Here is a 51797-nt window from a genome sequence, read left to right as displayed (position 1 = left end):
GTTCTTGTGGTGACGTTGCTTCCAGCAGCAGATTGGAACTGTGTAGTGAGTGTTGCAACCGAGGACAGATTACTTTTACACGTTACGCACTTCAGCACTCGGCGGTCCAGTGCTGTGAGCTTGTGTGGCCTACCACTTCCCGGCTGAACCGTTGTTGCTCCTAGACGTTTCCACTATAACAGCACTTAAATTACGAACTGACTTGTTGGAACGGTGTCATCCTATAACAGTGCCACATTGAAAGTGACTGAGCTCTTCAGTAAGGCCATTCAACTGCCAATGTTTCTCAATGGAATTTGCATGGCTATGATTTTATGTTTTTTTCCTTTCATCTTATCTGTTTAACTACAGAATGAAGAAACGTTCTATTTAATATATACAGTGGTATAGTGCTGGATGATGGCGCCGGAGGGGAGGCAGTCTTATCGGCTCTTAAACCATGCTAATTTGTTCGTTTTTTTGCATTGTTCGTAACTTGTTTTGTACATAATGTTGCCGCTACCATCTCTTACGACAGAAAATAACTGTGATTACTCAACTCAAATTGGACGAGGAGTTCTTCTTCAATGAGTCGGACGCGAGGAATATACTACAGACACCTAACCATGCCCAGATCCCCGTGATACGCTTGAGAAGGAAAAATACATTTTGTGGAAAGAGATCTGGGTGCCTTGTGAGGATCAGGCGACGAGTGGCTAATCTGTCCTTGCCTTCCATCCTGCTAGCTGACGTTCAATCGCTGGAAAAGAAATGGGACAAACTGAAAGCACGTATATCCTACTAACGAGACATTAAAAACTGTAATATCTTATGTTCCACCAACTTGTGGCTGACCGACAACATTAAGAATATACAGCTGGCGGGTTATACACTCCATCAGCAGGACAGAACAGCGGCCTCTGGTAAGACACAGGGCGGGGGCCTATGCATACATGTAAACAGTAGCAAGATGTCTAAGGAAGTCTCAAGGTTTTGCTCCCCTGAGGTAGAGTATCTCATGATAAACTGTAGACCACACTACCTAGAGAGTTTCCATCTGTATTCTTCATAGCTATCTACATACCACCACAGACCGACGCTGGCACTAAAACCTCAATGAGCTGTATTCCGCAATAAACTAACAGGAATTACACTCATCCAGAGGCGGCGCTCCCAGTGGCCGTGAACTTAAATGCAGGGAAACTTAAATCAGTTTTACCTCATTTCTATCAGCATGTTAAACATGCAACCAGGGGGAAGCATTTTTTACACCACCTATACTCCACACACAGAGACAAGTACAAAGCTCTCCCTTGCCCTCCATTTGGCAAATCTGACCAGAACTCTATCCTCCTGATTCCTGCTTACAAGAAAAATATTAAGCAGGAAGCATTATTGACTCTGTCAATAAAAAAGTGATCAGATGAAGCAGATGCTAAGCTACAGGACTGTTTTGCTAGCACAGACTGGAATATATTCCGTGATTCCTCCGATGGCATTGAGGAGTACACTACATCAGTCATTGGCTTCATCAATAAGTGCATCGATTACGTCGTCCCCACAGTGACGAGACGTACATACCCCAACCAGAAGCCATGGATTACAGGCAACAGCCGCACTGAGCTAAAGGCTAGAAAGCTTATATGAAATCCCCCGGAAGCTTATATGAAATCCCACTATGCCCTCCGACAAACCATCAAACAGGCAAAGCATCAATAAAGGACTAAGATCGAATCGAACTACACTGGCTCCGACGCTTGTCGGATGTGGCAGGGCTTGAAAATCATTACAGACAACAAAGGGAAGCACAGCCAAGTGCTGCCCAGTGACACAAGCCTACCAGACAAGCTAAACTACTTCTATGCTCGCTAAGGCCTCGGTTGCCTGTAATCTGGGGCGGCAGGTAGCGGTTAGAGCAGGTAGTGGTTAGAGCATTGGGCCAGTAACCGAAACGTTGCTAGATCGAATCCCCAAGCAGACAATGTAAAAATCTGTAATTCTGCCCCTGAACAAGGCAGTTAACTCACTGTTCCTAGGCTGTCATTGTAAGTAAGAATATGTTCTTTACTGACTTGCCTAGTTAAATAAAGGTTCAATAAAACATTAGAAGGCAAATAACACTGAAATATGCATGAGAGCACCAGGTTTTTTGGAAGACTGTGTGATCACGCTCTCCACAGCCGATGTGGGAAAGATATTTAAACAGATCAACATTCACAAGGCTGCAGAGATTACCAGATGGATTACCAGGATGTGTACTGCGAGCATGCGCTGACCAACTGGCAAGTGTCTTCACTGACATTTTCAACATCTTCATGTCCAAGTCTGTAATACCAACATGTTTTAAGCAGACCAGCATAGTCCCTGTGCCCAAGAACACTAAAATAACCTGCCTAAATGATTACTGACCAATAGCACTCACGTCTGTAGCCATGAAGTGCTTTGAAAAGCTGGTCATAGCTCACATCAACACCATTATCCCAGAAACCCTAAACCCACTCCAATTTGCATACTGCACTAACAGATCCACAGATGATGCAATCTCTATTGCACTCCACACTCCCCTTTCGCACCTGGACAAAAGGAACACCTATGTGAGAATGGTATTCATTGACTACAGCTCCGGGTTCAACACCATAGTGCCCTCAAAGCTCATCAATAAGCTAAGGACACTGGGACTAAACACCTTCCGCTGCAACTGGATCCTGGACTTCCTGACGGGCCGCACCCAGATTGTAATTGTAGGTAACAACACATCTGTCTCGCTGATCCTCAACACGGGGGCCCTTCAAGGGTGCGTACTCAGTCCCCTCCTGTACTCCCCGTCCACTCATGACTGCACTATCAGGCACGACTTCAACACCATCATTAAGTTTGCCGATGACACAACAGTGGTAGGCCTGATCCCTGACAACGATGAGACAGCCTATAGGAAGGAGGTCATTATTACACCACTACATATCCACAATTCAAAATGTCTAATACCACTTTACAACAATATCACAATGTGTGCGTATGCATGTGTCTGTACGTTTGTTTGACTCTTCACAGTCCCTGCTGTTCCATGAGGTGAATTATTTACCTGTTTAGAAAAGTGACTAGGCAATCAGGATATAAAATAAAAAGAGTAGCAGCAATGTATGTGAAGAGTGTGTGTGTGTGTGTGTGTGTTTGTGTGTGTGTGTATGTGTGTGTGTGGAGTCAGTATGCATGTGTGTGTATTGTCATGATGCTGGCCTGGGGGTAGGTTTATGACAGCCATAAATACGCCCTCCCCCCTTTTCCTCTCTCTACCCTACTGACACAAACTAATACAAACTAATATAAACTGACACATGTCAAATTCGTGATGGTAAATGCCCATTGAAGCATTTTGCAAATGGACAGCCGTGCGCCTGGTGATTGAAACGGGTTACCAAGAGCACATTTTCAAAATGTTTTTTTTTTTAATGCCTATGGGGTTGCAAGGGGTCCACAGTTGGGTAGGGAGCACCCCATCCAAAAGGGGGCGCCCCTGGTCATTTTGGATGTTTTTCAAAAAATCGTCAAAAAACGACAGCGTCCCACTTATGTCTCATCATACATGACAAATAGACCTTCTAGGTTGATTCAGGGCTAAACATATGAATAACCCCTATGATGTAACTGGAATGATGAGATAGATGTTCTTCTTCTATGTTTTTGTTTTATTATTTCACTGCCATACGGTGTTCCATCTTGTATAGCCATCTTGTCTCAAGAGGACCACAATGGAAATAAGTCCCAGACTTTATTGTGTGTTATCCTTGATGATTTTATTCATGTGCATGTACGGCTTTTTCAAGTTTAATGTGTGCTTGTTTTTTTTAAATGGTCAAATTAATAAACTAAACTAAAAATAATAATGCAAAAGGTAATGCAAAATACTGCAAAAAGTTGTTTCATTATCCCCCAGCCTTTGCTTCAGGGAAGGACACACTTGATTTTGCAGAATCGAGAGTGAAAGTAAAAAGTGGTCAACCCACATGTCTGTGCCTGTGTGTGAGAGTGAGTGAGAAAGTGACAGAGCGAGTGAGAGAGAGAAAAAGAGAAAGAGATAGTCTTAGTCAGTTTAGCAGGCAAAACAGCAGAACGCCATGAAGGATTGACGAAGATAGGCATCATTTCTTGAGCACCTTTTTTCAATGTAAGAATATAAGCTATTTTTATTTCCATGTTCAATGTGTTATACTTTCATCTGTACTTTGACATACAAACCAACAAACCATCGGACGGTCAGACAGTACACCGCCACGCCTGAAACCACAGCTAAGATCTCTCTTGTTCTCTTTTTCTCTTTCTCTTCCCTCTATCGTTCCAGTGCTTTACCCTGCAACATACTTTCTATTTTTCAAATGCACTTCTCCTTGAAGTTCATTAGAGCTGGACTATTATTGCCCTGCCAGAAGTATTTGGGTGGACATTTGAGTTAAAAGGTTGCTTGCAAGTTGTGTATTTTTATTTGAACTGTATTGAGGTGGGGTGAACTAATGACATGTGGCCAAGAAGATTGTGGACATTGTTAAGGCCCTTGTTGTGCTTATGAACACCCACCCACCTTGGGGCTGCGGGGTAGCCTAGTGGTTAGATCGTTGGACTAGTAACTGAAAAGGTGATATGGTGTGTATTCTCTTTTCTCTCCACTGGCTATATGGTAAACAGGCTACACTCTAGGCAGTCTCTTCTGCTGATGTGTGTGGGTCTGGTAGTGGTACCAGTGGTCTGGTAGTGGTACTCTCTATTCTACTCTTTTCCTTTCGGCATGGTTAATACCTGCCTGGCGCCCGAACAAAATCTGTATCTTTACCCCTCTCTAATAAATACCGCTACAAGCTGACATAACCTGCCATGATATGGTCATAGCACTGTCATGGCCCATATATTTACACCTGTAGGGAAATATATTGCATTATTTTATGGCTGGTTATGACACCTGCCTAAGAGTGTCAAAACCCACATTCACTCAAATTAAAAATGTTCCCTGCCAAGAAGTTTCCTTTTGTTTGAAAGTTTGTTCCTTAAATGCTTTGTTGATTGTTGTAATGAATTCTTTACAGTCATGTTTTTTTTCATCATATTTTAAAAAACTGGTAGAAAATACATTTTATGAAAAAACTGGTAGAAAATACACTATACTTTACTTGTTTGACATCAATGTGTGAGCAATTACAATTATGTTTTAATATGGTAGATAAAATAAAAAGTATAGAACATAAACATACTGTTGACACGTAGGCTATGGTGTAATGGAATGATTTGCCATGTGTGGTAGGTTTTGTGGGTTTTGACACTCTTATGTAGGAGTCATATCAAACCATAAAATAACAATATATGTCACAACAGGTCTAAATATATGTGGAATGACAGTGGTATGTCCATATTTTAACAGGTTTTGACAAGTTATGTCAGTTGTTATGACAAACTATGGCATGGTTATGACTGTGTCGTGACGTGTTCTGACACTTGGTCTCAAGTACCGTAATTTCTGGACAATTAAGCGCACCTGAATATAAACCACACCCACTGAATTAAAAAAATATATGTATTTTGTACATAAATAAGCCGCACATGTCTTTAACCCGCCGGTGCCTACTGGTACATTGAAACAAATGAACTTTACACAGCCTTTAAACGAAACACGGCTTGTAACAAAAATAAATAGGCTTTTAAACAAAACACGGCTTGTTACAATGGATGCTCCGCTATCTTTACATCGGTGAATTTGCCGAAGTTTGATACTTTTTCCTCGTAGTCGGGAGGGAGCTGCTGACACAGACTCGTCCGTACCCTGATGGACAGGCCTTTACGTCTCATAAATCTTAGACACCACGATGGTCCACCTCTAAAATCCTCAAACTTCATTGCGGTGGCGATTGTTTTGGCTTTCAGTCGGATCTGCACAGTTGAAACACCTCGGCCGTCTGCTCTCTGTGTGTTGACCCAGTCTTCAAGCTCATTTTCTAGTTCGGGCCATCTGCTTTTCTTCCCTCTGAAAGCTTTTGTTGTCTTTTTGCACTGAGTCAGTTCCTCACGCTGCTGTTTCCAACGTCTTATCATCGACTCATTAAGGCCAAGCTCCAGTGCAGCAGCTCTATTTCCTTTTCCAACAGCCAGATCGATCGCCTTCAACTTGAAAGTTGCATCATATGCATTTCTCCGTGTCTTTGCCATGATGAGGGTGACAAAATGACTACCGTAATCAGAATGATGGGAAGTTTGAGCGCGCTCGATTTACGTAACATTAGGTGACGGTGCTCAGTTTTTTGGCGGCATGAATCTTGTGAAAGCGGGAAAAATCCATAAATTAGCCGGGTCATTGTATAAACCGAGAGGTTCAAAGCGTGGGAAAAAAGTAGCGGCTTATAGTCCGGAAATTACGGTAAAGTGCTACCAAGCGTATTTTTTTATTACACCCCTGTTAGTGAGCGTTTCTCCTTTGCCAAGATAATCCACCCACCTGACATGTGTGGCATATCAAGAAGCTAATTAAACCCCTCAGAGTCTATTGATCCACTGGTGCATCAATCTAAGTAACATCTGTTGTGGAAAAACATTGAGTCAAATAATTGCACAGATACCGGAACTTGTAGATTCAATTAGACTTTATCACAATCATAGCAAGCCCTGCCTTTAAAGTATTCTGTCTTTACTCTATACTAAAATAACTCCTCTTGACCTTTCTCCACCATTATCTTTACATCTCAGTTCTTGCTTGTTAACGCCCACATCTGACAGCTGTATAGGTTATAATGGTAGCAGGGCCTTGGTCCTATATGTTCCATTCCTTATATAGCCATTCTGTCTAGGCCGTCAAAATGGAATACATTTTAATTAACAGGTGTTCCTTGTTAAGTTAATTAGTGGAATTTCTTTCCTTAATGTATTTGAGCCAGTCGGTTGTGTTGTGACAAGGAAGGGGTGGTATACAAAATATAGCCCTATTTGGTAAAATACAAAGTCCGTATTATGGCAAGAACATCTCAAATAAGCAAAGAGAAACGACAGTTCATCACTATTTCAAGACATGAAGATCAGTCAATATGGAACATTTCAAGAATTTTTCAAGTTTCCTCAAGTGCAGTCGCAAAAACCATCAAATGCTATGATGAAACTGGCTTTCATGAGTACCGCCACAGGAAAGGAAGACCTAGTGTTACCTCTGCTGCAGAGGATAAGTTCAGATTGCAGCCCAAACAAATCCTTCACAGAGTTCAAGTAACAGACACATCTCAACATCAGCTGTTCAGAGGAGACTACGTGAATCAGGCCTGCATGGTCGAATTGCTTCAAAGAAACCACTACTAAAGGACACCAATAATAAGAAGAGACTTGCTTGGGCCAAGAAACACGAGCAGTGGAAATCTGTCCTTTGGTCTGATGAATGCAAATTTGAGATTTTTGGTTCCAACTGCCGTGTCTTTGTGAGACGCAGAGTAGATGAACGGATAATCTCTGCATGTTTGGTTCCCACTGTGAAGCATGGAAGCATGGAGGAGGAGGTGTGATAGTGTCACCGTCTCTGATTTATTTTGAATTCAATGCACACTTAACCAGCATGTCTACCACAGCATTCTGCAGTGATACGCCATCCCATCTGGTTTGAGCTTTGTGGGACTATCATTTGTTTTTCAACAGGACAATGACCCAAAACACACTTCCAGGCTGTGTAAGGTCTATTTGACCAAGAAGGAGAGTGATGGAGTGCTGAATCAGATGACCTGGCCTCCACAATTACCCAACCTCAACCTAATTGAGATGGTTTGGGATGAGTTGGACCACAGAGTGAAGGAAAAGCAGCCAACAACTGCTCAGCATATGTGGAAATTCCTTCAAGACTGTTGGAAAAGCATTCCTCACGAAGCTGGTTGAGAGAATGCCAAGAGTGTGTAAAGTTGTCATCAAAGCAAAGGGTGGCTACTTGAAGAATTTAAAATATAAAATATATTTTGATTTGTTTAACACTCCATATGTGTTATTTCATAGTTTTGATTTTCTTCACTAGTATTCTACAATGTAGAAAATAGTACAAAATAAAGAAAAGCCCTTGAATGAGTCGGCATGTCCAAACTATTGACTGGTACTGTATATTCCCCGAGTTTTCTCATATCTCCTATATATAGGACAGACACTTAAAAAACACAGATGATTGATGATTTATTTTTCGCTTGTTTTTTTCCCCGTTTATGAATGAGTTATTCAATACGTTTCTACGGGCTATAGTAGAGAAGGCCAAATTCAATATTTTATCAAAATATGTGGCAATACCCCAATACACCACACTAGGTTTGTTTTCTGATCCTAATCCTATGATTGGATGGACAACATGTCAGTTCATATTGCTAAAGCTTTGAATGGTTGGAGGACGTCCTCTGGAAGTGGTCATAATTACCATGTGGTCTATGGAAGCGGGTAAGGCCTACGAGCATCCTAGGTTTTGTATTGAAGTTAATGTAGCCAGAGGAGGGTGGGGAATAGCTTTCCTCTGGCTACACTATTGTGCTATTCTAGAGTGTGTCATTGATACTACTGTAGACCTTCACTGCAAAACAGCGTGTTATAATCTGGTACTTGATGACGTGAATATATTTAGTATAGTTCTATCTAAAAAGGATAACTTTTTTAACATTACATTTTTTCTGAAAATCACTGAGTAGGATGGTCCTCCTCTAAGGACCCTCCACTGAAATCAGATAATGACTGTTTCCTGTGATAATACGTTTTCTGTGGGATTAGAATTTATTATCTCTGTTTTCATCACCATAATCAGTGAATTTCTTTTTTATTTTTCAGTCTAAGCCCCGGACGGTGTCAAATCATGCCTACCCAAGGTACATGAAAGTCTAAGACGCACATTACTTCAGTTGAGGATTAATATGTCTATAATAACTTCTTGTTGTCCAATGTATATTATATTTACATAAATGGTATACAGCCTACCATGAAGGAAATACTGACTTCTTGGACAGATAATGGATCTGCTTGAACATTGAGTGATTGTGATTCTCTCTCAGGCCACAAAAGAGGGTCTGATGACCCCTCTACTTCAAATGATCAGGGCAGGGAAGGTAATAAACGCCTTTGTGCCATAGCAAAGGGAACTGCAGCAACACCTACCCTCGGTAAGATATATACGTTATAATAGCTACTTTAAGAAATAAACAGTAAACCTGATGTTAAAAATTATACCACAGCGTAATACAATTATTACATTGTAAACTCATTGTTTGTCCACCTCGTGTGTGTGTGTGTGTGTGTGTGTGTGTGTGTGTGTGTGTGTGTGTGTGTGTGTGTGTGTGTGTGTGTGTGTGTGTGTGTGTGTGTGTGTGTGTGTGTGTGTGTGTGTGTGTGTGTGTGTGTGTGTGTGTAGAGATGGATGTCATCAAAGTGGCCAAAGAGGGCATTGGAAAAGTCCTTAGCGGGCTAGACAAGGTGTCACCTCCATATGCAAACATGGATTTCATTGGTTATTTAAGGTAAGTGTACTTGTATTCTTCAAAAGGTTGGTACATCAATTTTTGACATTTAAATGAATTATATTGCCATTCATTCTTCAAGAAAATACATACAGTGCCTAGTGAAAGTCTACACACCTCAAAGTTTTCGCATTTTGCTACCTTAAAATGAAATCTAAAAGGTGATTACATGTGATTTGTTTTCCTACCGATCTACACAACCTACTCTTATGTTCAAAGTGAAAGGAAAAAATATAGAAAATTCCTCAAGCTCAGTAAATTCAGTTGGGAATCATTGATGGACAACAGTATTCAAATCATGTCTCTGATTTTCAAGCAAATTTAAGTCAGGACTGTTCCGGTGAAAAATTTAACTCTATCCTCAGAACCTTTATTTAGCATACATTGGAGTTAGCCTGCCCCAGAGCAGGTACTGTAAGAACTTTAGGATTCATTGTCATAGAAACATACCTGGCTAAAAGGTGAGCCACAGTGTCAACGGTTATCCCAATTTGAATTCAGAGTTGACCAAAGTTAGCTTGCTAACTCCTCTATTCCACTATGCAGTATACCTCTGTGCTTTCTACTGTTTATGTATAGATAGACCTCAAGTCAATGAATTGCATTTTTAGTGTGACATTGCTTTTCTGTGGTTCACTGTTAACAGGGAAAGAATCTCAGCTTTGGAGGCTGTCATTGACGACAAAGTTGTTGTTGGTGTATTTGGGAGGTCAGGAGCTGGTAAGAGCTCACTGATGAATGCCATTTTGGGGGTGAATACCTTGCTGCCCTCCGGGACTGTTGGTGCATGCACATCAGTCATCATCCAGGTGGAGGCCAATATGACTGACTCCAACTACGTGGCAGAGATTGACTTCATTTCTAAAGAGGTGATTTTAGCAATGTTGATAAACCTCAAGATATAATTTGTGAAATTTTGAAGACCAGTTGAAGTCACTTAGACACCATGTTTTGTCCTGACACCATGCTGATATGATCACATTAACATGTTTGTTATTTAGCTCAGAGCCCCCCCCCCCCCCCCCCCCCCCGGCCTGGATGCACGTTTTGTTTGTTTCCATAGCACTACATAGCTGATTCAATTAATGATTGCTTGAGGATGTGCTGGTTATTTGATTCAGCTGTGTAGTGCTACGGCAAAAAACGAAACGTGCATGCAGGGTTGGACCCAGGACCGAGTTTGGGAAACCTGATTTAGCTGATTTTATTATACAGAGCGACTTACAATTAGTGCATTAATCTTAAGATAGTTAGGTGAGACAACAACATATCACAGTTGAATCAAGTACATTTCCCTCAACAAAGTATTTAGCATTTATTTATTATAATATGAAACATTTGATCCATCATATAAATATATAATATATTCAGTAAAATAATAATGTTTGACTTTTTTTAGGAATGGGAGAAGGAGCTGGAATCACTTTTGAAAATCAAAGAAATGGATGGTGAGGAGAAAGATAAAAGGATGGTGAATATGGCGAACAGTAAAATCCAGGCATTGTACGGAGAAGATGCAGTCGGGAAAAGCTTTGATGAACTGAAGTCACTGGAGTCAGAGACATTCAGCGACATCCCAGAGTTTCTCTCATCAACTAGGAAAATCCTGTCATTTGACACAGTAAGTCATTTTAAGCCTCTTTTATACAGTTTTTTTTTGCTGTCTGAGGTCCAATATGTTCCCATTTGAAAACCCTGAACTTCACGGACATCATGACAAACAACATGAAATGCATAATAGCCATCAATTATTTTAAATATACCAGAAAGTTGTAAAAGGGTCGAGTGTGACTTGAGAATAATATTAAATCATTTGACAGGCCACAAAGTTCTCTACAGAGATCGCCTGCTACATACGAAGCAAAAGAAAGATACATGGGAAACAATTTAACTCATCTCAGATACACTACTGGCCACTTGTGAAGTATGTGACCATCAAGATGCCAAACTCCAAGGATCTTCTGGAACACATTGTGCTGGTGGATCTTCCAGGAACTGGAGACTGCAACAAGGCCAGAGATGAGATGTGGGAATCGGTAATCATTTACTTTTGTGATCATTTCTGAATGCATTTACAGTCTCAATTTAATTGAACCTGAAGGTACGCTGTAGTGTGTGGTATTTATTTGGTTTAATCAGAGGATGGTTTTGGTTAAGCCTTCCTTACCAAAAAGTCCATTTTATATTGTATATTGTCAGGGCATGTTTTTCAAAATAAAAGCAAAGAAATGTACCTTCAAAAAGTTTATTTAAAACTAATATTAATTTTCACCAAAAAAATGTTTTATTAACAAGTTCATTGTGGATTTTGATTTGTGCTTGGGGTCATTGTCTTGCTGGGATCCAATTGCATCTAAGTTTTAACCTCCTGGCAGAGGCAAACTGTCCTGGTACCGGGTAAAGTTCATGATGCCCTTGACCTTAACAAGGGCCCCAGGAACAGGTAAAGTTCCTGATGCCGTTGACCTTAACAAGGGCCCCAGGAACAGGTAAAGTTCCTGATGCCCTTGACCTTAACAAGGGCCCCAGGAACAGGTAAAGTTCCTGATGCCCTTGACCTTAACAAGGGCCCCAGGAACAGGTGAAGTTCCTGATGCCCTTGACCTTAACAAGGGCCCCAGGAACAGGTGAAGTTCCTGATGCCCTTGACCTTAACAAGGGCCCCAGGAACAGGTAAAGTTCCTGATGCCCTTGACCTTAACAAGGGCCCCAGGAACAGGTGAAGTTCCTGATGCCCTTGACCTTAACAAGGGCCCCAGGAACAGTTGAAGTAAAGTAGCACCTTAACATCAAAGATCCACCACCAGAGTTTACAGTAGGTATGGAGTTCTTTTTTGCTCATGCAGAACCCCAAAAAGCAAAAAGAAGAAACTATTTATTTTAAGAATACATTTTAGTACTTTTTGCATTCAAGCTAAATTATGCATTTAAGACATGTGTATTGTTAATTTTTATATTTTTTAACCTTAATTTAACTAGGTAAGTCAGTTATGACGGCCTACCAAAAGGCAAAAGACCTGCGGGGACGGGGCTGGGATTTAAAAAAAAAGATAACACAGAAATATAGGACAAAACACACATCTCGACAAGAGAGACAACACAACACTACATAAAGAGAGACTTAAGACGACAACACAGGATTGTAGCAACACAACATGAAAACAACATGGTAGCAACACAACATGGTAGCAGCACAAAACATGGTTCAAGCATTATTGGTCACAGACAACAGCACAAAGGGCAAGAAGGTAGAGACAACAATACATCACGCAAAGCAGCCACAACTGTCAGTAAGAGTGTCCATGATTGAGTCTTTGAATTAAGAGATTGAGATAAAACTGTCCAGTTTGAGTGTTTGTTGCAGCTCGTTCCAGTCGCTAGCTGCAGCGAACTGAAAATATGAGTGACCCAGGGATGTGTGTGCTTCAGGGACCTTTAACAGAATGTGAATGGCAGAACGGGTGTTGTATGTGGAGGATGAGGGCTGCAGTAGATATCTCAGATAGGGGGGAGTGAGGCCTAAGAGGGTTTTATAAATATGCATCAACCAGTGGGTCTTGCGATGGGTATATAGAGATGACCAGATGACAGAGGAGTATAGAGTGTAGTGATGTGTGCTACAGTGCCTTGCGAAAGTATTCAGCCCCCTTGAACTTTGCGACCTTTTGCCACATTTCAGGCTTCAAACATAAAGACATAAAACTGTATTTTTTTGTGAAGAATCAACAACAAGCGGGACACAATCATGAAGTGGAACGACATTTATTGGATATTTAAAACTTTTTTAACAAATCAAAAACTGAAAAATTGGGCGTGCAAAATTATTCAGCCCCCTTAAGTTAATACTTTGTAGCGCCACCTTTTGCTGCGATTACAGCTGTAAGTCGCTTGGGGTATGTCTCTATCAGTTTTGCACATCGAGAGACTGAATTTTTTCCCCATTCCTCCTTGCAAAACAGCTCGAGCTCAGTGAGGTTGAATGGAGAGCATTTGTGAACAGCAGTTTTCAGTTCTTTCCACAGATTCTCGATTGGATTCAGGTCTGGACTTTGACTTGGCCATTCTAACACCTGGATATGTTTATTTTTGAACCATTCCATTGTAGATTTTGCTTTATGTTTTGGATCATTGTCTTGTTGGAAGACAAATCTCCGTCCCAGTCTCAGGTCTTTTGCAGACTCCATCAGGTTTTCTTCCAGAATGGTCCTGTATTTGGCTCCATCCATCTTCCCATCAATTTTAACCATCTTCCCTGTCCCTGCTGAAGAAAAGCAGGCCCAAACCATGATGCTGCCACCATCATGTTTGACAGTGGGGATGGTGTGTTCAGCTGTGTTGCTTTTACGCCAAACATAACGTTTTGCATTGTTGCCAAAAAGTTCAATTTTGGTTTCATCTGACCAGAGCACAATCTTCCACATGTTTGGTGTGTCTCCCAGGTGGCTTGTGGCAAACTTTAAACAACACTTTTTATGGATATCTTTAAGAAATGGCTTTCTTCTTGCCACTCTTCCATAAAGGCCAGATTTGTGCAATATACGACTGATTGTTGTCCTATGGACAGAGTCTCCCACCTCAGCTGTAGATCTCTGCAGTTCATCCAGAGTGATCATGGGCCTCTTGGCTGCATCTCTGATCAGTCTTCTCCTTGTATGAGCTGAAAGTTTAGAGGGACGGCCAGGTCTTGGTAGATTTGCAGTGGTCTGATACTCCTTCCATTTCAATATTATCGCTTGCACAGTGCTCCTTGGGATGTTTAAAGCTTGGGAAATCTTTTTGTATCCAAATCCGGCTTTAAACTTCTTCACAACAGTATCTCGGACCTGCCTGGTGTGTTCCTTGTTCTTCATGATGCTCTCTGCGCTTTTAACGGACCTCTGAGACTATCACAGTGCAGGTGCATTTATACGGAGACTTGATTACACACAGGTGGATTGTATTTATCATCATTAGTCATTTAGGTCAACATTGGATCATTCAAAGATCCTCACTGAACTTCTGGAGAGAGTTTGCTGCACTGAAAGTAAAGGGGCTGAATAATTTTCACGCCCAATTTTTCAGTTTTTGATTTGTTAAAAAAGTTTGAAATATCCAATAAATGTCGTTCCACTTCATGATTGTGCTCCACTTGTTGTTGATTCTTCACAAAAAATACAGTTTTATATCTTTATGTTTGAAGCCTGAAATGTGGCAAAAGGTCGCAAAGTTCAAGGGGGCCGAATACTTTCGCAAGGCACTGTATAAGGAGCATTGGTGGCAAATCTGATGGCCGAATGGTAAAGAACATCTAGTCACTCGAGAGCACCCTTACCTGCTAATCTATAATCTAATTATGTCTCCATAATCTAGCATGGGTAGGATGGTCATCTGAATCAGGGTTAGTTTGGCAGCTGGGGTGAAAGAGGAGCGCTTACGATGTAGGAAACCGAGTCTAGATTTACCTTTAGCCTGCAGCTTTGATATGTGCTGAGAGAAGGACAGTGTACTGTCTAGCCATACCCCCAAGTACTTGTATGAGGTGATTACCTCAAACTCTAAACCCTCAGAGGTAGTAATCACACCTGTGGGGAGAAGGGCATTCTTCTTGCTGAACCACATTACCGTTGTTTTGGAGGTGTACAGAACAAGGTTAAGGGTAGAGAAAGTTTGTTGGACACTAAGAAAGCTTTGATGTAGAGCATTTAACACAAAATCCGGGGAGGGGCCAGCTGAGTATAACACTGTATAATCTGCATATAAATAGATGACAGAGGTTCCTACTGCCTGAGCTATGTTGTTGATGTAAATTGAGAAGAGCGTTGGACCTAGGATTGAGCCTTGGGGTACTCCCTTGGTGACAGGCTGTGGCTGAGACAGCAGATTTTCTGACATTATACACTGCACTCTGAGAGAGTGGCCAAACCAGGCCAAAGACCCCTCAGAGACACCAATACTCCTTAGCCGGCCCACAAGAATGGAATTGTCCACTGTATCAAAAGCTTTGTCCAAGTCAATAAAAAGAGCAGCACAACATTGCTTAGAATCAAGGGCAATGGTGACATCATTGAGGACCTTTAAGGTTGCAGTGACACATGCATAACCTGAGCGGAAACCAGATTGCATACCAGAGAGAATACTATAGACATCAAGAAAGACAGTCAGTTGATTATTGACAAAATTTTCCAACACTTTTCATAAACAGGGTGAAATAGAAATAGGCCTATAACAGTTATAAATAAAGGACGAACCATGGCTGCCTTCCAAGCAATGGGAACTTACCCAGAAAGGTTAAAAACGTCAGAGATAGGCTTGGCAATGATAGGGGCAACAACCTTGAAGAAGAAAGGGTCTAAACCATCTGAACCAGATGTTTTTTTAGTGTCAAGTTTCAGGAGCTCCTCTAGCACCTCAGACTCAGTGACTGCCTGCAGGGAGAAACTGTGTAGCTTGGCAGGGTAAAAAGAGGGAGAAGCATCAGGGATAGTCGTATTAGAAGGGGTGGGAGATGAGGAAATGTTGGACGGCAAGGAGGCATGGCTGAGTCAAATAGGAATCCTGACTTAATTAATTTGTGATTAAAGAGCACAGCCATGTGCTTCTTGTCAGTAACAACCACATCATCAACATTAAGGGACATGGGCAGCTGTGAGGAGGAGGGTTTATTCTCCAGGTCTTTAACCGGTTTCCAAAACTTCTTGGGGTTAGACCCACAGAGAGAGAACTGCTTCTTAAAGTAACTAACCTTGGCCTTCCGGATAGCCCAAGTGCACTTATTTCTAATTTGCCTGAATGAGAGCCAGTCAGCGTGTGCGTGTGCTGAGCCTTTCGCCAAATGCAATTGTTGAGGTTTAGTAACTCTGCAAGATCACGGTCGAACCAGGGGCTGAACCTGTTTTTTATTCTAATTTTCTTTATGGGGGCGTGTTTGTTAACAATACCACTGAAAATATAAAAAAAGGATGTCCAAGCGTCTTCAACACAGGGGATCAACCTGATTCTATACCATTTTACAGAGGCCAGTTTATGAAGGAAGGCTTGCTCAAAGTTTTTTAGCGAGCGTCTATGACAAATCAGGACAGGTCGTTTCACTGAACAGCCATTACGAACACAGGCTGTAAAACAGTGATCACTAAGGTCATTACAGAAAACACCAGACTTATACCCATCAGGATTATTTGTGAGGATAACATCGAGGAGAGTAGCCTTGGAGTCATACCTTGTGGGATTGGTGATAATCTGAGAAAGATTTAGGGAGTCCCATTGTTTTAGGACTTGGTCAGGTGGTTTAAGCATGTCCCAGTTTAGGTCAACTAGCAGGACACATTCAGAATTGGTGTACGGGGCCAGGAGAGAGCTTTAGGGCAGGTAGGGTACAGGCCAGTGCTGATGGAGGACGATAGCACACAGCAACACTCAATAAAGAGCTATTTGAAAGTTCAATACCTAAAACCAGCAAATCAAATTGTTTGGGGACAGACTTGGTGGAGACAACCGAGCACTGAAGGTGATCCTTGGTAAAGATTGACACTCCCCCACCTTTGGAAGATCTGTCTTGCCGAAAGAGGTTATAACCAGAAAGGTTAACATCAGTATTCAAAACACTCTTCCTTAACCACGTCTCAGTAATGACCAACACATCTGGATTGGAGCTGTGATCCCACACTTTAAATTGATCAATTTCAGGTAATAAGCTTCTAGTGTTAATGTGCAGAAACCCCAGGCTTTTACGGGAGCAGATATCAGTGAAGCAGATATCAGAGCACAAGGCAGAATTGGGGCTAGCAACAGTAGATGGGCCAGGATGTACATGCACATTTCCAGATATCATCAACATTAATACAATCAAGGCACGGCATAGGAGACGAAGAGCTCTGCAGTGTTAATTTATGACATTAATGTGCATTGTACAGCAATTTCATTGTCAAGCAATTTCATCAGATAACATGAATACAGTAGGTATTCAGTAGGTAAAATGTAGTTTATTAACTACATTTTCATTAGGGCAATAAAAACCTACTTCAAAGAAGTGTGTGTGTGTGTCTGTGAGTGCAGCCATTTTTTCTCTCCAAATAACGGCACTGTAAGCATTACTACAGCGGGTTAGATTGAATTCCAGCATTAGAACCACTGCCATTCAACTCATCATTTACAAAAAAAAAAATCAGCTTGAATGATGAGTGAAATGTTGATTATGGCTTCAAATATTTTACACTATGTCCAATGTTTTATTTTACCTCACCTGTTACAATTTTTGTTTTAACATTCTAAATAACATTTCTGAACACCATGTTTTTTTTTTTTATAGTACATTACTAAGTGCTCCTCTGTGTGGGTCGTGGCTGACATTGACCGGGCCGCGGCTGACAGTGATGCATGGAATATACTGGACAACAGCATCAGTAATATGGGTCCTGGTGGACAGTGTCAGAACATCACCTTCATCTGTACTAAGACGGACAACATCAACCCAGACAATTATATGCGGTGAGACATTTTAAACTCAAATTCTGTTACTGCTTTAACAGTTTAATATATTGCGATTACTGAACAAATATTTGTTTACAATTACCTACCCAGATATAGATATATTTTCACTGCTTATACATCACTAATAAAGAACAAATTCCAATTTCAGTGAAATGGACGATGAAGACCTTCACATAGAGGTACTGCTACACAAAATATAAGAAATACTTTGTTTACAGAACTATAAACAAATAGTTGGTTTATAGAGACTCAAATATGTCACTGCATGGTTATCAACCATGGTCTCCTCTTATTTCACATGCAATTAGGACTCTTCTAACTATTCAGAGGAGCAGAAACGTGCATGCATATTGCACCGAAATCAACAAGCCAAGATGGAAATTCAAGAGAATTACAGCAACCCGTATGAAGTAAGATGTTTTATTCTCTATTTTCTTAACCAAATAAGAAACTATAAAGAGTTTCTTTCCCTGCAGTGTATGGACGAGGTAAGACAGCAATCCATGCTTTTATTTTGTTTACCTAGCTACTGTCTCCACATGCAAACTTTTTAGCTTTTGTGTCCAAAAATCAATGCATTGTTTTGCGTTCTATGTCCAAAGCATCCCAAAGCGTCTCAAATGGCTTGTGTAGCTCAATAAAGTTACTTTAAGATGATTTAGACATGAAATGAGAAAAATGCTAATGAACTGATAGTTCATGGAAACTTGTGTTAGAATGACATTATCTGTCAGAAGACAAAGGTGTTCCCTTGAATTAGAAGAATATAACATCCATTAAAATGGCATTAGCGTTCTTAGACCGGAAGTTCATTGGATAGGGAAATGGAATTTTGTATTATTAAAAAACTTGGAAATGTCCCTGAAGTAACTCCAAAACAACCAGTTTAGCTGCTTCAGCAATGATTGACTGATGAGTGATTGATAATTATATTGATGTATTGTTTTTCTTTTGTCATCTTTTGTCACATACATTCAGGCTATTGATGAAATGCAGGTGTTTACAGTTAGTTCTCAAGAATTCCAGAAGGATAACAACTGCATTCTGAGACAAGAAGAGACAGGTATGATCACTTGCGTTATTGTGCAACAAAACCTCCAGTAGGAATACGTGCAAACAGATTGTTTGTTGCAAACAGCAAAAAAAAACTGCAAATATATATATTTTTTAAAACTTCACATACATTTTAGCAAAACATTGAAATACAACTTTTAAAAAAACATTTACATGCAATGTTTTTTTGCAAACTTATGCAAATGCCTTCTAGGACACAAGAACCTTGAAAGGTTAGGTACTGTATAATGAATGTGTATTAGGGTAAGTGTCAGGGTATTGGTAAAGGTAAAAAAAAGTTAAACAAGACCGAAAGTAGAACAAGTGCCCAGCACAATTTACAAATACCATCTCTTTGCACCTAATCTATTGGAGTTGGGGCTGTTATTATAAATTGTTCTAAAGTCATATACTCAACCTGAATATGAATCTAACAACAACTTTCTTTGCTCAAACAATGATTGTTGACCTAAAGATTATTGTACATTAACAGAAAAATGACTAAATGCATCTCATTTTCAGAGATACCTGAGCTGAGAGCTCTGCTGAAAAGCTTGAACGACCAACGGTCAGAAAAAGTGATGAGAGACTATGTGATTGGAGCCTATGGGATCCTCTCCCTGGTCCACGTGGTAAACCATGGGATCACCAAATCGGTATTGCCTTTAATGCATTAGCCTTTTTTTTAAATGATTGTACCCTTGATCCATCTCAATATGTTTACGGGTTGGTTGTTCTCTGTTGTGTTTAAGATGGAGACCGAAAAAGAAAAATTGCACAAGCTTCTAGAACAAAGGCTGGAAGATGAGCTCCAGAACATTGACCAGTTCATGTCAGACATTCACATGGAGTTTGACAAGTGCCTTTCAGCCGGAGTGCTAGAGTCAGAGAAGACATGTGTGACAAGAGCCAAGGAGGAAGTGATAGCACCAGTAAGTCAATTGTACCTTATGCTGGGCCATAAGGTTCTAGCAGGGTTCAATGGAGTTTTACTTCTTCAAACTTAATCTGAGCCAGTGGCAATTTTAGCATGTCAATCTTGGTGGGGCAAACAAAGAAAAAAAGTGTGATGCATGCCAGCAAAGCTACTACACATAAAATATATCTTACCGCCTGGCCAGGTCTCTGACCTCCTCCCTATAGGCTGTCTCGTTGTTGTCGGTGATCAGGCCTACCACTGTTATGTCGTCAGCAAACTTAATGATGGTGTTGGAGTCGTGCCTGGCCATGCAGTCGTGGGTGAACAGGGAGTACAGGAGGGGACTGAGCACGCACCCCTGGGGAGCTCCAGTGTTGAGGAACACATAGGTGTTCCTTTTGTCCAGGTGGGAAAGGGCAGTGTGGAGTGCAATAGAGATTGCATCATCTGTGGATCTGTTTGGGCGGTATGCAAATTGGAGTGGGTCTAGGGTTTCTGGGATAATGGTGTTGATGTGAGCCATTACCAGCCTTTCAAAGCACTTCATAGCTACGAACGTGAGTGCTACGGGTCTGTAGTCATTTAGGCAGAAGGCAAAAAGAGACCATGTTTGGATGCGGCTTTATTAACTCAATTGAATGTTTTTACATTGTTTGCAAACTGCGATGTGACACGTATTAATGCCAAAATAACAAACAAAAGAGGCAAGCCTCCAAAAACCTTTTTTACCTAAAAGTGTGGTGCTCAATGATGGAGTCTCCACTGATCTGAGCACTGTTTATTCAATCTTGTTCTGAGCCCAGTTGATTCAATCTTGTTCTGAGTGTAATTTTTTAAACCCTGTTATAAACACAGCTCTTTCTCAAGGTCAATAGTGTGCTAGACTGTTAGTCTGCTAAATAGTTAACCAATAGCTAGCCGGACTATCTGCACTGACCCTTTTTGCTCTAACTCTTTTGACTCATAACATACGCTGCTGTTACTGTTTATTATCTATCCTGTTGCCTAGTCACTTTATCCCAACCTATATGTACATATATACCTCAATTGCCTTGTACCCCTGCACATTGACTTTGTTCTGGTACCCTGCGTATATAGCAAAGTTATCATTAATTGTTGTGTATTTATTCCTTGTGTTCTATTATTTATTTGATCTCTCTCTGTATTGAAAACATTTCACTTTTAGTCTACACCTGTTGTTTACGAAGCAAGTGGCAATTTTTTGGGGATTTGAACAAATGTGATTGGTTGGATGAAAGCTGACTTAAGGTCCCTGGTTCGTATCCAACCCCTAACTCTCTAAACTTATTTGGAATTACTTGGAATGCATTTCTTGCCAAACCTTAGCCAATCACATTTGTTTTTTCCATGGAGGAAAGAGCTGCTCTTAGAACAAGATGAAATAAGGAAAACTCCAATCTGACAAAATCATGATAATGTTTTATGTTTTTTCAGAAAGGAAAAGGAGGAGGGGGGTACCACCAGACCCTGAGAGCTGTATGCAACGGCCAGGGGTTCTGCAGGTCAACAAATGGAGTAAAAACGAACATGAACGCTTCACTGAGCAGCTCTCTGTGCGATGCCATTAAAAATATGTTTTCAAAAACATTCAAGTAAGTGATTTTCTACGTGCCTTCCAGACACATTTATTGGGACAAAGATCCACCACTTGAGTAACATGGTTATTATCATGTCTTCTAGGAAATCTCAGAAATCTATATCTGCAAAGATTGATAATTTCAGCATCCTCTTAGAGAGCTATGATGAAGAAACCATGTTTCCTCGGCTGGCATTCCTCAAAACTGAGGTTTGTGGAAATACAACTGTATTATTTACATTTGGTTGGATGTTATCTGTGAAGCTGTATCATAGATGGTACTGTGCTATGCTCTACCTTCCGATTATGGCGGTCTAGTAAAGTGTAATGTTAAGTTGTCTAATATTCATTCACCAGGGGCGTTGACAGAATTTTGGGGCCAATTGAAGAAAAAAATAATATTGGGCCCCTAACATAGAAATCAGAATGTTTCAGATTAAAATAACATACTGAACAATATGTGATATTAAATGTACTAAATATAAGCTTCTGCTGCTCTATACTACAATTGTACAGATTCTAGTTTCCACCTTTATCCTTTAATTTCTTTCATCACATTCCCAGTGGGTCAGAAATGTACATACACTCAATTAGTATTTGGTAGCATTGCCTTTAAATTGTTTAACTTGGGTCAAACATTTCGGGTAGCCTTCCACAGGCTTCCCACAATAAGTTGGGTGAATTTTGGCCCATTCCTCCTGACAGAGCTGGTGTAACTGAGTCAGGTTTGTAGGGCTCCTTGCTCGCACACGCTTTTTCAGTTCTGCCCACACATTTTCTATAAGATTGAGGTCAGGTATTTGTGATGGCCACTCCAATACCTTGACTTTGTTCTTAAGCCATTTTGCCACAACTTTGGAAGAATGCTTGGGATCATTGTCAATTTGCAAGACCCATTTGCGACCAAGCTTTAACTTCTGACTGATGTCTAGAGATGTTGCTTCAAAATATCCAAATAATTGTCATTCCTCATGGTGCTATCTATTTTGTGAAGTGCACCAGTCCCTCCTGCAGCAAAGCACCCCCACAACATGATGCTGCCACCCCCGTGCTTTACGGTTGGGATGGGGTTCTTCGGCTTGCAAGCCTCCCCCTTTTTCCTCCAAACATAACGATGGTCATTATGGCCAAACAGTTCTATTTTTGTTTCATCAGACCAGAGGACATTTCTCCAAAAAGTACAATATTTGTCCCCATGTGCAGTTGCAAACCGTAGTCTGGCTTTTTCAATGGCGGTTTTCGAGCAGTGGCTTATTCCTTTCTGAGTGGCCTTTCAGGTTATTTCGATATAGGACTCATTTTACTGTTCATTTGCTATGTCATCTTCAGTCTCATCTGGGAAACGTTTTCTTTTTTTCTGGCGGCTCCTCTGTTCACTGTGAAACTGAGTAGTTACAACCATTTCATTTGCCACCATGGAGGCTTCTGCCAGAAGAGCGTCCCATTGTTTACACAGAGCCTGTATTTCTTCCTGTAGTGTCTTAATGTGAGCTGCTCCAGTGTCCAGAGAAATATTTCCTGACTGAAGAATTAGGCTTCTATTCTCAATACACTGCAAAGATTTTACCCAGAAAGTGAGCAGGAAGATTGCCTTGAAAGACATGAAGTAGCTTTTCAGACCTTTCAGACCTTCAGACGGCACATATTTGGCTTTGTTTGTCAGGCTACCGGTAGCAAGATGCATGTCTAGGGCCTTGATGATAGACGGTAAATGAGTTGCCACTGGTCGGACCACAGCATTACGCGCACTCCATGACTTGTCTGAAAGGCGGTTAAGACAGCAGCCAGTCTTCTCCTTGAGAATAGCCCATCGCTCTGGGCTGGCACTGAACAGATTGGAAAGACCATTTACTCAAAACAAGGTTGATATTTTTGGGTACGACTGAGCTGCATGTACACCCACAAGATTAAGAGTATGGGAGGAACAAGGTGAGTATGTGGCCCGTGGATTCTTTTTGCAGTATGTGTGCTTGAACTCCCTTTACTTTCCCTGTCCATTATGTACATCATCAAGATTGAGTGATTTCCCCCAGAATGGCAGATTCCTAGATGCGAAGTACAGTGTCACATCCACAATCCTTTCTAGAAGTCTCTGTTTTTATACATTTCTGACTGGATTTGTTTCTGCAGCTGACTGTCTATACCTGTATCTGTTGTAACGGTATGCTGCAGATTTTTCCATTTCCAGTAACAGTTCTTGTGAGACACACCATCCTCATGCTCTGGCAGTTTGTCATACTTTCTCTGCCATTTCACTGATGATATATTATAGCCATCCTTACTAATCAGAAAACTGGGTGAGAAAAAAGAACACATGGAATGCAATATAATGCCTTTACACTCTTACTATAAAGAAGCCAGTCTCTCTGCACCTTTTCTCTTCCGTTTGCTGACTTACTGTACTGTAAATAGTTGGGGAATGGCTTGCCTTCTGAGTCTGGGGGCATGATTTTATACAGTTCTGTCTCCTCACCACACCTGTTGGCTAGTCTGCGAACAATAGCTTCCCTTTCATGGTCTCGTACTTTCTCTGACCACAGTGCTGGATCTTCTAAAACCTCATCTTCCTCACTTTGAATCTGTCCATACTCTTCCTTTCCCTTATTACCTGCTTGTTCAATCTCTTCTGTCACTCCTTCACTGGCACTGCTGCTACTCCTTAACTCTTCTTCCTCCTCCCTGCTCTCCTCTGCATCAGAGTCTGTCTGACAGCTTTCTGCTGAGATTCTGCCTACCTGGGGCTCTCTAGGCACTAGGAAGTGAGTAAACAAAGGGAATTTTAGGTTTAATGTTCGCTCCTACAAAGGTTACCGTACAAAAAATCTACTACTGAAATATATATTTTTTAATAGTATACATATCAAATATAATATATATTTTAGTGTGTCAAAGTTATCATGTGCCTAACTGTACAATTAAAAAATGGTCTAGTTATGCTGCTGCTACAAAACAACTGCCTCAAGCTCAAACACAAGCTATCTAGCTAGCTATATTGGCTAGCTCGGCTGCTCAGTTCGGCATGTGGTCTGCACTGACTTACCACTCAAATCCTTCTCATTTGTTTTCTGGGAAAAATCGTAGTGAGTAACTTTTCCCTGAATTTTTTCTACATGCCAGAGCAATTGTCAGATCAGCTGTATTGTTTTTCTCCTCCTAGAGAATGGACCAAACCATGTGCATTATGGGGGGCTTACAAATGGGATGGTTGGGTAGAAGAGATGCCTGATCTGATTATGGTTATACCTTTTAATTTTCAGCACCTATTTTTTTTGTCTAACATTTTTAAAATGATAAGCAAATAATTCTCTAAACATTTAGGGGCCCCTACCAGGATAGGGCCCCATGAATCATTCATGTTTCCCCCCCCCCCTGCTCTGCTTGCCACCAGTGTAATTATTTATGACCTTACAATAAATGCGGTCAAGTAAAGTGTAATGTTAAGAAGACTAATATTCATAATAGTATTTTTTTTCTGGTGTCAAAAAGGAACACAAATTGAAGGCAGATCTTAAACATGAGATCATCCAGAGGAAGAAGGAAATTTACTCTTCGCTCATCAAGTCAATCATGACCTCCATGCTCCCCTCCTATACAGGTCAGTCTAACTGTCAGTATCATTCTGTCACTATAATTACCCTTTAATATGCATGTCAATAGCAGTCATAAAACAATAGTTCCACAAATTGTAGATATTTTTTTCCTTAACCCTGAAAATAATCTGTGCACAAGGAGTGAATGCAATCCACACTTTAGTTCTTTTCAATTAGCCACTGCCAGCAAATTGTGATTTGATATTTTAAACATGCTAAATGGTTGACATTGGTTTTACGTCTAAAAAATGCTTAAATAGTTTGTTGGCCGTTGATAGTTTAACAAAACCAAAAGTGTGGATTGCAGATACAAGGTCCATAGACTGCTGTCAAAGGAAAAACCACTAAATACTGTATGTCAATTGGCTGAACTATGCCTTTAACAATCATTGGATAGCAGTGACCCAGTGACCTCATAACCATAACTTTATATAACTTACTTTGTAAACTTTTTTTCTCTGATTTTTAGAGGCTTCAAATGTACATGGGAAAGGATCCCTAAAGAGAATGCAGGACATTCTCGAGAGTCACATTGAGTCATCAAAGAGCACCATGTTCCACGATGCTAAGGGGAAGATGCTGACGCTCCTAACCAAGCTCAGTGTAGGATACTTTATGTCACTGTTCCAATTCAATTATTGAAGTATTAATATGGGCACCATAGGTCTTATGCTTGACACACTCAGTTTACCACAAAACACCAGATAATTCCCAAAAAGAGTAGAACCAGCTCACCTGCATTTAAAATTTGTTTTGACTTTTGAAAACAGGTAATGTAACAGAGTTCAGTTCACGTAAGAGTTTCATAGCGAATCATGTTACAGAACAAGCCGCGGGGGACACAAGGTGCTCGCGAATGGGTTTAGAATTGTAAAATATTGAAAAGTGGCAGTTGGTATGCAAGTGCGCATCGTTTCAATTCTAATTTTGTCCAAAACAGCGGCAGAGTGGAGTGATCACTATCAAACACATCAGCAAGTGGCCTCTCCATAAAGGACTTAGGGGCCAAGAGTTCTTTCAACATAACATTGGCGATGTCTTGTCTTATGTTAACAAGTCCGAGGAGCTGCATAATGGGCAGGTCTCTCTCACGGTTTGCTGCTATGATTGGATAGAGTGAATCAACGCAGCTGTTTCTTTGTAGAGATAATTATCCCTAGGCATTACAATCCGTAATCAGAGTATCAGGTTGGCATTATTGTAATCCAAATCCAACCCTAATGTAAATTGTTGTCAAGGGGTAAAGTAATATAAACAGGCGCACTTTTATTTTCGTTCTAAAAACACGAGAGCACTACATAAATCAAACACGCTCAAAACACGGAACATAACAAAAGTAAAGCGCGTAATAAAACACCACAATAACATGAAACAATTACACACAAATACATGATGGGAAACAGAGGGTTAAATACATGTAGATTGATTGGGGAAATGAAAACCAGGCGTGTAATGAACAAGACAAGACAAATGGGCATATGAAAAATGGAGCGGCAATGGCTAGAAAGCCGGTGACGTCGATCGCCGAACGCCGCCCGAACAAGGAGAGGAGCCAATTTCGGTGGAAGTCGTGACAGTACCCCCCCTTGACGCGCGGCTCCAGCTGCGCGCCGACACCGGCCTCGAGGACGAACCGGAGGATGAGGCACAGGGCGATCTGGTGATGGTGAAACTCACGCAGTAGTTCAGGATCCAGAACATCTGCAACCGAAACCCAGCACATCTCCTCCGGCCCGTACCCCTCCATGAGGTACTGAAGGCCCCCCACTCGAAGCCTCGAATCCAGGATGGAACAAACGATGTACGCCGGGGCCCCCCTCGATGTCCAAAGGGGGAGGAGGGACCTCCCGCACCTCAGATTCCTGGAGCAGACCAGACACCACCGGCCTGAGGAGAGACACATGGAACGAGGAGTTAATACGATAATCAGAGGGAAGCTGTAATCTGTAACATACCTCGTTCACCCTCCTCAGGACTTTAAATGGCCCCACAAACCGCGGACCCAGCTTCCGGCAGGGCAGGCGGAGGGGCAGGTTATGGGTCGAGAGCCAGACCCGGTCCCCTGGTGCGAACACCGGGGTCTCACTGCTGTGACGGTCCTTGCTGGTTTTCTGGCGACCCACGGCGCGCTAGAGTTGGACACGGGCAGCCTCCCATGTCTCCTCCGTGCGCCTAAACCTGTCGTCCACCGCAGGAGTCTCGGTCTGACCCTGATGCCAGGGTGCCAGAACTGGCTGGTACCCCAATACGTACTGAAAGGGGGAGAGGTTAATGGAGGAGTGGCGAAGCGAGTTCTGTTCCATCTCGGCCCAGGGCACGAACGCTGCCCACTCCCCTGGCCGGTCCTGGCAATAGGACCGCAGAAACCTGCCCACATCCTGGTTGACTCTCTCTACCCTCCCGTTACTCTCGGGGTGAAAACCTGAGATCGAGACCCCCAGACGTTCCATGAACGCCTTCCAAACTCTCGACATGAACTGGGGACCCCGATCTGACACTATATCCTCAGGCACCCCGTAGTGCCGGAAGACGTGAGTAAATAGGGCTTCCGCAGTCTGTAGGGCCGTAGGAAGACCAGGCAGAGGATGAGATGACAAGACTTAGAAGAACGATCCACAATGACAAGGATTGTAGTGTTTCCCTGTGAAAGAGGAAGATCTGTTAGGAAATCCACTGACAGATGTGACCACGGTCGTTGTGGAACGGGTAAGGGATGTAACTTACCTCTGGGCAGGTGTCTCGGAGCCTTACACTGGGCACACATCGAGCAGGATGAGACATAAACCCTCACGTCCATAGCCAAAGTGGGCCACCAGTACTTCCCAGTCAGACAGAGCACCGTCCGACTGATCCCCGGATGATCAGAGGAGGGAGAAGTGTGTGACCAGATCAACTGGTCATGGACAGCAGACGGAGCGTACATGTGCCCAACAGGACACTGGAGGGGAGCGGGCTCTGTACACAACGCCTGCTCAATGTCCGCATCCAGCTCCCACACGACCGGCGCTACCAGGCAGGAGGCCAGGAGTATGGGAGTCTGGTAACCTGGTCTGTAGGATAGGGTAAACAAAAAACGGGTAAGGAACATGGCCCACCTTGCCTGACGAGGATTCAGTCTTCTCGCTGCCCGGATGTACTCCAGGTTGCGGTGGTCAGTCCAGATGAGAAAAGGTTGTTTATCCCCCTCAAGCCAATGTCTCCACGCCTTCAATGCTTTAACCACAGCCAACACCTCCCGGTCCCCCACATCATAGTTGTGCTTCACTGGGCTGAGCTTCTTAGAGAAGAAAGCACAGTGGTGGAGTTTCAATGGCGTGTCCGAGCGCTGTGAGAGCACAGCCTCGGACGTGTCCACCTTCACTATAAATGCCAAAGAGGGATCCGGATGGGCCAGCACGGGAGCACAAAAGCCCTGTCCGCCTCAGCCAACCACTGCAACCTTACAGGACCCCCCTTCAGCAGTGAGGTAATGGGCGCAGCAACCTGGCCAAAACCCCAGATAAATCTCCAGTAGTAATTGGAAAACCCTAAAAATCGCTGCACATCCTTTACCGTGGTGGGAGTCGGCCAATTACGCATGGCTGCAATGCGGTCACTCTCCATCTCCACCCCGATGTGGAAATGCGATACCCTAGGAGACGACCTGCTGAAAGAACAGGCATTTCTCAGCCTTGACATACAGGTCATGCTCCAATAGTCGTCCAAGTACCTTGCGCACCAAGGACACATGCTCGGCGCGTGTAGCGGAGTATATCAGAATGTCATCGATATACACCACTACACCCTGCCCATGCAGGTCCCAGAAAATCTTGTCTACAAAGGATTGGAAAACTGATGGAGCATTCATCAACCCGTACGGCATGACGAGGTACTCATAACGCCCTATGGTGGTACTGAACGCTGTCTTCCACTCGTCTCCCTCCCAGATATGCACCAGGTTATACGCATTCCTGAGATCCAGTTTTGTGAAGAAGCGCACCCCGTGCATTGACTCAATCTTCGTGGCGATAAGAGGTAGCCCGTGATTTGATTGAGAACTCTACAGTCAATGCACGGGTGTAAACCTCCATCCTTCTTCTTCACAAAAAATAAACTCAAGGAGGCGGGTGAAGTAGAGGGCCGAATGTACCTGACGCAGGGATTCAGAGACATATGTATCCATAGCCACCGTCTCCGTGAGAGCCCTCTGTTGCCAGAAAATAGTGGGGTTATGCAGAGTCAACCAGGGAAGACCTAGTACCACAGGAAACTCAGAAAAGTCAATGAGGAAGAGACTGATTCTCTCCTCATGATCCCTCTGCATAACCATGGCCAAGGAGATGGTGGCCTCCCTGATTAGCCCGGACCCTAATGGTCGACTATCTAGAGCATGTCCCGGGAAGGGTCTAACAATAGGAAAAATGGGGATCCCTAACCTAATGGCTAATGCTCTGTCGATAAAATTCCCAGCTGCGCCTGAATCGACGGGCGCCTTATGCTGGTAATGTGGGAAAACCTCAGGGAAACAAACAGGCACAAACAGTTGATCAACAGAGGACTCTGGATGAGTGTGGTGCAAACTCACCTGGGGTGACGCCAGAGTCACCCTGTTGCCTTGACTCCCAGAGGAACCAATACGGCACCGACCGGCAGTGTGTCCTCTGCGGCCACAGATGGTGCACGTGATGGCTCCTCCTCCAGTCTCCCTATGAGCAGCCCCTCCTAACTCCATGGGCACCGGAGCAGGGGTGCTGGAAGATGGAACTGACAGAGCCCCCTCTGGACATCCACAGGTGACCAGCAGGTTATCCAACCGGATGGACAAATCCACCAGTTGGTCAAAGGAAATGGTGGCATCCCTGCCATCATCCCTGGTCTGGACAACGCGATCCATCATGGCACCAAGATGTTGTAACATGGCCGAATGTTCCTGGACGCGCTCCTCGACTCCTCTAACCGGGGTACATGCTCCTGCTGACTCCATAGAGTTGTGTAATTCTGTCAAGGGGTGTACTAGAGGAGAAGTCAGGTGCATGAGAGCAGGGTAATGTAAACAGGCACACTTTTATTTTAAGTAGATTGATTGGGGAAATGAAAACCAGGTGTGTATGGAACAAGACAAGACAAATGGACATATGAAAAATGGAGCGGCGATGGCTAGAAAGCCGGTGACGTCCATCGCCGCCCGAACAAAGAGAGGAGCCGACATCGGCAGAAGTCGTGAAAATTGTGATGACCTCAGTTACACAAATCTCACAAAACTCTGTATTGGAATGTACTGACTTTATATCCTACGTACACTTTTTAATCAATTTTGGCACTGTAATAAATGTTTCACATAGGCCGTTTTCTATAGTTTTTGCATCCAGTTTCCCTTTAAAACTGAGGGACGAATGTAAATTTGCACACTTGAAGTCTGAATCATCTATAAGTAACTTCATTAAGTTACACAATCAATTGTTAGTTACTTTAGGATGATTTGGACAGGAAGACCGAAAACGCTAATATTGGTACAATTGACTAACATCGTGCCACAAATGCAAAATACTTTAGCATTGAAACAGTGGCGAGTGGTAATTTAAACAAATGCATGGATTGCTGTCATACCTTGTCCATAGACTGCTTACAAGGTAAGGAGATCAATATGTCATTTTGTCATTTGGGTGAACCCTCCCTTAAAATCTTCCTAGATGTCAGACAAACATGACGTAGAACATGCCAAAATAGGGATTGTCTCAGAGAAAACACAATTATTTGAATGAAAACACACTACTAATGGAATTTGTTACATGGTTTGGTTTAGCAAGTGTGTAGGTGTATGTGATCAGCGGTTAAATTACATGTTTAATGAAAATGTACACACAATGTCATAAGAATATAAAAGATGTTTGTGGCAGGACCCCAGTACTGTCAAAATTATAAAATAAAAAAGGTCCTTGGAATTCTGATCTTCTTTAAAAAAACTGAAAATGTTCATTACATCTCCTTTTTACTTCCATTAGGAATACATTGTGCAGGAAATAAGGTCTAAACTAAAGGAAGCTATGAAGCAGTCACTCCACAATGAGCTACCTCTCCCAGGTAAATCAAATACACTTGTTTCCATCACATTTTGGATTGGATGCTGTCTGTATGGTTCAAATACATATATAATGTAACATTCCAGGTTATTCATGTACAATTTCCAGCTGCAAATGTAAATTACAATGCCAAATGTCAATGCCATACCAGTAGTAGTAAAGGAAGGGAAATCATGTTACTGAGTGGTTAAAGTAAGTGTTAGGGTAAGGTTAGAAAAACTAAAACAACACAAATCCCCCAAAAGTAATGTATTGTCTTTGTTGCAGATATATCTGAGCACTATGAGATAGTGAAGAGCGCCCATGAAAAAATGACGGGTAAACCTATCACAGATGTTGAAGATGAGAAATGGTAAAGACTCACTGCTCCACATAAAACCATACATTTGAAAGTTCGAAACAAAGTAGGTTCAATCCGTAGCACTGATGAGCCGCGCTTTAAAACTTCTCTAGGATGGGTGCGAAGGTAGCGTCCCACCTGACCAACATCCAGTGAAAGTGCAGGGAGCCAAATTCAAACTACAGAATTGTAAATATTTAACAATCTTGAAAATACACATGCAATATGTCAAAATAAAGCTTAACTTCTTGTTAATCCAGCCGTGGTGTCAGATTTCAAAAAGGCTTTACTGCGAAAGGAAACCATCCGATTATCTGAGGACAGCACCCAGCACACAAATTCATAGCAATCAATCAGGCAGGTGGCAACACAAAATAAATAAAGATATAATACATGCCTTACCTTTGAAGAGCTTCTTCTGTTGGCACTCCAAATGGTCTCAGTTACATTACAAATGGTCCTTCTGTAAATGTATTCTTTATTTCCATTTAAAAAAAAGTCAATAATCCACTCGGTTCCCATCGGTCAAAATGTATACAAAATGAATCCCAAACGTTACCAATAAACTTATCCAAACAAGTCAATCAACGTTTATAATCAATCCTTAGGTACCCTAATAGCCAAATAAACAATTACATTTAAGATGGAGAATCGTTATTGTCTTTACTGGAGATAGCGCGTTCTTTTTGTTTATCTCGGCCATGCGCATGGAAACACTACAGCCAAAATGGGAGCCCTTAGAAAAACTTATTCTCCCTCATTTTTTCAAAAACCAGCCTGAAACTCTTTCTAAAGACTGTTGACATCTAGTGGAAGCCCTAGGTACTCAATCGGGCATGATTTCGCCCTATTATAAAAGTGCCAGCCATTGAAATCAGTGGTAGGACAAACATTTTTTGGGGGGGGGTTTGTCCTCGGGGTTTTGCCTGCCATTTCAGTTCTGTTATACTCAGACATTATTTTAACAGTTTTAGAAACCTTACAGTGTTTTCTATCAAAATCTACCAATTATATGCATATCCTAGCTTCTGGGCCTGAGTAGCAGGCAGTTTACTTTGGGCACGCTTTTCATCTGGACGTCAAAATACCGCCCCTATCCCAAAGAAGTTAAAAACCCCTAAGATCTAAGGGTCCGGGGCTGGGTTTTTACTAAGCTAACATATGGAATAGTTTTAAGAAGGTCATACCAAGGATCATTTAGCTAATTGATTTGGAATGTTAGGATCCCTGTAAGTATGAAACCTTGAATTTGGACTTACATGTAATAACATATTCATACCAGTGGAGGCTGCTGGGAGGACGGCTCATGATGATTGCTGAAACGGAGAGAAAGGAATGGCATCAAATCATTCAGATAGTTTGTTTTGAAGTGTCTGTCCTATATCTGAGAGATAAGAAAGATAAAAAGAAAAATGTTTGCCACCACAATGAATTTGAAAAGAAACAATCAAGATGAGCTGAAAGTGCAGACTTTCAGCTTTGAGGGTATTTACATCCAAATCGGGTGAACGGTGTAGGAATTACAGCACTTTTTATATGTGGTCACCACAATTTTAGGAGCTCAAAAGTAATTGGACAAACTAACATAATCATAAATTCAATTGTGAGTATTAATACTTGGTTGCAAATCCTTTGCAGTCAATGACTGCCTGAAGTCTGGAACCCATAGACATCACCAGATGCTGGGTTTCTTCCCTGGTGATTCTCTGCCAGGCCTTTACTGCAGCTATCTTCAGTTCCTGCTTGTTCTTGAGGCGTTTTGCCTTCAGCAAGTGAAATGCATGCTCAATTGGATTCCGGTCAGGTGATTGACTTGGCCATTGCAGAACACTGCATTTCTTTGCCTTAAAAAGTATTGGGTTGCTTTCGCAGTATGCTTCGGGCCATTGTCCATCTGCATTGTGAAGCGCCCTCCAATGAGTTTAAGCATTCGACTAATTCTGAGCAGATAATATAGACCTAAACCATTGAGAATTCTGCTTTTGTCAGCAGTCAGATCATCAATAAATACAAGGGAACCAGTTCCATTGGTAGCAATACATGCCCACGCCATAACACTACCTCCACCATGCTTCATAGATGAGGTGGTATGCTTCGGATTATGAGCAGTTCCTTCCCTTCTCCATGCTTTTCTCTTCCCATCATTCTGATACAAGTTGATCTTTGTCTCTTCTGTCCATAGGATGTTGTTCCATAACTGTACAGGCATTTTTAGATGTTTGGCAAACTCTAATCTGGTCTTCCTGTTTTTGAGGTTTACCAAAGGTTTACATCTTGTGATAACCCGTCTGTATTTACTAAGGTGAAGTCTTGTCTTGAATGTTGACTTTGACACAGATACGCCTACCTTCTAGAGGGTGTTCTTGAACTGGCCAATTGTTGTTAAGGGGTTTTTCTTCATCCACCATAGGTGTTTTCCGTGGTCTTCCGGGACTTTTGGTGTTCATGAGCTCACCAGTGCGTTCTTTCTTTTTAAGAATGTACAAAATACACTGCTCAAAAAAATAAAGGGAACACTAAAATAACACATCTCACTTGTGAAACAAGTTCACTAGTTCAAAGATCTGAATGAATGAAATATTCTTATTAAATACTTTTTTCTTTACATAGTTGAATGTGCTGACAACAAAATCACACAAAAATGATCAATGGAAATCAAATTTATCAACCCATGGAGGTCTGGATTTGGAGTCACACTCAAAATTAAAGTGGAAAACCACACTACAGGCTGATCCAACTTTGATGTAATGTCCTTAAAACAAGTCAAAATGAGGCTCAGTAGTGTGTGTGGTCTCCACGTGCCTGTATGACCTCCCTACAACTCCTGGGCATGCTCCTGATGAGGTGGCGGATGGTCTCCTGAGGGATCTCCTCCCAGACCTGGACTAAAGCATCCGCCAACTCCTGGACAGTCTGTGGTGCAACGTGGCGTTGGTAGATGGAGCGAGACATGATGTCCAAGATGTGCTCAATTGGATACAGGTCTGTTGAACGGGCGGGCCAGTCCATAGCATCAATGCCTTCCTCTGGCAAGAACTGCTGACACACTCTAGACATGAGGTCTAGCATTGTCTTGTATTAGGAGGAACCTAGGGCCAACCGCACCAGCATATGGTCTCACAAGGGGTCTGAGGATCTCATCTCGGTACCTAATGGCAGTCGGGCTACCTCTGGCGAGCACATGGAGGCCCCCCCCAAAGAAATGCCACCCCACACCATGACTGACCAACCGCCAAACCGGTCATGCTGGAGGATGTTGCAGGCAGCAGAACGTTCTCCACGGCGTCTCCAGACTCTGACACGTCTGTCACGTGCTCAGTGTGAACCTGCTTTCATCTGTGAAGAGCCCAGGGCGCCAGTGGCTAATTTGCCAATCTTGGTGTTCTCTGGCAAATGCCAGACGTCCTGCACGGTGTTGGGCTGTAAGCACAACCCCCACCTGTGGACGTTTGGCCCTCATACCACCCTCATGGAGTCTGTTTCTGACCGTTTGAGCAGACACATGCACATTTGTGGCCTGCTGGAGGTCATTTTGCAGGGCTCTGGCAGTGCTCCTCCTGCTCCTCCTTTCACAAAGGCGGAGGTAGCGGTCCTGCTGCTGGGTTGTTGCACTCCTACGGCCTCCACGTCTCCTGATGTACTGGTCTCCTGGTAGCGCCTCCATGCTCTGGACACTACGCTGACAGACACAGCAAACCTTCTTGCCACAGCTCGCATTGATGTTCCATCCTGGATGAGCTGCACTACCTGAGCCACTTGTGTGGGTTGTAGACTCCGTCTCATGCTACAACTAGAGTGAAAGCACCGCCAGCATTCAAAAGTGACCAAAACATCAGCCAGGAAGCATAGGAACTGAGAAGGGGTCTGTGCAGAACCACTCCTGTATTGGGGGTGTCTTGCTAATTGCCTATAATTTCCACCTGTTGTCTATGCCATTTGCACAACAGTATGTGAAATGTATTGTCAATCAGTGTGGACAGTTTGATTTCACAGAAGTGTGATTGACTTGGAGTTACATTGTGTTGTTTAAGTGTTCCCTTTATTTTTTTGAGCAGTGTACTTGATTTGGCCACACCTAATGTTTTTGCTATCTCTCTGATGGGTTTGTTTAGATTTTTCAGCCTAATGATGGCTTGCTTCACTGGCAGTGACAGCTCTTTGGACTTCATATTGAAGGTTAACAGCGACAGATTCCAAATGCAAATGCCACACTTGAAATCAATTCCAGACCTTTTATCTGCTTCCTTGTAAATGAACTAATGAGGGAATAACACACACCTGTCCATGGAACAGCTGAGCAGCAAATTGCCCAAATACATTTGGTCCCTAACTCCTACTCCATTCACCTGATTTGGATGTAAATACCCTCAAATTAAAGCTGAAAGTCTGCCCGTCCATCTCATATTCATTATTTAAGTTTAACTCCAATATGCTGTGGTAGAAAGCTAAAATAATAATAACTTGGTCAATGTCCAAATATTTATGGACCTGACTGTACGTGTTCATAAGAGTCGTGAGTGTCGCTACAGACGTTTGTGAGAAGACTGATTTACTGTATAGCTCCTGGTCTGACATCCACCACTGTCGCTCTGCCACCTTCCACCACAGATGAAGAATGCCACGGTGGATTGAGATGCAGCCCATGCAAAAGAAAACAGATATTTAGCTTTAACAGATAGATTTTAATGAGGATTTTTTTAATGCTAATTAGAGTGACGCGGGGGTGCGGACATCAACACTAGGGCGGTCGCATAGCGCAATTTTGCAGATCCCCCTGCAAGGTGAGAGCAGTTTAACCGCTAATGTCATGCTATTATACACATTTTGTCATGAAGCTGAGAGTAGCCATCATTTAACACATTTAATGTTGTAAATTACAATTGTAGCTGGAAATGGCAGATTTTTTTGGAATATCTAAATAGGCGTACAGAGGCCCATTATCAGCAACCATCACTCCTGTGTTCCAATGGCACGTTGTGTTAGCTAATCCAAGTTTATAATTTTAAAAGGCTAATTGATCATTAGAAAACCCCTTTGCAATTATGTTAGCAAAGCTGAAAACTGTTGTTCTGATAAAAGAAACAATAAAACTGGCCTTCTTCAGACCAGTTGAGTATCTGGAGCATCAGCATTTGTGGGTTTGATTACAGGCTCAAAATGGCAAGAAACAAAGAACTTTCGCCTCTTCCCTGTTGACATTGAGACTGGTATTTTGTGTGTACTATTTAATGAAGCTGCCATTTGAGAACTTGTGAACCGTCTGTTTCTCAAGCGAGACACTCTAATGTACTTGTCCTCCTCCTCAGTTGTGCACCGGGTCCTCTTTTTTTATTCTGGTCAAAGCCAGTTTGCTCTGTTCTGTGAAGGCAGTAGTACACAGCGCTGTAAGAGATCTTCCGTTTCTTGGCAATGGAATAGCCTTCATTTTTCAGAACAAGAATAGCCTGACGAGTCTCAGAAGAAAATCATTGTTTTTCTGGCCAGTTTGAGCCTCTAGAAAAAATTGTGAAGACATCAAAACAATGAAATAACACATATGGATTTTTTTTTTAAGAATTTATATTTTATATTTGAGATTCTTCAAATAGCCACACATTGCCTTGATGAAAGCTTTGCACACTCTTGGCATTCTCTCAACCAGCTTCATGAGGTAGTCACCTGGAATGCATGAAATGGGGGCGGGGGGGTAAAGAAGATAGCCTTATTTGGTAAAAGACCAAGTCCGTATTATGGAAAGAACAGCTCAAATAAGCGAAGAGAAAGGACAGTCCATCATTACTTAAAGATATGAAGTTCAGTCAACCCGGAAAATTTCAAGAACTTTTTCAAGAAGTTTCTTCAAGTGAATACGCAACAACCTTCAAGCGCTATGATGAAACTGGCTCTCATAAGGACTGCCATATGAATGGAAGACCCAGAGTTACCTCTGCTGCAGAGGATAGGTTCATTAGAGTCACCAGCCTCAGAAATTGCAGCCCAAATATATGCTTTAGAGTTCAAGTAATAGACACATCTCAACATCAACTGTTCAGAGGAGACTGTGTAGGCCTTCATGGTCAAATCGCTGCAAAGAAACCACTACTAAAGGACACCAATAATAAGAAGAGACTTGCTTGGGCCAAGAAACATGAGCAATGGACATTAGACCGGTGGGAATGTGTTCTTTGGTCTGGAGTCCAAACACTCTTTTGGTTGCTACATGATTCCATATGTGTTATTTCATAGTTTTGATGTCTTCACTATTTTTCTACAATGTAGAAAATAGGACAAATAAATAAAAACCCTTGTATGAGTAGTTGTTCTAAAACGTTTGACCGGTAGTGTATATATATTTTCATGTTGATGTTTTAAAGCTCAGGGATTTTTGAAAGATGGAACAATCTCAACTTTTTTTCCACAAAGATTTGTCTTAATATTAACACAGTTTGAAATATATAATTTGATCAAACAAAGTATCAGCTATCAAATCATGTAAAGGAACAACCTCCTAATTTTGTATTTTTTCTTTCATAAAATTCAACTAACTGGATTTATGTCAACTCTATCAGACACCATAAATGGCATTTCATTTTTACCTTTATTTAAGCAGGCAAGTTAGTTAAGAACAAATTCTTATTTTCAATGACAGCCTAGGAACAGCCTAGGAACTGTGGGCCTGTTCAGGGGCAGAACGACAGATTTGTACCTCGTCAGCTAGGGGGTTTGAACTTGCAACCTTTCGGTTACTAGTAACCACTAGGCTACCCTGCCACCCCAATTATCATCCAACAAGTGTTTAAAGGCTGTTGATTGTTTAAATTCCAACATTAAATTATTAAAATATGTAATACAAATCTCCAAACTTCTTTTTGTTTGGTTTTGTAGCTCCAGGGCTAATTTGTTTTTCTAGATTGAGAACATAAAACAGCATTTATAAAGCAAACATTAACCCTTAGGTTTAGAACAGCAAATACTTAAATAGCTTAAATGTTGCAGAACAGTGATTACAATATGTTTTCAAAATCTATAAAAAGTCTGATCTGAAGGGGGTTAGCAATCACTGACAGAGTTCACAACATGTACCCAAAACATATTTTTTTCCTCTAAAAATAAAAGTTCAATACAAACAATTGTGAAATATGGAAAAGGATTCGTTTGAAATTTACCATTCTATCAGATCTTTCAGCACTCTGACGGTGTTAACGTTAGGCAAAAATCTGATGGAGTTGATGTTTCACGGATTTGGAAAAAATTGCTTTTTTCTTTTTCATTCATGTGGTAAACATAGCAACAATTTACACGTTGTTTTTCCTATGTTGCTTTATGACTGTAAAATCGTAGTAAATGTAAAATTTTAAAACGAAGATTAAAATAGAATATGAATTTATCAGGAATATGGAGTTGACAGTTTATGGATTTGACCGTGGTGATTCCAATATTGTTTGTTTAAATCTATCAAAAGTAGAGAACTTTACAGACCATGAATGGTCTTGTTGTACTACATGAAATGAGGACATGAATAAGGGGTCCTTATTGTATAGTTTACCCTGCTCATTCCAGATTAATTTAGGATTTTAGACAAATTTGACGGACACATCATTTAGGATTCAAAGTTTTGAGATAAATATTATTTAGTCACAGAGTGCTATTGCACAAAATGACAATCATTTTGAGCTAATGTCCATTATTGACAGTTTTTTTTTTAAATAAAAAAACTTTTTGGGAGAGTTTGAAATGGGAATACTTTGCTCTGGTAAAGGGAATTTGCAGGCATTGAGATGATACAGAAATGAATCATATTTAAAGTATTAAAAAAATTCCCAAAACAAATATTGTCTTTATAAAATAGCCCAAAACGAGATTTTTTAAAATTATTTTTTATTGTAATTTGTAACCCCCAATTTTGATCTTGTCTCATCGCTGCAACTCCCCAAATGCTCAGAAGGCGAAGGTCGAGTCATGCGTCCTCTAAAACATGACCCGCGAAACCGTGCTTCTTAACACCCGTCCGCTTTACCTGGAAGCCAGCCACACCAATGTGTCGGAGGAAACACTGTTCAACTGACGACCGAGGTCAGCCTGCAGGCGCCCAGTCCACCACAAGAGTGAGATGAGCCAAGTAAAGTCCCCTGGCCAAACCCGGACTACGATGGGCCAATTGTGCGCTGCCCTATTGGACTCCCGATCACGGACGGTTGTGATACAGCCCGGGATTGAACCCGAGTCTGTAGTGACGCCACTCGGGAGGCCCCACCTTTGAAGAATCCCTGAACTAATTCCCTGCTATTCTACAAAGTTTGCCATGAGGATGAGAGAAAATGTTGCAGTTTTAAAGCTAGTTTTGTGAAATTGTCTTTACTTTTAAATCGCGCTATAACACGGATCTTCCGAAATACAGACTGCATTTTGCCCTAAGCTGTCAAAGGTCCAAGTAAACTATAATGTTTTGGTTTTTCAGTGATGATGTGAAGTGACTAGACAGTGGCATTTATACCATTCTGATTATGTCTTTTTTTGTTTGTCTGTGTTGTCCTCTATGTCCTCTATAAAGAGTCTATAAAGAGATTTGCCTTCACAATTAGCTTCCAGACACATATCAACAAATGCTATTGTTTGTGCTGGTCTTATATTTTGTATTTATTCTGAGTGAAATTACTTATATAACTTGTTTTATTTTTATCATTGTAGTGTTCCAGAACACAGCTCGGGGAAGGAAACGACATCTGAGCAGGTAACTGCCAAAATAAAGTCAACACCAACATAAAGTGTTTTAATAGGGCGTTGGGCCACCACGAGCCAGAACAGCTTGGCATAGATTCTACAAATGACTGGAACTCTATTGGTGGAATCCAACACCATTTTCACACAAGTAATTTCATTTTGTTGATGGTGGTAGAAAACGGTGACTCAGGCGCTGCTCCAGAATTTCCCATAAGTGTTCAATTGTGTTGAGATCTGGTGACTGAAACGGCCGTGGCATTAGGTTTACATCGTTTTCATGCTCATCAAACCATTCAGTGACCACTAGTGCGCTATGTATGGGTGCATCGTCATCCTAGCTGTCACGGCTGCTCCCACTCTCCCTCTCTGGCGTTCGAGGGTGCCAGACTGCCTTCATTACGCACACCTGTCACCATCGTTACGCGCACATGCGCTTCATCACCAGTCACCATCACGCGCAGCAGCGCATCATTGGACTCACCTAGACTCCTTTCATTTGTTGATTGACTTCCCTATTTCTGTCTGCTTCCTGGTGTGTTCCCTTTATCAGCATTGCTGTAGTTTCCCCTGTCCAGATGCCCTCCGTATTCTGTTCCTGTTCTGTTTCATGTCCGTTATCCATTAAATGTTCCCTCCCTGTACCTGCTTCTTGTCCCTGGCGTCTGTCCTTACACATAGCTATGGTAGCCAAAAATAATGGCCAAAATAATGGCCTGCCCAGAATTTTATACATGACCCTAAGCATGATGGGATGTTCATTGCTTCATTAACTCAGGAACCACGCCTGTGTGGATGCTCCTGCTTTTAATATACTTTGTGTTTCCATTATTTTGGCAGTTACCTGTACATTAGTTGAAGAAAAGTTTCAAATCAAATGACACTGTGAGATTAAAATGAGGTTGATGGTCATTTCTGCACTTTTCACAATTCTTCGGCATTTTCTCCAGAGTGTATATAAAAGGATGTTAGTGATATATCTTGTTTCTGTTTCACCTCTTAAATGTAGAATCCACTAACAGAACTACACAGGTCTCAATTTGTTGATGGAAGGCTGTGTGATTCCCAACAACAGGTTCCACTTCGAAACAACAGGAATGATGAGAAGATAAAGAAAAAAAATAGAAGTGTGAAGGATGTTCTTGCAGGTAAAAGCCATCCTTGCTATAGGCTGTGTTTGTTCTAATGAAATATTTTCTGCAACCATTACTATACGAGTTTTTGCTTTCTTCTGTACAATGTACTAAGTGTCTCTTTCACCTGAAATCCCAGAGGCTGAGTTTGTGGATAAGCACATGAGTGCACTAATCAAGAGGGTCACAATGGTGATGGCTATAGCAGATGACCTACTGGGAAAGAAAATTATCCAAGATGAAACGTATTCGAATATCTATGCAGCCAAGACCAGTGTGAAAAAAATGAGGAAGCTGTTTCAGGTTGTACGCTCAGGAGGGCTACTAATTAAATCAGCCTTCTACACAGCTCTCCAAACTAATGAATCTAGTCTTGTCAAGGACTTGGGTAAGAACAATAGATACTATTTTCACCATGTGATTACCCTAAAACTTTGTGTGTCTTCTTGTGCATTTTGATATGATGTACAGTACATATATTTTCCCATTCCTCTCCCAGAGGCAACAGAACATTTCCCCTGATGACAGAACTGGCTTGGGCTTCAAGTGCTGGACAAAGGGCAGCAAGCAGTCTCACCGGCTGTGGGACAGCAGCGGAGTTACTATCCTCCTAATGCCCCTATGGGTGTTAGGGGATATAACCAACTAGCTCTATCATCCTCTTTTGTTGTTGTGGCTTTATGCTAACTGAAATCTGTGCTCTTGCAATCTGCTATAGCTTAGTACTTTGTTTTCCTTAGAATGTTTTGTGTGTTTTTGTTTTTATCAAACCCATCTTTAGTGTTCTTACTGTATGTGTGAGGGGAAAGGGACAACACCATTTTTTTTATTTATCTGATGCAAGTTAAAACATGTAAATGCATAATAACTGAGGACAACAGAGGGACAAACAGGTTGAGTGGTATGTATGCTTGTTAATTGATTTATGCATTTTTTTACATATTTGGTACATAATACAATCATGTTATGTGGAAATGTTTGTCACAATTTATTTGACCAGAGGCCAATACCAGTGGAAACAGTGCCATGAAGTAATGTGCAACCCAAGATAAAATATTGGTCATGTATGTAACATTTTGTTTTAGATGTGAACTTGATTATACCAATGAATTGTGTTTATCTCTGTTGTAGCTTAACTTCTGATTTTATTATGACGCCTGGTTTATTTCATCATTCATTCTGTTTGTTCAAAGTAATCTCTAAATCATCATTATATCTTCAACTAATTTTACATTTCATGTTTCTGAGTTGAATGTCATATTGCCTAAATCTTTCCTCAATAAAACATTTTTAAAAGTACCATAGAAATAATATATTCAAGACTGATTTCTCTCGCTGATAGGTTCTAATTATCACAGTAAGAACTCAACGGACACTATGAAAGCTTAAACCAAGTTTATTCATCCCAGAGGGTCCAACAGCTGAACCGACCAAGACACATTCCAATAGAGGTGGTGATTGTACAACAATTTGGGGTGGAATCTCTTCCTTCTCTCCAAACACTACATCTCTGTTGCTAGGCAGGAAATTGAGTGGTGTGGGCAATAAACTGTTCCTTCTCCCTTAACGTGACCTGAGCTGAACTCGGCCCCCTTCCTCTCCACCCATATCAGTGCCTGCCAAGATGTGATCGTCTTTCCTTCACTCAGTACATTCAAAGTTTAATTGCCTCTACCATAAACATTCCTCCTACAGATAACCATTAACTTCTGGTGTAGACCTACTCTAGACCATACTACTCAATTGATACCTGATAATTAACCCTATTTCAAGTTTTAGGAGTTAGATCCGAGAATCCATCAGTCCCCCGTTTTGAACATTTAACTCAATACTGTTCAACATTACATACACTTGGAAATTACTTATTAATGGACAAACAATGATAATAAAACATGAACAAATAAAAATAAAAATAAACATGACTAACATTCACAGAGGTTTACAAACTCAGAGACTTATGGCCTCTGTTCTACGATCACACCATACACAATCATATTTCCATTTCTCATAGATGATAATAACGTGTCCACTGGAGCTGTCGACTTCTTCCATTTCAACATTCTCCTTCTGGTTCCTAAGCGAGTGATAGCACGAGACTTGAAAAGCAGCAAGAAACACGAAACATAACAGCATTAACAATGTGGTAAGCGATGCATAATTATATATGCATGAAAACCCAAAGTCTGATAACATGACAATTCCCTCTCTCTCTTCGCCTGCCTCTATGCCTCCAGGATACTTTTCTTCTGGATTCCAGTCTTCCCTTTTCCAGCCACAGGCACCTAGAGGTGTTCCCAAGCCATGTCATTTTCACTCTGTTCCCCATCTCCTTCTTCCTCCATTGCCACCTGATAGGCACGTCACCTGATAGGCAAGTGCATAGCCCTAATCAACGCTACATCCTCTTGAGGTAACTCAGCACTGTATATGCTTTCACACCAATGCCTTCAGAATGTTGTCCAGTGTACAATTACCCCAACATATATCATTTTATTCGATGCATTAACCAATAAAGCAACTAACCCAACCCAACAACAGAGGTTAAAGTAGCTCCCATACCCAACCCATCTGCATGTCTATAATGGAATATACTCTCTCTCTCTCTTTAGCTCCGCTTCCTCTGTCATGGCGTCTTCAAGCTCAACTATTATGCAGCTGGACCTCACTTCACGTGAGAACTATGAACCCACTGAGGAGAGACATGCCGATCTTTCCCGCTGCAGGTGCTGTGTGGACCAGACCAACGCTGTCCCACCACCCCCGCCTGGTGTATCTTGATGTACACTCAATCTCCAGAATTCAGCCCGTGTCCTCGGTTATCTTCTGCTCCTCATGTGCCGCTTCCACACGAGAATATACACACTGCAATGCGTTGTTAATTTCCTGACGACAGGACAACAATTCCTAGGCCGTCATTCTAAATAAGAAATTGTTCTTAACTGACTTGCCTAGTAAAATAAAGGATAAATATATATATATTTTTAAATAGACTCTCCCCTTATGGCAAGAGCACTAATTTATGACTTGTGAATAACAGTCCCCGGTTTTCACATTGGTCTCCCAGTTACCAGCTACCAAGCCATGTGGCATGAATCCTCATAAAATGATATTCCAACAATGCATCTAAAGTAACCCCTGCTACTATTGACACTGCCCATGACGCTTACCTCAAAATCCCACATTTGCGGCATAGTCCAGTTCCATGCTGTTACTATAGCCTCCTTCAATTACTCCTTCAGGGACCTACGGCGACTGTCGTGAGAACAACTACTGCATGGAATCTGTCAAGTGTTCGCTGGCTGTTAAAATGGGAAAGAGATTAACCTCTCTGGAATATTCGGGACGGTAGCGTCCCACCCCACCAACAGCCAGTGAAAGAGCAGGGCGCCAAATTCAAAACAACAAATATCTCATAATTAAAATTCCTCAAGCATACAAGTATTTTACATCATTTTTAGATAAACTTCTCCTTAATCCAGCCACAGTGTTTGATTTAAAAAAGGCTTGACAGTGAAAGCACCACAAACGATTATGTTAGATCACCACCAAGTCACAGAAAAACACAGCCATTTTTCCAGCCAAAGAGAGGAGTCACAAAAAGCAGAAATATAGATCAAATGAATCACTAACCTTTGATGATCTTCATCAGATGACACTCCTAGGACTTCATGTTACACAATACATGTATGTTTTGTTCGATAAAGTGCATATTTATATCCAAAAATCAAATTTTACATTGCCGTGTTATGTTCAGTAGTTCCAAAACATGCGGTGATTTTGCAGAGAGCCACATCAATTTACAGAAATACTCATAATAAACATTGATAAGAGATACAACTATTATGCATGGATCTTTAGATAAACTTCTCCTTAATGTCTATGATGAAATAAAATGGTGCCATGAGAATTCACTATGAGATTGCTTCATCAGCTTAGAGATAGATATCTGATTGATTGATTAATTGATTGGCTTTATTAGATAATTAAAAGTAGGAGGCTGCGCCCGCCAGAGACAACATTATGTCACTAAACACTATCAAGCATAAAAACACACAAAAACAAAAACAAGCCCTAATGGCTTCTTTCCATTGTGGTCCTCTTAGACTGTGAGATGGCAAGTTGGCAAGATTGACCCATCATACTCAATGCAATTAAAAATAACAACAGTATCATCAATCACAAAGCTATACAACAAGTTACATCAATATCAAGAGTTTGTTATACAATGCAAAGAGGGATTATGTTTTAAAGTTCTGCCTCCATCCAGTGGTTGATGATTGATACAGGAGACAGGGTTCGTTCGAGCCAGGGTTGGGGTTGATTCTGAATTCCTGAATTTAATTAAATTCAACCCATGAATGAAAATTTGAATTAGGCACACCCCACAGAAAGTAGAATTTAATTAAAAGCAATTCAAATGAATTCAACTGAGACAAGAACGATAAGTCTCATTCCTTTTCTTTTGTATGTGAATACACAGAATCCTACTTGATACTCCACATGCTCCACATGCGGAGTAGGCAACCTCTCACTAACACACACAAACCATTACCTTGGTAGATGTCATTGGGTTGAAGCATGGGGAAATATTACTATTTTTTCTACTATTTGAAATAGGGAGGTGCTTTACAAAACCCTTAGGGTGTTTGTTTTGTACCTCTCCTCCACTTGTACATTTATTTTGTCTTTTAATTCTCATCTTCGTATTGTCTTTTTTATGTCCAAATTAATCAATAAAATACAGACCTAACTGTTGACACAATAAATGAATATACTACAACAATGGTTCCTCTGTATGTCTCAGAAATGTAAAGCCATCTTGGCAGGGTAAGTTGTTTATTGCTCATTTACCTGTTTCTGTGTGAATGTAATGTGTAAAAGGTCTCTCTCTCTCTCCAGGTTTCTCCTCTCCACTGAGCTCCAGTGCTCCATCTCCCTCCATGCAGCCTGTCTAAGGGCTTAGAGGACTCTCTCCCTCTGGCTCATGGTGCTGAACTTTTCAAGGCTTTGCTCAATCTCTGTTCTGTGTGAAGTCTGTAACATTTCAAAGTGGTTTGTGTGTGGTGTGTGCTGTTTTTAATACATCAATGTGTTTTGTTGAGAAACGTCAATGCCAAATGACAGAACATTTACTATTGAAAGCACTATTTTCATGTTTATTTTACACTGTACCAATAGAACCATGCTTTGGTTTCAGATGGTCTGTTAACCTGCATGTTGGAGCTGTCGCTGACAGACAAGCCTATGTCCTTTAGATTAGAATATGCCACACACAGAAATGTAGCTGCCTTTCACATATAAACATGACTGAGATATCTGAATGCTGCCAGTGTATGTGAGAGGATTTACAGAGAAAACATAGAAAATTAAGACCAATGTAACTCTCCAGTGTGCAGTAACTATAACATCCTTGTCTCAAAGCAGTCTTCTTGTAGCCTGACTGACACGCAGGCCCACGTGGTACACAGTGAGAGGAGAGCTTGTGGTAGGAGCGTGTTAGCCAGGCAAATCTTCTTGCAATTCTGGGGCTTTTCATGAACCAGTGCAGCCAAAACGAACATGTAATTAACGTGTCATTCTGGGAGAGACTTTGATACTGACCCGGAGTCATTTTCTAGGGGGATTTGTATATTAATAACTGACTCATTGATCTGCTTAAGCAGCACTACGTCACCATGCATAGCCTTATGTAGCAGTGAAGGATTTCTGGTGTTGTTGTTGTTGTTGTATATAGATCGTCATTGCTGACTTTTTGTTGTAATTTGTTTGTTTAATACAATACATTTTGTAAATGTTTCCTGTTTATAGGCCTATGCTGGATGTATTTATTGCAGAATCACCATATTAAATGTTGATATTTAAATTGCCTGTGTAGTATTCATGTGAGATATATATTATTTCTATGGTACTTTTAACATTTATTCAGGAACAAAATGAAACAATGAGACATTCAACGCAGAAACATAACATGTAAAATTAGTTGAAGATATAATGATGATTTAGAGATTACTTTGAACAAACAGAATGAATGATGATATAAACCAGAGATAAACAGAATTCATTGGTATAATCAAACTCACATCTAAAACAAAATGTTACATACATGACCAATATTTTATCTTGGGTTGCACATTACTTCATGGCACTGTTTCCACTGGTATTGTCCTCTGGTCAAATAAATTGTGACAAACATTTCCACATAACATGATTGTATTATGTACCAAATATTTAAAATAATGCATAAATCAATTAACAAGCATACATACCACTCAACCTGTTTGTCCCTCTGCTGTCCTCAAGTATTTATGCATGCATAAATATGCATGCACTAACATCATATTTAACCAGTTTTGTGTTGTCCCTTTCCCCTCACACATACAGTAAGAACACTAAAGATGGGCTTGATAAAAACAAAACACACAAAACATTCTGATGAAAACAAAGTACCAGGCTATAGCAGATTGCAAGAGCACAGATTTCAGTTTGCCACAAAAATAAAGCCACAACAACTACAAAAAGGATGATAGAGCTAGTTGGTTATATCCCCCAACACCTATAGGGGCATTAGGAGGATAGTAACTCCGCTGCTGTCCCACAGCCGGTGAGACTGCTTGCTGCCCTTTGTCCAGCACTTGAGGACCAACCCAAGCCAGGTCTGTCTTCAGGGGGAAGCTTAAAATGGAAGAGGAATGTGAAAACATATGATGTGTACTGTACATCACAATGCACACTATGTGTTAGGGTAATCACAGGGTGTAAATAGTATCTATTGTTCTTACCCAAGTCGTTGACAAGATTAGGTTCATTAGTTTGGAGAGCTGTGTAGAAGGCTGATTTAATCAGTGGTCCTCCTGAGCGTAGAGCCTTGTACATAACTCTCATTTTTTTCTCACTGGTCTCGGCTACATCAATAATCGAATACATTTCATCTTGGATCATGTCCTCTCCCAGTAGGTCATCCGCTATAGCCATTACCATTGTGACCCTCTTGATTAGTGCACTCATGTGCTTATCCACAAACGCAGCACCTGGGATTTCAGTTGAAAGAGCCACTTAGTACAGTGTACAGAAGAAAGCATCCACTCGTATAGTAATGGTTGCAGAAAATATTTCATTAGAACAAACACAGCCTACATCAAGGATGGCTTTTACCTGCAAGAACATCCTTCGCCCTTTTGTTTTGTTTCTTCTTCTTCTTTGTCTTCTCATCCTTCCTGTTGTTTCGAAGTGGAACCTGTTGGTGGGAATCACACAGCCTTCCATCAACACATTGAGACCTGTGTAGTTCTGCTAGTGGATTCTACAACCATTTAAGAGGTGAAACAGAAACAAGATATATCACTAACATCCTTTTATATACACTCTGGAGAAAATGCCGAAGAATTGTGAAAAGTGCAGAAATGACCATCAACATCATTTTAATCTCACAGTGTCATTTGATTTGAAACTTTTCTTCAACTAATGTACAGGTAACTGTCAAAATAATGGAAACAAATTATTTTGAAAGCAGGAGCTTCCACACAGGTGTGATTCCTGAGTTAATTAAGTAATGAATATCCCATCATGCTTAGGGGCATGTATAAAATGCTGGGCAGACCATTATATTTTTCTTCGCACATATTTTTTTTATATTTTTCTTAACCTCAACTTCAACATACAATCTGCAATCTGCCTCACTCAATGTGGAATGATTCTGCAATTTTCTTTACTTTTGAACCGGAACCCCCAACAGAAGCTAGCCAGCTTACTAGCTAGTAGCTAGTAGTCAGCTAGCCACTGCTAGCGGTCATCAGCTACCTTTAGCCCGGACAACTCTCGCCAGTCTGCACAGCGTGACTCAAACCAGAGCAAATTGGACTTAATTCTCTCCATATCTCCGGATTCCTACCGCAAGCTCTGAACCTTTTCATCTGGATCATCACAGCTAGCTAGCTGCTATCTGATTGGCTTCTCCTGGCTAACGCCTCTGTCCCGAAGCAACCACCAATTAGCCTGGAGCTAGCCTATGCTAGGCCCATCTCCCGGCTAGCTGAAGAGGTCCATCAGCTACTCCTTGGGCTACAATACCTATTTTACCAATTGGCCTGGACCACTTTTATTGCCGATACGGAGCCCCGTCGATCCTTCACGAATGGACTACAGACATAATCCGCCTGAGAGGGATTTCAACTGGCTCCCCCATTGCGACGTCCCCATCTGCTAGCCTGTGAATGCCCATCTGCTAGCCGCGGCCCGCTATCTGTCTAGAGCTCACCGGACTGTTAGCTGAAGAATTCCATCAGCCAATTATTTTCCTTTTTTATATTTATTTATTTTTTATTAAAAAAATAATAATTGGGCCACAATACCTATTTTGCCAATTGGCCTGGACCCTTTTACTACACGGAGCCCTGCTGATCCATCAAGACTGATCTGCCGACGTAACCGCACGAAGGGGCTACAACTGAGTAATTCCATCTCAACGTCCCTCTAAGGCTCTTCTGTTTGCCTGCTAGCCCCGGCCTGCTAGCTGTCTGAATCGCAGTATCTCCAGCTCGCCCAGCTACTCACTGGACCCAATGATCACTCGGCCACGCATGCCTCTCCCTAATGTCAATATGCCTTGTCCATTGCTGTTTCGGTTTGTAATTATTGCCTTATTTCATTGTAGAGCCTCTACAAAAATGAAATAAATTCATAAAAAATCCTACAATGTGATTTTCTGGATTTTTTTTCTCATTTTGTCTTTCATAGTTGAAGTGTACCTATGATGAAAATTACAGGCCTCTCTCATCTTTTTAAGTTGTAGAACTTGCACAATTGGTGGCTGACTAAATAATTTTTTGCCCCACTGTATATATATATCTATCCTACCCTGCCTTTCTAAGGTCTTCAAATGCCAAGTTAACAAACAGATCACCGACCATTTCGAATCCCACCGTACCTTCTCCACTACGCAATCTGGTTTCTGAGCTGGTCATGTGTGCACCTCAGCCACTCTCAAGGTCCTAAACGGCATAATAACCTCCATCGATAAGAGGCAATACTGTGCAGCTGTTTTCCTCGACCTGGCCAAGGCTTTCGACTCTGTCAGTCACCACATTCTTATCGGCAGACTCAACAGCCTTGGTTTCTCAAATGACTGCCTTGCCTGGTTCACCAACTACTTCTCAGACACAGTTCAGTGTGTCAAATCGGAGGGCCTGTTGTCCGGACCTCTGGCAGTCTCTATGGGGGTGCCACAGGGTTCAATTCTCAGGCTGACTCTTTTCTCTGTATACATCAATGTTGTCGCTCTTGCTTCTGGGGATTCTCGGATCCACCTCTACGCAGACGACACTATTTTGTATACTTCTGGCCCTTCTTTGGACACTGTGTTAACTAACCTCCAGACGAGCTTCAATGCCATACAACACTCCTTCCGTGGCCTCCATCTGCTCTTAAATGCAAGTAAAACTAAATGCATGCTCTTCAACCGATCGCTGCCCACACCTGCCCGCCTGTCCAGCATCACTACTCTGGACGGTTCTGGTTTAGAACATGTGGACTACAAATACCTAGGTGTCTGGTTAGACTGTAAACTCTCCTTCCAGACTCACGTTAAGCATCTCCAATCCAAAATTAAATCTAGATTCGGCATCCTATTTCACAAACAAAGCATCCTTCACTCATGCTGCCAAACATACCCTTGTAAAACTGACTATCTTACCGATCCATGACTTCAGCGATGCCATTTATAAAATAGCCTCCAACACTTCTCAGCAAATTGGATCTAGTCTATCACAGTGCCATCCATTTTGTCACCAAGCCCCATATACTACCCACCACTGCGACCTGTATGATCTTGTTGGCTAGCCCTCACTTCATATTTGTCGCCAAACCCACTGGCTCCAGGTCATCTATAAGTCTTTGATAGCTTTGTTAGCTCACAGCTCACTGGTTACCATAGCAGCACCCACCCGTAGCACGTGCTCCAGCTGTTATATCTCACTGGTCACCCCCAAAGCCAATTCCTCATTTGGCTGCCTTTCCTTCCAGTTCTCTGCTGCCAATGACTGGAACAAACTGCAAAAATCACTGAAGCTGGAGACTCATATCTCCCTCACTAACTTTAAGCCCCAGCTGTCAACGCAGCTCACAGATCACTGCACCTGTACATAGCCCATTTGTAAATAGCCCATCCAACTACCTTCTCCCCCATTCTGTTATTTATTTTGCTCCTTTGCACCACAGTATCTCTACTTGCACCTCAGCTTCAATGCCATACAACACTCCTTCCGTGGCCTCCAACTGCTCTTAAACGCTAGTAAAACTGCCTGCACCCGCACGCCCGACTAGCATCACCACCCTGGATGGTTCCGACCTAGAATACGTGGACATCTATAAGTACCTAGGTGTCTGGCTAGACTGTAAACTCTCCTTCCAGACTCACATCAAACATCTCCAATCTAAAATCAAATCTAGAGTCAGCTTTCTATTTCGCAACCAAGCTTC

At 41.6% G+C, this 51797-nt stretch overlaps 1 protein-coding gene and 1 long non-coding RNA gene across 2 annotated transcripts; one reads left to right on the top strand and one right to left on the bottom strand.

Annotated features, from left to right (window-relative positions):
* The first annotated feature begins 3976 nt into the window (after positions 1–3976).
* On the top strand, positions 3977–42632 carry LOC139401898 (nuclear GTPase SLIP-GC-like). The gene is made up of 23 exons (XM_071145905.1): positions 3977–4144; positions 8788–8825; positions 9009–9116; positions 9365–9470; positions 10117–10339; positions 10870–11091; positions 11291–11506; positions 17755–17933; positions 18085–18115; positions 18245–18346; positions 18915–18999; positions 19512–19645; positions 19742–19921; positions 21364–21521; positions 21610–21715; positions 24992–25100; positions 25565–25698; positions 31077–31155; positions 31422–31506; positions 40162–40204; positions 41267–41339; positions 41464–41712; positions 41824–42632. The coding sequence occupies exons 2-23, from the start codon at positions 8813–8815 to the stop codon at positions 41844–41846; spliced, it is 2658 nt and encodes an 885-aa protein (XP_071002006.1). The 5' UTR covers positions 3977–4144; positions 8788–8812; the 3' UTR covers positions 41847–42632.
* A 5056-nt stretch (positions 42633–47688) lies between these two features.
* LOC139401900 (uncharacterized) lies at positions 47689–48541 on the bottom strand. The gene is made up of 3 exons (XR_011633181.1): positions 48477–48541; positions 48104–48352; positions 47689–47996 (listed from the first exon to the last, which is right to left on the bottom strand). It is a non-coding gene; the product is annotated as an uncharacterized lncRNA (long non-coding RNA).
* Positions 48542–51797: the final 3256 nt, after the last annotated feature.

The sequence above is a fragment of the Oncorhynchus clarkii genome, unplaced genomic scaffold (genome assembly GCF_045791955.1).
Source record: "Oncorhynchus clarkii lewisi isolate Uvic-CL-2024 unplaced genomic scaffold, UVic_Ocla_1.0 unplaced_contig_584_pilon_pilon, whole genome shotgun sequence".
NCBI lineage: Eukaryota > Metazoa > Chordata > Actinopteri > Salmoniformes > Salmonidae > Oncorhynchus > Oncorhynchus clarkii.
This window is presented reverse-complemented; position numbering and strand designations above follow the sequence as displayed.

Bases quoted from the DNA above. Each gene is read 5' to 3' on its own strand.
- LOC139401898 (XM_071145905.1), top strand. The intron at 9,471-10,116 runs GTAAGTGTACTT...CACTGTTAACAG, and splicing joins GATTTCATTGGTTATTTAAG to GGAAAGAATCTCAGCTTTGG. The intron at 19,922-21,363 runs GTAAGTCAATTG...ATGTTTTTTCAG, and splicing joins AGGAGGAAGTGATAGCACCA to AAAGGAAAAGGAGGAGGGGG.